Source organism: Rhopalosiphum padi, chromosome 3 (assembly GCF_020882245.1).
Source record: "Rhopalosiphum padi isolate XX-2018 chromosome 3, ASM2088224v1, whole genome shotgun sequence".
In the NCBI taxonomy this organism is placed as follows: domain Eukaryota; kingdom Metazoa; phylum Arthropoda; class Insecta; order Hemiptera; family Aphididae; genus Rhopalosiphum; species Rhopalosiphum padi.
In genome coordinates, this window is record NC_083599.1 from 65,944,770 (window position 1) to 65,995,700 (window position 50,931).

Here is a 50,931-nt window from a genome sequence, read left to right on the forward strand (position 1 = left end):
TTTTGTTTAAGAGCAGAAATAATTGGTCTTAGCTTAAATAATCTGTCACGATTGGGATCATCTCGTGGTAAGTCAAATTCATTATCATTGAAGTGTATATATCTCTTTATATTTTCAAATACATTCACACTCATGCAATTTCTAATAATATGATTATAGGTGTTTCCTGACCAGTAGCTTCTTAAATTTTGCATATGAACTATTGACATCATAATTACTATACCCAAGTACTGTTCAATATCAGTTTTATAAATATTGATTTCTTCCATAGGATTTTTCTGTGCATGAAAAATTCTTGTTTGTTCTAAAATACGTTCTACTAATTTGTCATCAAAAAAATAACGAAAAAAATCAATCGGCGAAGTTAAATTTGAAATTTCTTTTGATAAACAATCAGATCCAATAAATTTTATGTGTTCAGAATTCGTCACAAAATTACCACGTTTCCAAACTATATTCGGTTTTTCTTTTGGTTTAGAAATATTTTTTTTAGAGCGAGAACTACGTGTTTGAAATGTATTATTTCTAGTTTTTTTTTTTAGGCTTTTTTAGCCACAGAAATATTAAAATTATTAGCATCTGATGTTGATGGTAAATAATTATCTACTGTTACCTCAGAATTATTTTCAAAACTGTACTGGCTAAAAAGTTAATTTGTGAAATTGTCAGCTATTTCTAAAGGTGGCGGACTATTCTCGCGGTAATAAGTTGGCAAAGTGAAAACTTCATTTGAATCATCAGGTTGACTGTTTGGAATCAAATTGTCAGTAGGCACCAGTTCATCACCGTACTAAAATACATTATTAGTTAGATACAATATACTTTATACATAAATCAAAAAATGTTCTTACGTGATCAATCAAAGATGTAAACAACTCATCGTCACTCATTACATCGCTAAATTCATCTTCACTTATATCAGGAATGTTATAAATAAGATTTTCAATATCTTGTTCTGTCAATTTGTTCATTTTTTTAAATTAAAAATATTTAAATAATTATAATACAATTGTTTACGTAGAGCCATAAATAATCGCACGTTGGATGGCAACGGTACGGACGGATATGACACGAGTCACGACAAAATACAGTAAGGGATATGCAATACAATACAATATGTATAATCCAAGCAGCATGGAAGGTCATTTATGACCTCTTCAATCTAATCAGTGTAAACAAAAACGTATTAGCTTAAAAATTTAACGAATACTATTTATAGATTAAGAAGTGGTCCCTAAACAGTAAAATTATTTTTATTGAACAATACAATCACACAAATGTTGCCAACATCATTTCAAAGTCACCTAGTCACAGCAACATGTGTTATCATTAAAATTATTTATCAATTTTGATTATTTTTAATTATATAATCTCCTTGACTTTAAAATCTTGTTGAAAAACAAATATTTATATATTTGATAATGCATCACTACCATGATGGAGTACAAATATTAATCGATTGTTGAGATAACGACCGATAAAGTGATCAGGTCACTGGTGACCTTATATGCAGTGAAGGGTTAAATAAAATTCACAAATGTATTACAAATGATTTTGTTCGCAAACCAAGAGGAATTGAGGAATATCCAAGATATAAGGCAACAGAACTTAGACAATTGCTCCTATATACAGGACCAGTAGCTTTAAAAAATATTTTATCTGATGAATGCTATCAACATTTTATGACACTAAATATAGCAATGAGGATTCTTTTGAGTACTGATCATTCTAAATATGTCGATTATGCCGCCAAACTTTTGGATTATTTTGTGAAAACATTTGAACAAATGTATGGTTCCCACTTTGTATCACATAATGTACATAGCTTACTACATGTAGTTGATGATTATGTCAAATATGGACCTCTCGATAACTGTAGCTGTTTTCCTTTCGAGAAATATATGAAAGTTTTAAAACGAATGATTCGAAAACACGGTAAACCATTACAGCAAATAATTAAACGTTATGATGAGATCTTTATTAATGAAAAAATAAAATTTGGAAATCATGATCATAATACATTTACAGTTAAAAAACCAGATTGCTTTGTATTAACAAATAAAGGTGAAATAGTACAAATTATTGAAATTTTATCAAATTCATCAATTATTGTTGGGAAATCATTTAATAGCAAAAATGATATGTTTGAAAAACCAATAAAATCTTCCAAACTAGATATGTTTGTTGTTGATAATTTATCTGAAAGCTCTAAGGAATGGCATGTATCAGATATTAAAAAAAAAATATGATTTTTAATTTGGATGGTAAATTGTTGGCTTTGCCAATATTGAAATAATAAGTATTTTTTTTTTATGCATGTGTGTATATATTATTATATTTATAATTATTTATTTTTTTTAAATTTTAAATATGTCTTGTAAATAACTATTGTTTTTCTTAATTATTTATATAAATGTGTGTTTATAGTGTAGCCTTGAATAAAATTAGTTATCTATATAAAATTATGTATCTCATCTCTTTTTAAATTTTTGATATGTATCTATTATAACAAATCTTATTATTTAAAGTCGTGAATGATACCAGTAGTTTGTTAATAATAAAAAAGCATTATATAAATATTTTTATTATTATATTTTTATATTCATGTAATACTTATATTTAAGTTTGTAAAAAAATTATATTTTACTTTTATGTTAGAAATATGTGGAGTGTTGTATGTTTTATCGGGGACAACACAGTTGCAGCTGTGCCCAAGTTTTGGTACCGCGATGGCTATTGTGCGTGGCCAAATAAGTCCATCCAAAAATGTATTGAGCGTCGTATAAATCCAAATGAGTTGGAGTTTACATATTTTAAATCAAAGGTTCTACACACAGATATAGGTAATGATTTTTATTTTCATTATTTTATTGATTTGTTAAATTAAGTTACTATTATATGTTCTAGGTAGTATATATAACTATAGCTTACTAAATATAACTTCAACTGTATGTATTTTTATAGCTCATCTTTTAGAAGCTCGATCCATAGCCCAAGATAATTCTGGATTATCATCAAATGAAATTGTTGATGTAAACACAAGCTCAAAAAGAAATAAAAAACCTAAATCAATTTATAAAAAAAATGAACCTGTTAATATTTCAAGTCCTCCTGGCCATATTTCTGAAGGTAATAATCTTAGTTAATTTCAAATTGTATTATGTATAATAATCAGCTAATTAATACAATGTACATAATATAGTTAAAAATTAATAATTTTTTTAAAATTTATGAACATATTATAAATAGATAATAATTATTAATTTCGTTCTATTTTGATCATGTCATGAAAGTTAAAAAAAAATGTACTCTACTTAATATTTAGTATATATTCATTACTTTCTCTTAATCTACCTATAACCTATTCTACAGGATCTGAAGACTTAACATTATTTCATGATAATGATGATTCTGATAAAGATAAGTCATATAATATGGTAAGAAATGAATCCAGTCCAAATTCTGATGAAGATAGCTGTTTATTTAAGGATAAAACATTAAAAACAAAATTAAACGTTGAAACAACTCCACAATTCAATCAACCAAAGAAAACATCCATCGAGGAAACTTTTGAAATATCAGGAACTGCCAATAAAAAATTGAAAATATTTCATAATAACATTTCCACTAATTCAATTCACCAATCATCAACACCTTCAGTACCAACAAATAAAGTATCCACATGCATTTCATCAATATTATCTCCTTCTATCGAACTCGAGAGTGATAAAGGTAAAATTAATTTTATCATTATTATATATATATATATATATATATATAAGCATATGATGACTATGTGAGTTACATGTATGTATATTTTATACATTTAAATATATGTTTATTCTACTTTAGCGTTCAAAAAATTTGTAACTAGAAGCCTAACCAATATCAAGTATGAAATTGAGTCTATTCAAAAAAGACAAGATTCTTTTTGTGAACTATTAGAAACCTTTTTTGAAAAATTCTCTAATCCATCTACCCATCACTCATCAATCTGGGATTCAGATATATTTCATGAGATTGTTTGCATTGAAAATGATAATGAACTGGAAATAATGGAAGAAAAGCTGAACACGGATAAATCTTATAAAAATCAAGTTGTATGTATATTTATTTACTTTAATTGAAATATATATTATAATAAAAATAATTATTTTTATTATAATAACTGGCATTGAACCAATATTTCAGATTATATCATTATTTCGACTAGTTGGAGATTCTCTATCAGAAACAATTAGAAAAATCATGCAGAAGTTATTTTCTTTCTAAATATTCGTATATTTCCACTCTGCAATGTTGTAGCTTAATATTTGGTAAGTCATTTTTAAAGTTCGTCTTTTATATTTTATTAATAAACAAATTTTTGGTATCTTGTAATTCAGTTTACAGAGTCCATAAACAAGATGAAAAAATTTCGGGATACTCCATTAAAAGAAATTAAGAAACCTATTGAACTTTGGTTAGCTCAAACTCCATCTCGTATAAAAAAACAAGCTTTTAAAAATATTAGTTCCACTAGTGATTATTTATAAAATTAAATTTAAATAGTTTTGATTAATACCTCATCTCCAAACAAATATAAAAGTATAATTATATAATATATTCATATTCCAATTATTTTATTTTGAAATTGTTCAATTTATATTTATAATTATTAAACAGTTTATTGGAAAAAATGTGTTTATTTATTATTTATTTATTATAATGCAGTATTATTTAGGTATCAAAGAGAAATGGCTTTTTTATAGTAATGTCAAGGTGAATAATTTTATCAAAATGTATATGGACCATATACAAATATTGAAATGATTGTTACAAAGTAAAGGTGAAATATTCTGACATTATTTGTAAAGAGCATATGTACAATATTGTAAAAATAAAAACATTATATATTGTTACAATATTGTTAGGATATTATTGTAGAAATAAAAAAAATATATATTGTTACAACATATTGGTGAAATATTTTGACAACTTTTAAATAGAAAGATAGAACAATATTGCTATGACAATATTGTAGAAATAAAAACTCATTTATATTGTGACAATATATGAGTAAAATATTCAAGCAATGTTTGATCTTCTGCCAAAAAGTGTACTAATAATATTTTGACAATATTTAAAAATTTTCTGACTACCACGTACGAATGTTCTGATAATATTAATATTTGTCTAGAAATATTCATATAATATTTCGTAAATATTATTTTGCCATCTGGGTAGTTATATGATTTATTCACGGCAGAATATTGTTGCATGTCGAGGAAGTCTGCTTGGAATAAATCGTTTTTACCGTAAACAATGACTCGACGCCGCGGATAGCTCCTTCTGGCCGACGCGTGAAGTTCCATCGCAATCGCCCGCTTAGACATTGCGTATTTTTTTTCAATAGTTTAGCCTCGACTAATTCTTCGCAAATCGATATTATCTCGTTACGAACTCCCGTGTTGCCCGTAGCGAGAGACGAATACAATAAACGCAGTCTATCGACCAACTCGTTAGGATCGTTCTAATAAGTGATATTGTGTTTTTGTAATCGTATATTAATACCCGCACCCGTTAAAATATTATTTTTTCTCGAAAACAAATTTGATATTATTCCAGATTTCGGTCCTTTAGATTTACGAATACGTTCGCCGTTCGACGTCCTGTGCGCCGATGTCTGAATTAAGATCAGTTTATACTCATTTAAATCCATCTGTGTATATTTCCCCGACTCGGGGGATTTAAGGAATAATAAATCGATAAGTCCCGCCGTCACCTGGTATGTACGTGCGTCGCCTTCTATGCGTATCACGTTATCGAAAAATTGTATTTCTTTTCCGCCCAATTCGAACGCGTCGTTAGATAATTTTCTCGGACCGTATATTCGGTCCAACACCAGTTTTGTCCAAGGACCGAAACGTGCATTCAAATCCGCATATGTTGTTGGTGAGGTATGTTGAGGTGGTGGTGGGGAACGATTCACAATAGAATCCGCATCTGGCGATGGCGACGCCGCTCTCGACGGTAACGATGCGGTCCGGGAAGGTTTCCTTTTGTTATTCGTTGACGATCGTATCTCGTTCAGAGGTCTGATAATGGAGCCGAATGTGTTATTTTTTGAGGGCTGGTGACTCATTTTGTCATCATGTTTTTAAAGCCTTCACACAACAGTACCGAGGTGTCAAATATGATATTTGATTGTGCCATTCGATAGGGAATGTTATTTTCTTATATTTGTCATACTGTTACGGTTGCCTCGTGATATTTTTTATCAATAATAGTTGTTATTGTTATCATTTTCTATCGATCGATAAAAAATATATTCCTGTTGTAAGGCCAGCAAGCATCAAAGAATATAACAATTTCGTGGGTGCAATAGATTTACATGACATGTTAGTAGAACTCTATACAACAGAAAATAAAGTAAAGCGTTATTATTTGAGAATTGTACATCATCTGTTGGACATGTGTGCAGTGAATGCATGGTTATTGTATAGGCGTCACTGTAAACAATTAAATATTGTTAAATATAAAAGTATGTTGCAATTTAAGTCAGATATTGCTGAAGGGCTCTTGCGGGCAGGTAAAGATAAGTTGATAAAACAAAAAGGACGTCCATCACTAAGAACATCTACACCACCAACTAAAAAAGAAGACTTTTTGCTACCCGCCCAAGTGAAGACGTTCGGTTTGATAATGTTGATCATTGGCCGAATCCCACAGATGAGAGACAAAGATGTAAGAATTGTTCAAATTATTCACGTATGAAATGCATAAAATGTGATATATATTTATGCCTAAATAAAAATAAAAACTGTTTTCGGTTGTTCTACACCAAATTGTGATAAAAAGAAAATATGATCTCATAAGCAATTACCTATGTCATTATAAAAAATAATTTGTTATATACAAGAAGTCTGAAATTTTATTTATGTTTTATTTTGATTTTATTTATGTATAAAGGGTTAAAAAAAGTTATTTTATTATGAGTTTTTTAAAAGTTGTTTTTTATAAATTGTTTTGTTGTAAGTTGTTTTTTTATAAATTGTTTTGATATACAGGAAGTCTGAAATTAAGTTTTATTTATGGTTTATTTTGATTTTATTAACATTAAAAAGTTATTTTATTATGAATAAAGATTTAAATGCTCAATGATCTGTTTTGACATCATGTATTTTTTGGTCCCAATTATCCACTTAACAAAAATTTTTTTCATTTTTATTTATTAAAACACTCTAATATGTAAAATTGTGGAAAAAAAATTTTTGGTTTTGGTTGAATCAACCAAAAACCGGGTTTTAACGCGTCCGTTTCAAACCTACCCGTTTTTAACGCGTTATATTTTTGTTTTATATTCGCCCTCGCTTGAATTATATCCGTCAATATCGTAGGCGATGATACTGTCGAGTTGTTCTCCTTATCCAGGACCCCGAGATAATGTAGCGAATTTGAGCGCACCGCCTTTTTATATAATGACGTACTTGTAAAAGCCGTGTCTATAACGCCCGTTATCGCGCGCGTTTTCACTACTGATAACGACGAATTCAAATCTTCCACCCCGCCAACACGTCATGCAAAAATCTTTAAACTCCGAGTATTTGATATCGCCAGAGCAATGCTCGTCGTAGACTTGTTTTAAATACATTTAGTCTTGTTTAAAAAGCACTATAAAATTAGCGTTGTCGCGGATCAATTGTTTCGGGACGCGCGAATACGATTGTGCCAAATAACACACATCTATAATCTTATGCCTGGATCCAGTGGCGTGCAGATCCCTTTTTTCATGTGGGGCAAAGTTAATTTTTTTACACCCGCCACCCACCCAAAACTAAAAGTTGCAAATAATATATGTTTTATTAAGGGCCCCCATACAATTATATGAAAACACAATTTTTTTAAACAGAATATTTATTAAAAAAAAAAAATTGTAATTCAGATTCTACTATCATTTTTTATAGTTAATAGCTATTCAGTATACAATATACATTACAATAACCAACTGGGATTATTAAAAAAATAAATACAATTGCTTTGTGGTTAATATTTTTAGAATAATAACTACTATTATTAATATATAAATAATAATCTGAAATAATCAAATGTAGTGAATTTTTAATAACTGCAGACAATAAGTTTTTATTTTTATTTTATATTTATTGTATTTATAAATCAAGATCCATTATTTATTTATTATTTTATTATATTTATATTATAAAGAAAATTTGATAATTTTTACCAAATTATTTATTTATTTGTTAAGAACCCTTGAATACTGTTAGTTATATTATTCTATAGTTCTTGCAGTATAAATGTAAATGTATAAATGTATTAATATTGTAAACTAATACGTGTGTGCCCCTCCGCATACGACTGGTCTAAGGAATCTGCTGAATAAACCCTTTTTGAACGGACGACCAGCTCGTATGCGGGGCTCTCACACGTAGCAGTAAGTGTTACAACAGACCATTACAGACCATTTCAGAGTATTTACATATAATTAAACGTTATCACAATTAAATAAAGAATATTATTTTGAGCCAAAGTAATTTAAACTCGTGTTATTTTATTTGTGTGGAATCGCTAAGTGCGTGTCCATAACATTTTTGGTGGCAGCGGTGGGATATGGCTATTAGTCAGTATCCGTTACCACGAGTAAAAGAAATTACGCCATCATTTTATTCTCGTATAATTGTGTGATCGTTTAATCATCAACAACTTCAAAACATTAAAAGGCTAGTCAGAACATTCACAAACTACAGAACATCTACGGAATATTTCAGGTAATATAATTCAATATCATATATAACGTAACGCGTCGTATTAAACGGCCACCGCCCGAATAGCTGTCGGTACGTTATCGCTCGTAGGTGGTGTCACCGCACCGCGCCGTGGACGCGAACAACTGGTTGCGTGTGGAGGTAACGCTCTCTAGTAGTGCAAACGAGAGTTACCGCGATTCAAGAGCCGCACAGTGACTAACGGACATTCGATTGAGCCACCGTGAAGAAAGTAGGCCGTGACCGTGAAATCGCCGCTGCCGCGAAGAAATCAGGTCGTGACCGTGAAATTGCTGCCGTCATAGTGTACGCGCCGCCGTAACAGAGTACGCGCCGCCGCTGACGTAATCAAACAAAACGTAAATACGTGATATTATCGTGTATAGTCATATTTTACTAATAGACATGAATTGCCTATAATGCTAGCATTATGAGAAGCATGGAAACATGTCGCAATGATGTAGCCCGTCTTGACAGCAGGCGTGTATATTTACAATTATTGTACACTGTAATAATATACAATATTATATTATAATATTATGTACTTATATAATATATGTTATAGTTACACTATAATTTTTCTGTGCTATAATATCGATTCCCGAGTGAGTACGGAATAGTTATTAAAATATGTGAACAGTATATTAAAATTTTATTCATATGATCAAAGATTACAATTAAAAAGAATAACAAAATTAATTTTTATCTGTCTAGAATACAATAAAAAGAAAATCTTATAAATAATGTACAATTTTAACACTTATTAATATTATATCATTGCACACAGTATTTAACTATTATATAGGTACCTCCCCATTTACAATTTTATTTTTAATCATTTGTTAATGTTATTAGTTTAGTAAACTTTTTTCTAATGCTAAGTCTTGGTTTTTCAATTTGTTTGGCTATGCTTTTTAATCTTAATGTAATATAGGAATTAATGATTATTGTTACTAATTGGTCCCTATGATTAGTAAATAATGTTTGGCCAAAAATGTGATTGTTCATACTACTAGTTTGAAACACAGTTGTGAAAACTTCTCTTTTTATTTTTATGTACAATTTATTAATAAAACTTTTTTCATACATATCATTTAATTCTGTGCACCTTATCCATTTTTCAGACACGCTACATACATAGAATACATCCTTACTTGGCTTAGTTAATGCATTATTGGCATCTTTTATATTTATTAACAAATTGTTTGTTTGGTTAACAAATAAAAACTCTTTACAAATATTACAATTTATTAGTTTTGACGCTTTCCTCGCTACAAATCCAGATATGTATTCCGTAATATTATCAACAAAAGCTGATACTTTAAAATATGATTCCAAATAATCATGGTCATTTTGAAAATCATAATTTGAATCGGTTTGTATTTCATTATTTAACTCTGAATCTATTATTATTATTGAATCTGGTGTATTAATTAATTTTGTACTTAACATAGACTCAGGAAGACAATTTCCGTATTGGGAACCACTAACATGGTGATGGACAAGTAATTTTTTATAGGAAACCTTGAATTCTTTTGCAGAGGGATTATTATTATAGCCACTCCTTGATCTTATTGAGCTAAAAAAGGTTTCCAGATGGTCTTGTGAAATTTTATAGGATAAAACATACTCAATGTTATAATTTTGGTTAAGAATTCTATAATAGTTAATTAAATTTTTTAGACCCCAGACAAGACCTATAAAACCAGTTTTCCTAAGAGAATCTACAATTTTAGTACCATCTGTAAATTGTAGACCATAAATATAGGTTTCAAATTTACTAATAAAATCTGCATACTTATCTAAAGTATTTGAGCTTAGTGCTAAATTGTATTGTGATTTGGAAAATTTTGAACGGCAATTTAAAATATCAAATGCATTATTTATTAACAAACAAAATTCAGCAGTGGCTAAAGAATGTTCAAAATCCCTATCAAGATTTTGGCAAAAGATAAGTGCCTTACTTACACTATTGCTGAATACTTGGCTTGCAAGCCTGACACACATTTTTTCATTAAAATAGTATACATGTTTTTGAGTTAACTTAGTAGCAACTTTGAGACCTTCCTTTTTTTTTTTTAAGTATAATTTTTTTATGTATTCCCACTCAATCTTTTCACCTTGACTATTTATCAAAATGCGTTTATCACCTAAAGTGTTACGAACAAGTTTCAGCATATGACATGGATCATAAAAGCTGAAGTTGTGTGAGGGAAAGAAAAATTTGGATTATGTTTTAAATTTGCCCCCAATTTTGTACACATACTTAAATTGCATTGAGCCCCATCAAATGTCAACGAATGAATTTTAACACCGGTGTCATAAAGAAGATCTAAAAATTTTTTCATCAAATTTGCTCTTTCAGCAGAATTTAAGCCTTTTATCAAAAAAAAACCTACAGGTAATTTCCAGTGTCCATTTACACCTACTACTAAAAATACAAGTGCATTAGTTGCATGGTCAACAATATCACCATCTATTATCACACCAGAACCCATATCAACTAGTCTATGAAATTGTTTTCCATCAAATTCTACCTTATCTTTAATGGACATTTCGTCTACAACTAAATTACAAATAACAATACTATTTTCTTTGACCTTTTTTTTGAGAGTTTGAAACGATTCTTTAGTAAAACCGGGTTCACCATTTATACCTTGATTCCATTTAGAAATAGTTCTAGGATGGGGCAGCATATCAGAAAATTGTGTTCTCACAAAATTATAAGCCTTTGTAGAGTAATATTGCAATGTAACTGCAAATTTTTTTAACTCTTCAGAATACTCAGTTTTCTTGCCACTTAACTTTCTACTAACAATTTCATTTAAACTTCCAGTACCCATAGACTACAATAAAAGAAAATAAAAAAATAAAAAAAATAAATTATTAATATACACATACATATAATAATAACAATAATATTGTTTACTACAAAATAAATTCCAATTACATTTTAAATATACAAGATAGTAAAACAGTTATACGAAAATTAATAATTTATAAATAAATAAAAATAGGAGTACTACACATATTGCATGTAAAAATAAATAATTAAAAGTAATTATAAAAAAAAAAAAATAAATAATAAAATAAAATATATAATATTTTTTAAATATAAAATTAAAAGTATGTAATATTGTTTAATAATTTGTAGAGAAATTATTTATAATACTATTATCAGAATGAGAAGCTTTATACATTATATACAAATTGAGTAAATTTTGTTCAAAAGGATTCAATGCGCATGTGCTATACAGTGTACGGTACCGTATACAAGTAAACGCGTAAAGAACGAGCGCCCTCTATATTGCCACGCTCTGCCGACACTAATCTCCTGTCTATTAGTATAAGGTCTATGTGTATAGTAATATACAAACAAATCGTATACTACGAATATTACGTGTATTACCATAATCACCGGTATTCGCGTAAAAACATAATAATTTATTGAAACCCAATAATAGTTATTGGTCCCTGCGCCAGCTGTTTCGGGGCGGAGAACTTCGAATCTGAACATTGCAGTCGAAAAGGATAGTTGTCATTTATAGAGGAGTCAACCCCAATTTCCGGAATATTTCAACATCGAACACAATCATCTCCACCATTATGGACGGGATGTTAGTAAATATACATCGATCTTCGTGAGTTAAAATTTATATATATATAGCATAGTACTATGAATTGTTAGACTATAATTATTACAATTACTATTATATTAATTGTGTTGTCTTGCTTTGCCTGTGAGTAGTGATTGCCTATTTGTAACTGCTATCCTATTGCTTGTTAGCCAAAAAAAAAAAAAAGAGGGGGTTAATGAATAATTCTGAAGACAAAAATAATTCATTAGAGGAACATAACGTTTCAACTACTGATAGTCTCCAGCCCCCTATCCCAACTTCACGGACTAGTTTACCTGGGTCTAGGACTTTTCGGCGCTGCCATTTCGGCGCTGCCGTTTCGACGCTGCCGTATCGGCGATAGATATTTTCGGCGCTGCCGTTTCGGCGACGCCGATTCGGCGATAATGACAAAATACATGTTATAATGAAAATAAAGTATAAGAATAAAAAAATAAAAAAAATTACTATAAAATTGCATTTAAATTATATTTATTATAATAACTAAAAAATTGGAAAAAAAATTTTATATTTTATTTTTATAGTATTGTTACTTTTGTATTTATTAGTTGTTTAGTTCTGGACGTACTAATTGGCCACTATTACTACTAGCTATGATAAAATTGTTATCGAAGATGACTTGTACCTATGTATGTATGTATGGTGTAATAATAATATAAATAATAATAAAGGATAGTAAAAAGGTATATAACGGCAATAATTTGAACGGAAAGGCCTAGCTATGATAAAATTGTTATTGACGATAACAGCGTTCATACCGTCTACGTCTCATTCTAAACTATAAGTTTTAACACTGATGTGTGAAGTGTATAACAGTGTGTAGTGTTGTGTCGTGCGACGTGCAGTAAAAATGGCATTGATTGAATCGAAACGTAATCGTGAAATTTTAAGACACGATGGTTATATGTACATTTTCGACAAATTTAGTGCGAATAATCAAGTGAAATTTTGGAGATGTCGAAGAAAAGATATTTGTCCAGCAAGGGTGCATACTTCTTTAAATAATTTAGAGATAATCAAACTTCCTACAAAAGAGCACACCCACGATTCTGAATCCGTAGAAATTGAAGCTAATATTGTAGTCACAAAAATGAAAAGGCGAGCAATTGAAACAATGGAGACAACTTCTACTATAATAAATGAATGTGTTAACGGATTAACACAGTCAGCAAAAGTAAGTATCTAAAAATATATTTATATAAACGTAACAATATATTGTATAAAATACAATGTATATACATATTCAACATAAATAAATATAGGCCCATTCTATACGTAGTTTAGTCTATGTTCGCGTTGAGTGCACATCACGTACAATTTTAGCCTCGTACTAAGAGTTGTATCTTTTTAGGGAATCCTTCAAAATAATGAAGCGTTACGAAAAATGATTAGAAGAAAACGGAATAAAGAAAATTTAGCTCCAGCGGCACCAATAGATTTAAAAACTCTACATTTACCCGAAATATACAAAACTTACTCGCCAAATAATGGACTAAGCGAACAGTTCTTATTAGCAGATAGTGGGCAGGAATCAGATAGAGTTTTAATATTTGGCCGACTTAGTGGGCTAAAAATATTAAAAAATTCCCGAACCTGGTACTGTGACGGCACTTTTAGAATTGCTCCATTATTATTTTCCCAGGTTTATGTTATTTTGGCCGAAGCATTAGGAGGTGTACACCCGATAATTTATGCACTACTTCCAAGCAAAAAGGCTAGTGTTTATGAAAAATTATTAAATATGTTAAAAACGCTTGAACCAGATTTAAATCCAGACTCAATTTCTTGTGATTTCGAACTTGCTGCTTTTACAGCTATAAAAGATGCATTCCCAAATGTACAAATATTTGGATGTTATTTTCACTTATGTCAAAACTTTCGATCCAAATTAGGTGAGCTACATTTAATATCTCGTTATAAAAATGAACCAGAATTTTGCATACACGTAAAAAGTATTATCGCATTAGCTTTCGTTCCTATATCAGATCTTGATGATGCGCTAGATATTTTATCAGAAAGTTTACCCGAGGAACTTATAGATTTATTAAATTGGTTCGAAGACTTTTATATTGGCCGGAAAAATCGTAGTCGTGTAGGTCGACGGCCTGCGCGATTTTCTCCGACAATGTGGAATTTATACGAACGTGTATTGACAAATAAAGACCGTACAAATAACCATGCGGAAGCGGCGAATAGAAGATTAAATCAGTTAATGACAAACAAACCTACAATTTGGGCTTTCTTAAATACATTACGTAAAATACAGGCAGGAACGGATACACAGTATGAACATTTGGTAACAGGTAATAGTCCACGGAAAAAGTTACAAAAATTTAGAGACACAGACAATCGTATTTATAAACTAATTGACAGATACGATAAAAATGACATTCCAACATTTATCAGGGGAATATCAAATAATATAGCGTTGAAATAAAATTTTGACTATAATTGTATAATTAATTAATATTAATTGACTATATTATTATTATTATTATATTATATTTTTTTTTTACAAATGTATATAGTTTTTTAATCTCTTTTATATCTAAATAACTGACTATAATTTATATGTGTATTATTATGTACTAAAATCCCAATTCGAATTATTACTATATACTATTATTATACTATTTTTATAGCCATGAATGTCGTTGAATTTGAATTTTATAAATTTAGTACTTATTAAAATAACTTAATATTTTTTTTTATTACACATAATATTGTACTAAAAGAAATTTTCACTATAACATGTATTTTGTCATTATCGCCGAAACGGCAGCGCCGAAAATATCTATCGCCGATACGGCAGCGTCGAAACGGCAGCGCCGAAATGGCAGCGCCGAAAAGTCCCATTCCCAGTTTACCTGTTAGGTATTCGAATCCCCGGGACTCTACTTCTGAGCGGGAAGTCGCTGATATTACGGTAGATCATTTGCTTGTTAGGGAAACAGATTTATCGATAGCCACAAATAATTTATTAGTTAACGTATCTAATGAACTACAAAAAATATATAAGAGTATAAACAATGTCGTCACAAAGACAACCATTTCGGAAACAGAACATTCCGAACATACAAAAAATCCAGCACAAAAAGAAAATTCAGAACAAACAAAGGATTATGAAGACACGACAAATTCAGAACAACAAGAACTAGAGAAGAGTTACACAATAAATCGAATTGATTGGACAGAAGGTCTAATTAAACTCCATCAATCGAACATGACAAACGAAACGGAAAACCAACAAGAAGAAACCGTACAAAACGCTAATGCGGGAACTCTGACTATCACAGAAGATCAACTGTCACAGATCATTAACCAAAAGGTACAAGAGGCACTCAGGATACAAAATGTCCCTCAGACAGTAAAGGCAATGTCCAGCAACCAGATAGGACTACAAGACGCAATCAGGCTATTGCCAAAATCACCTGATGGTGAGAACACAGAGAAAGTAGAAGTATTCCTGGAGAAATGTGATTTTGCTGTATCTTGTACGGTTCCTACAGCTATTCCACGATTGGTACAAGCAATTCAAACCAGAATTATGGGAAAGGCCAGACAGGTAGTAAAATATCAGAACTTTGAGTCTTGGGAAGAATTAAGGGATCTTCTAAAATCAAATTTAGAACCCCAAAGAACTACTCAACACCTGTATCAGTCTTTATATGCTACAAAACAAAAAACAGGAATGGATATATTAACTTATTCCAAGGAAGTAGAGGCTCTTCAAAATACAATTATTGAACAAGAAACAATGGGATTGGACAAGCCCTACAGGTATTTATTGAAGGTTTAGGAGATTTAAAAATTTATATAAAAGCCAGACATCCAGATTCTCTTTTTAACGCTATTCAAGCGGCTCGGGAAGAAGAGATAGTAAGGATAAGTAAGATAGTAGAGATAGTAAGATAGTAATCATCAGAGGAATCCAAAAAATTATATAAGCCAGCAGCGATCTCAAAAACCCAGCCAGGAGTATGTAATGTTTGCAAAAAAGCTGGGTATTGGGCACGAGATTGCCGATATTCAAAAGCAGACAATAAGAAAACCTAACAGAATACTACTTCAGGACCAGTCGCAACAGTTAGCACGGTGACCTGCCAGTATTGTAAGTAGCCTGGGCATACGAAAGAGGTGTGCCGAAAATTGAAGTACGTACAATCAAAAAGAAATGATACCGACAAAAACAGGCGGATAACTCCCAACAACCGGGCCCTTCCGGCGGACGCCCGGTAGGGAACATCAAAAGCGCCGTGATATCTTTTGCAGAGCATACCCAATAATTTCTAAATTGACAGATTATCACTTAAAATGCAGAACAATTCAGACCATCAATCCGAACGTAAAATTCCTAGTCGATTCCGGGAGTGATTTAAATTTGATCAAAATTAGTACACTCAAAGACGAAGTGATAGTATATGAAGAAATTATCTATCATTTAAAGGGCATTATAAACTTTGACCGAGCTTCTAGCTTTGGTGCTACACATTTGCTCGTCAACAGCTAAATGTTCTTCTAACGGAACACGACTAAAACTGTTTTTTAATGTTTCTATAATTGGTCTTATTTTATGAGTTTTATCACGGTTTGGTCCATGTGTCTCAAGTGTATTATCATTAAAATGTAAATTACTTCTAATTTTTTCAAAAATATTAAGGGTCATTGTGTCTTTAATAACTTGATTGCCTAAGTATGGTGACCAATATTTTCTTACGTTTGAAATATTTACTATACTCATTAGAACAAGTACCCCAATATATTTTTGTAAATCATCTGTAGACAATTTTAATGGATTAGATAAACTGTTTTGTAAACCATATTTATAAGTTTCATCACAAATATGTTGCATCAAGTCTACAGTAAAAAGATATTCAAAAATTTGATAAGGTGTCTCTAATTGCATAAAATCTTCTGCTAAAGTTGAGTTTCCGAGAAAATTAGTGTCTACAGGAGAAAAATTATTTTTTGACCATGTTATATCTTTTATTTCAATCGGAATATGATTTTGAATAATAGGTGGTACAGGATTATTACGTTTGGATCGATGACATTTTTTTATGGAACGTTTTGGTAATGTACATGTTGTTTGTGGAATATCAGATGTTGAGGGCAAAAATAAATCAGTGTTATTAGTTTCAATAGCTGAAGTTTGAGGCTCGAAAATTGGAAGTTCAACTTTATCATCTAAAATTGTCTCAGTATTAAATTGTTCAGTTGAAAGTTTTTCAAATTCCTCAAGATTTGGTTCGTCTAATAAATTTGCATACTCATTCCATAAATCAACCTTATCATTTTCAACGTCACTCTCAATATCTAAACACTCTTCCGACCCGGAAGGTATTTCAAGTAAATGAATAATTTCTTCATCAACTATTTTTTTGTTCATAGTGGATAATAAGGAACTATACTGTCTATACTACTATATAACTTACAAGTTAAGGCATAAAACTTACTACTTAGGTACTATCTTCTCTATTTCACTGTGTTCTAATTTTATTGTTCGTTCAAGACGTTCAAGTAAAAAAAAATGCATGTGAAATAATTTTATTTTTACGCATATATTTATATGTCGATGGCGATTTATAATAAAGAGATAAAGATAACTTTTTTTCTTCACTAGTCCATTGCTTACGTGATTTGTGGTTTATTTGCATTGTCACTAAACTTTTTGAACTTATTGATGGAAATTCTACTAAATGTAAAAATTCTTTTATATTAAGTTTTTGTTTTTTTTTATATGGTTTAAAATTTTGTTTCAAAAAACTTATTGTTGCCCTTTTTTTGTTCAGTAGCTTTTGTAATCGTATGCATCGGTTTTTTAACTGTTCATTTTTTAATTGTAGATTTGGCGTAGAAGTAGTATTTAAAAATTTTACATTATTTTTTTCGGAACTTGATGGTAATTCAGTTAAATCAGAAATATATTTTCGTGTATTTGGTGTAATAGAAAGAGATGGACTAAACATCGACGTTCCTGCATCATTTAAGTTAAAACTATTCGACATTACAGATGGGTACTTAATTTCGGGAGTTTTCACTTTTAACACTTCAGGTGACATTGAAAACAACGATTTAGAATCTATAAAAATATATTATTAAATTATATTTTATAATATGTCAGTTACAAAATTATAATATTAATAAAAATAAATCGTAAATAAAAAATAATTTTATGCTACATAATTTTTTAAGGATTATTTTGAGACATTTTCTAATTTAGAAGAGACAATTAATACTATATTAAAACAAGGTCTCGGAACGGGCGGCTTTCATTTGGGCGACATAACCAAAATAACATACAACAACATTCGTCGTTCGGACGAATTGATACATATCATTTGGGCCGAGATATTTATGAAATTCGTAATATAGACTTTATATACATGTTTTCCTTCCCATTTTTAGAAACTTAGGACTGTCAGTTAACTTTAACTAGTACTTTTACTTAGATTTTTAATATTTAAAATAGTATTTATAATCAATGGTGATACGTATGTTTAATAATAGTGTACCTTCATCGATTCTTTTCTGCCATGCGATAAGATTATCATTTTTTGTCCTTGAATATCGCTCGTTAGATACAGAAAAAATGCCAAAAATATTTTATACAAATAGTGAGTTTTTTATTAATTAATATTTATTTAAAATGTCAAAATTAATTGAATCCACGAAGGAATGAGATGTTTTAGTGAATAATGGTTTTATTTATTTATTTTTAAGTAGTGATGAAAAACGTCGTTTTTGGCGTAGCCGGAATAAAACTGAGTGTAAAGCTCGGGTACACACAACAGTAGATGATATTGAGATAATAAAATCAATAAACGAACATAGTCATGATTCTTAATCATCAAAGATCGAAGGAAATGTAGCAGTTAATCAAATAAAACGACGTCCAAGGGGTCGATTCTTGAATCTCGTTATAGCAATGTCGTACACAAAAAATTGCGTTTGTCACATGAAATATGTTTTTGTCTATTCTCCAATGTGTATACGAAAAAGTTATGTGAAAAAATGTCGTGGGGGTATGTATGCCACTTTTTTTTTATCACTCGACTTTTATTATTATCATCGTTTATTTTCAACAAATTGTTTATTAGTAACTATATATTTTGGGCTAAAAACCACGCCCCTCACGAATTTCGAAATTTTTTTTTTTAAAAGACGTGTTTTTCAACTCTGATTTCGAAACTGTTTAAATTTTTGTGCGGAAACCATTATTTTAGAAGTTATAGCCTTCCAAAGTTTGCGATTTTACGTTTATACGCATGCGCGCAACACTACTTTAATGTAGCGCAGAGGTACTTGATTTTGGCGAACGGAGCCACTATACACTTATTATACTTCAACTGGCCATCAAGCCAGGCGACCGGTGCTCGTTACCCGACTAGTAATTACCCTGAGACCTACTTAAGGTGGTGTTGCATAGCAAGTCGAGGGATATTTTCGATTTGCGGAGCGCAGCGACGAGTGCCGCAAACTGTGTTATCACTGCCCATACTATAATGCCCACACAGGCGAAGGAAGCCACCAAGGCCGTATCTGGGGGAGGGTTTTGGGGGTTCAAACCCCCCAGAAATTTTTTCGTGTTATATTATGTGGTAGTAGGTAAAATAACTATTTCAATCTCTGTTTTAATCAAAACACATTTTTTTTGGCTCCGAGCCACTATACACTTATTATACTTTAACTGGCCATCAAGCCTGGTGCCCTGGTGCGTTGCATTAGCCTATCTACCTGATATAATTATCATTAAGATTTAAGATAATTGAATATAACAATATTAGTAATAATATACAATTTAGTAATAATGAGATAGTTATAAGATAGCAATATTGATATAAATATAGAACGAAGACTAATTAAAATGTGCAATTTTGTTTGTTTTTTAAATATCCTAATTATAATTTATAGCAGTTATATTATATAATATTTAATTTTTTAAATAATTATAAGGTACTTAGTACGATAAATACGATAAAATCAGTTTGCCCGAAAGTGCAATAGCGAGTAGGTCATTTTTAAGCAATTCTTATTTTAATATATTTAAACAGTTTACTGTTATAATGTCAAATTTAAATCTTTTAAAATTTTTTAAAATATTTAATTGCGAAACCTCCGGCAAAATTAATGAGGAAATTATTATTCTACACCAAGAGTGGAATTTAATTTCAAAAAGTGGAGAATACAAATGCCCTCGTGGTCATAATTTAAAAGTAGTGTCACGGAATGATACTATCGATGGCTTTGTTTGGAGGTAAGTACCTCTGGCTATCTAGTAAGTACGTTGTAAATCGATCCTTTTTTAACCCAGGTGCCGTGAGCAATGTTCGGTTAGGAATCAAAAAGTTACTAAGTGTAGCTATCAGGTGTCAATGAGGATAAATACATTTTTCGAAAAGTCACACCTTTCAATATTTAAGATAGTTGAGTTGTCCTATTTGAGCCTCCAACATACCACGTCATTCATTATGAGTGAGTTAGAAATTAGCCGTCATACTATTGTTGATTGGTCAAATTTCTGTCAAGAAGTTATGTATGATGGACTAGTTGCTCATTAAGTTAAAATCGGTGGAGTGGGTGTTGAAGTGGAAATAGACGAAAGTAAACTTGGAAAGCGGAAATACCATAGGGGGCACGCAGTTGAAGGTCAGTGGGTATTTGGAGGTGTCGAGCGAGGGACCAATAAATGTTTTCTTGTCCCAGTGGCCAGTGGAGAAAAGAGACAAAACGACATTACTCAACATTATAAAAGAGTGAATTTTACCAGGGACAACGATCATTTCTGACTGTTGGAAGGTAATTATTTAAAATTTATATTTAAAATTGAATAGATAGGTAATCTATATTTTTGAATACTTAAATATATTAGGCATACGACTGTTTGAATGAAGAGGGATATGTGCATTTTAAGGTTAATCATAGTATTAATTTTAAAGATCCCGAAACTCATCAGCAGAGCGCGGATTTTTATGCACTTAAAAGTATCGAAATATGCCATATTATAATATGCAGTAAAAACTATGAAAATATGTAAAAGATATGCAAAATTTTTTTATTTATTTAAAATTTACAATAAAACTTATAATAATTAATTACTTAAATACTTAAGAAAAAAAAATGTAGGGAATTTTCTAACTTAATTTATTTTTAAAATTGTATTTATTATTAAGATGAATAATCATATGCACTTCAAGTTTTTCTTCTGCGAAGCTGTGTCGTTTATCGATTAACATATTTTTAAAGACTGAGAACGAACGTTCGATGTCAACCGAAGTTATTGTGGCATATTTGAAGTTTAAGTCGTAAACGATTATTTATCTTATAACTATATATATATATATAAATTATTATGAAATTTAGTTTTAATTTTTCTATTTGAAAAAATATTATTTTATACATTTTTTTTAAATTTTCGCTTCAATATGCAATCAATTTTGAATTTTGCCAAAATATGCAATAACCTTTAAATATACAGAAATATGCAAACAAAATTTCACCATTAGCTTCAAATTATGATGATTTGTGGAGATAACTGACAAAAATCCAAAATATTAAAAGGAAAAAAATATGCAATTGCATAGAAATCCACGCTCTACTTATCAGCATACAAATACAATTGAAGGCTTATGGAGACATGCCAAATTTTCACTACCTCAATACCATAGGAAGAAAGATTTTATAGGAGGATATCTCGCCAAACAAATGTTTTTAAAACAAATTAAAAATAAAAATGACGCGTTAATTGAGTTTTTTAAATTGGCTGGACATTTATACAACGCGAATGTCCCAATTAATGTTGAGCAAAACTCAAGTGACGATAACAGCGATACAGATGATAATGAAGAAACTGATGATAATATTGTTTATTACTATATTATATAATATGTTAATTGTAATGATTGTTAGGTTTTTCATAATGTATATAAGTGCAATAAACAATAAAATAAAAAAATTGAATTTGAATTTTAAAATTATTGTCCCCGTAAAAAGAATTTAAATAGGTTATACACGCTCCGTGCCGCAGTAATGTAGTGGTGTTGCGCGCATGCGTATAAACGGAAAATCGCAAACTTTGGAAAGTTATAACTTCCAAAATAATGGTTTCCGCACAAAATTCAAACAGTTTTGAAATCAGCGTTGAAAAACACGTCTTTTAAAAAAAAAAAATTCGAAATTCGTGAGGGGCGTGGTAAAATGCATTTGTTCCATATTTTGTTGAAATTAATTTTAATAATGGATAATTTCAACGATCTTGCAGCTTTATATGTTATGAATATGATTTATGATATACCGGCTTATAACCCAAGGCATGGGATTTCAGTTAAGTATGACCCATTTACACAATGTGATCGTTTATTTAAAAAAAATTATAGATTAACAAAAGATTTAGTTCGGCAGCTAATAACTTTAATTGCACATTTACACCTTACATTGAACCAGAAAGAAGATCTTCATCTATACAACTCTCCGAAAAGGTAATTATTTATTAATAAATGTATTAATTAAATGCAAAAAAACTTACTGTTATAAACCTAACCTAAATTAAAAACGAACCTAATATCTATATTATGAACAATATTTATATTAATGGCCTTCTCAATCAATGTACACAAGAAAAATTAAAATTAAAAATTAAATTCTTATGGTATTTCAATTTGGAATGGTACGTACCAAACCTATTTCTACAACCTTGAAAAACACAAAGTTCACTGCTCAGATTAATTTTTAATATGTATCATATATTGTATCAAATCTCTAAATTATATAAAGAATTAAATAGGTATGAAATATAAATAACTTTGAAAATGTCTTTATTTGTAAAAATTATATTAATAATTTATTTTAATTAATTAAATTAAATAGATCTGTCAAATCAAATTCTAATGTAGTTAAAATTTGTATCTATCTAACCATATTATGACCTTATGGAACTGTCTCCTCTAGTAGAGCCATAGGCTTTTAAGAAGAAGCATCAATTTTTAAATTTTTTTTATTTATACATAATATTTTTACAGGTGTTTTTAGCATTAAACTTTTTTGCAACGGGATGCTATCAAACACCAATTGGTAACAATAGGTTGTAACAAAATTGAAAACGGAGTTGTTTTCTGTATTTATTAACTTTTTTTTTTATTCAAAACAAAATTATTTCAATTGTACAAAATATCACGTACGTGTCTCCAACCCCCCACCAAAGAAATTCGCATAAATTTCTATTTAGATATTTTGTATGTCATTTGTTTGATGGTTTTTAGAATTTGTACATCAGTATTCGAGCAATACCGGAAATACTGAAGGGGGGCTTACGACACATGTCTCCAGCCCCCAATAGTGTAAATAATTAAGTATTCATATATATTATACTGCAATATTAAGTAACTCAATTTGTATGAATTTGTATGACCATTTTTGGAGTTTGTATGCGACCCCCTCCTGAGTTGTAATCGAAAAACCAATTTTCCCGTGTGTCCCCCCCTTGATTCGGAATTTTCTAAGGATATCTATGAATCCATAATTCAAAGGCATTGTAATAAAATTATTGTTTTTTTTTTTTTTTAATAAAAACCTGTATATGAATAGTTAACCAGTATCTTAGTTACTCATAACCTGGTTATTAAACCAAAACTTAAACCTAGACTTATATTAAAACCTGGTTTTTAAAACCAAAATCGAAACCGCAAATTGGGTTTGAGTTTTCGTGTTCTTGTTTATATAATAATAATAATAATTTTTTATACATAAATCTTATATTTATGTATAGAATATATTCACCACGTACATTTAGAAATATAGTAGGTTTTGAGTATAATAATTCTATTATAAATGTTTAACAATACAGTAGTCAGTAAGTATTTACCTTTTCTTTTTACGAACCTATCTTGAAATATTTATAGTGTTCTAAAATGATAGTATGATAAAACCCTACAGATTTTAAATTACATTCATAATAATATACAAACACAAACACTAAATTTTACAGGAGTGCAGTTTTAAGATTTTAAATTATTCTACAACAAATAATTTTTGTTTTTGGTGTTGTGACTTATTTTTTTTGTAAAATATTCTGTAGATTACATAAAGAATTGTTACTTGTAGGTCTTAAATTTTTTTTTAGCGTAATTATCCTGTTCCTTTTAAATTTAAATGGGACTTGTTATAAGTGGCAATTAAAATATATTTTTACCATGAACATACAAGGTTTTGATTTACATATTAAATTGTTTATATTAAATAAACTCTGATTAATTAATGATATAAATAGTTAAAATGTTTTTAACACTAATTTTTTTGATATACCTACAAAATTAAATATGTATATAATTTAATTGTTGTAGAAAGGTTAAAAAAGAAAAAAATGTGGGATTCAATGTGTAATATGAAAAAGTAGTATTTTTCATTAAATTTATAGTCAAATAAAAATCAGTTCTTTAATGTTATTTTATGTTAATTAAAGGTATCACACATTTTTTATATGTATGAAGTACCTATAAATAAGAGCCATATAATGTAATCATAAATAATCATATGTATAATTTGTATTTAATATTTTAATATAATATACTGAAAAATGCTAAAAAGAAAATTATTTTATTTTATTAATTCAGTATAGGTGTTAATAAATAATAATAACAAAAACAAATTAAAAATTAAAGAAAAAGTATAATTTACTCAACAAATATAAAACAAAATTTAAATACTGTTGGTAAATAAAAAGTTTGTTTTACTCTTAATAGTAAGACCTTAGTATTTCTATCATATGAAAATAAGATTTGTCTTTTCCTATATTCAAGATAAATCTGTTATATTTGAATTAATATTTTGGTTTAATTACTTACCTGTGTACCTTAAATAGAGGTTATCCCTCTCGTTTCTGAATCCAAGGGAATACAGTCCAAATAGCAGATGGAGACAAAATAAGGAACTTAGTTTAATAGAGAAATAATTAAAACAATTTTTGAATACTTTTTAATACCAAATATTTTTTTTTACTTTGTCTTATTTAAAACTTTTACTGGAATTTGTAGGAATAATTATTTAAAAATAGTTTTATTACAAATATACTAAGAATGTTGTCTCCGTCTTAGAAGTAAGTGCGTAACATGATATATTTTATGCTCAGCAGATCACGTTTTGCTCCGTTGAATTAAAAATTACAGTGAATTGCCCTCTTATACAATTTAAAGTTAAGTTTATAATCTAGGCAACTTCATAAGTTTTTTATAATTTTTATTTTAAAGTGAATTATAATTATTTTAAAATTATAAATTGATTACCTATGAAGAATAATTGTGATGTTAAATACTTAGTCAACATGGTACCCGCCGTTTTTCCCGAATCGAAATTCCCGAATGGACTTTTTACCGAATGTCGTTTTATCCGAAAATCCGAAAACCCGAAACCTTTTTTCCCGAACGACTTTTTCCCGACGGTTATTGTTCCCGAAATAAAAATTTTTAAAAATTTAAAAATGTTGTTATAACTGTGAGCTGTAATGACTAGGTATGTATTTTCTATACATTATAACTAAAATACAGCTGTTGCTATACATTCTAATCTTTTCTAATCTTTTTTTTCTCCGTGCGATAAACGGGCACATGTAGAATCGCATGTTTGCCATTATTGCACTTTACCGTCGCTGATTTATATTTTACACCGATATTTGTGTTATTATTATTATTATTATTATCGTTTGTATCTTTTATCTATGGTATACAAGTAAAACGTAATCGTTGTAATCGTAAAGCCGCGTTATTCGAGTGCTATCGACCGTCGTTATACTTTCCAGTGCATTTTATTGTAAATAATATAAGATTATATACTTAGCAAAATCATTTTAATTTTATTTTAATCTATCACCATGGCTGAAATTAAAATTTTGAGTGAAACAAAATTAATTTGTGGAGGCTTTATTTATGTGCGTTCTAAATTACCAGTCAACGTTAAAACATACTGGGAATGTCAAAAGTTACGTAAAAAAGAGTGCAAAGCAAGAGTTATTACTGCGTTCAATATTTTTGAAAATAAAAATTATTTTGTACGAGAATCAACGTTGGACGATCACGCCCATGTTCCCAACCAAGAAGAGTGTGAAGCAGAGATCATCAAATATTCTTTGAAGCGGAAAGCTGAGGACCAACCACAACTACCACCTGCTCAAATATTACGTACAGAGATGGCTGGCTTATCTGACGGGGTTCTCAGTCAACTACCTAACCGTGATAATTTAAAAAAATCAATGCGTAAAGTCCGGAGGTATTTATTTTTTTTTCAAATTTCCACGAATCCAATTTAATTTTTATGTATTTTACACATACCTAAGGAAAAATTTGCCGCCCAATCCAAAAACACTTAATGACTTTGGTACTCTTCCCGATCGGTATCAAAAGACGCTTACGGGTGAACATTTTTTAATTTACGATTCACTTGATGATGATTCCGTCAATGAAGGTAGAGTCGTTGTGTTCTCGACTCGGAGAAATTTAGAATTATTGGCCCGGAGTGATTGCTGGTTTTTAGACGGGACTTTTAAGGTTTGATGGATTTTATTATATTTATTAGTCCAGGGCTTGCAAACGTTATAATAACGTTATAATTATAACGTTATACTCGACATAAAACGATTGAAATTTGAAACGTAATTATAACGAAAAACGATAAATACGATAATAACGATAATAATAAATTTTTTTTTCAAATGCAACCCTGTTTATTACCTAGGTATATGTCTATGATGTGTTAATCAGTGGTGTATTGGTACGGGTGCGCCGGTATACGTCGTATACGTCGCGAGCTTCGCGGCGAACAACGGTGTCCGGGTGTCATGACGCGGCGTTTAACAAAAATGTCTCTTAAGATTTTTAATATTTGAAAAATTAAACGTTTTATTGAAATTCTGATACTTGCATCGTCTTTAACACATAAAATAACACATTGCTACGTAAATTAAATTTCAAAAATAAAATTTTTAGGTGGGTAAATCGTTGTGTGAAGCGAGCAACTTTTACACGTATGAGATAGGCAATTCCGACGAGTAAGGCCCAATGACGTCACGCGGCTATTCTTCATTTCTTAATATCTCTTAATTATCTCTTATTAATATCTCTTATTAATCTATTGAAGTAGGCATTGAATGTAATTATATAACAATATGATTTTGTTTCATAATTCTTAGGTGTGTCCCACTATTTTCACACAAGTTTTCACGATTTTGGGAACATGCAAACAACACGATGCTCATGACACAGTTGCTATTCCATTTGTCTATGCACTGTTGTCGTCAAAAGAAACGGTTCAGTATGCCACTGTGCTAAGAGCAGTACAATCTTCATTTAACGAACACAGGATTGTTTGTGAACCGGCTAAGATCATGACTGACTTTGAAAAATCTATAATCAACGCTTGTCAAGAAGTTTATCCAAATTGTCCTCTCAGTTGTTGCTTTTTTCATTTCGGTCAATCAATGTATCGACAAATTCAATCTGTTGGTCTTCAAGCCACATACAATGACCCTGATGATCGTTCATTAAAAATGTACAGTCATATGATGCTAGCGTTGGCATTCGTACCTTTGGCTGAAGTACCTCGCATTTTCTCGCTTTTGAAAAATGACGCGCCTGAAGATTTATTACCAATTTTGGAATATTTTGAAAAAAATTATGTTGTAGGAGTAATAGCTAGAGGGCGAAGACGAGGAATTCTTCCACGTTATCCGCCAGAAATTTGGAATCAGCACCAAGCCGCTCTAACTGGTTCACACAAAACCAACAATGTAAGTGAGGGGTGGCACAATCGCTTCCAGCTTGTTATTGGAAAACATCATCCAGATCTTTACTCCGCTCTCGGTGAGATCCAAAAAGAACAAGCTGATGCTGAGATAATGATCGCGGAGCTGAGTTTAGGACGAAAAGTTAGAGCACTACCAAAAAGAAAATGGCGGGATTTTCAAAAGCGAATAATGTCCATTACTGCTGAATTTAATACATACCAGCCGTTACAATTTCTGAGGGCAATCGTACATAATATTGTTTTGTAATTTTGTTTTTAACGATAACAGCATTTATTATGTTATTATACTTTTTAGTTTTTTTTAAATAATTTTTATTTTTATATGCATATAATTTGTCGATTTTAAAATATTTAACGATAACGCAACAGCATTTATTATGTTATTATACTTTTTTTTAAATTATTTTTATTTTTTATATGCATTATAATTTGTCGATTTTAAAATATTTAACGATAACGCAACAGCATTTATTATGTTATTATACTTTTTAATTTTTTTTAAATAATTTTTATTTTTATATGCATATAATTTGTCGATTTTAAAATATTTAACGATAACGCAACAGCATTTATTATGTTATTATACTTTTTTTAAATTATTTTTATAAAACACCATTCGGGAAAAAGTTCATTCGGGAATTTCGATTCGGGAAAAAGGCGTTCGGGAAAAAAGGTTTCGGGTTTTCGGATTTTCGGATAAAATACCATTCGGGAAAAAGTCCATTCGGGAATTTTGATTCGGGAAAAATACCGGTAACCAGTCAACATACTGTGTAAACATAATTAATTACGAAAAATACTATAGTGGTTACTTATTTGTATTTATTTAAGTATACTTCTATGTCCTGCCAAATAGTTAAACAATTTGTTGACTAAGTTGACCTATTTAACATTACATTTGATCTTATTTGTCATCATAGGTATTTGTAATATTATAAAATGGAATTTTACTTAGTTTTCATATTACATCAAGAAAATCTTTTAAAGATTTAATCATTTCTAAATTTATTATTTTAACTTAGCTTTTTTTTAACCGGAATTTTAACGAAATGTTTTTGGTGTGATATTAAAATACAAATAAAAATATAATGAAAATCCTATGAACCTAGATAATAATATTACCTTTAAATTGTATAATAGGTTACTCCACTCTAATTATTAAAAAAAAAAGGTGGTCAGGTAGGTGTCACTCTGCTTTATTCTGCTATACTCACTATAATGGATGGTGTTAAATTGTGAATTCAATGATATAATATAATATCAATGTATAAGAAAAACGATCCCGAAGGAAGACGGTAAGTCTATTGTATCCCTTTCAGCACTGACTTACATTTTTGTGTAGGTGAATAACTTTGTTACTACATACTGAATATTATTTCAATTTCATAACCATTGTCAACCAATCTACATTTTTGTGTAGGTAAATTATTACCTCTTTAAATCCTGGACTTTTTGTTTTTCTTCAAATATTTTATATGTTTCAGAATGGACTCATTAGGTATCGAAATGCATAGGAAAAATATTAAAAAAAAAAAAAAAAAAACAATCATTTTTGCTAAAAAAACAACTACACATTTGTGTAGGTACGTTCTGTAATATTTTTACTTTACATATTATTATCAACAAATAACAATTTTAATAAAAAAAAAAAAAAAAATTGAACTTTTTAATACACTTTTATAGTTAACTTGAAAAACAACAGAATATAAAAAAAATAATTGCAGTAAATAATACAGTATTTTTTTATAAATGAAAATCTTTAAAACATGTGTTCTTTGCAGTTAAACACAAATAAATATTACACTAACTACATCTTATTCGAGTACGACTTTTACATTTTTTATTTCTACAATTTCTCGCAGTCTTCAAATCATCAACAATTGGCCAGTGTTCATATTTGTCCTTCGTTTTATGCTCAGGTGGAAAACGAGTTCTATAATTTGGAATTTTTTGTTGTGGTTCGGCTGGTTCAAGGTTATCTTCACTAGACGACGAAGAGTCGACCGTAAAGCCCCCCCATACACGGTCAATTTTGAATGACAATCAATGTGATTTACATTCATGACTGACTATGTATGTGTATGACTGATAATGACTGACAGTCAAATTTTATGACTGATGAAATTCAAACATGTTTGAATTTTTATCATCAGTCAAGATGATTGACATTCATGATTGGCCGTGTATGTCTATGAATGTAAAATTTATCAGTCGACCAAGTAGAATTGTGTGAGTCAGTCGTGTGTTCTTATTTGTGTTTCGTAATTTTATATATTCGTCCATAAATGGCGAATAAGGTAAATAATGAAGAATTTTGGCGCGAATTTATACATTTATACCGTAGTTTACCTGCTACGTGGAAAATAAAAAGTGATTTGTACAAAAATAGAATTTTGAAACAAGAATGTTATGTACAGTTAACTAATAAGTTAAAAGAAATCGATCCATTGGCTGATATAAATACTACAAAAAAAAAATCAACACATTAAGATCAAATTATCGTCGCGAGTTGAAAAAAGTTATGGCGAGTCAAAAGTCCGGTGCAGGTACTGACGATATATACTTGCCATCGGTTTGGTATTTTGACGAGTTGGAGTTTTTACGGGATCACGAAATGCAAATATCTGGAACATCGACAATGGATGAAGAAAGTAATGATCCTCAAGACGTAACATTGGAAAATTCGGTATGTAATGGAATATTATTATTATATTATCATAAATAGATATTTATTGTTATAGAATATTTGTTAAATTAAGTTATTTTTAAACACGTTCGTGACTTATTAAAATACACATGCTAATCATATAAATAACAATACAAAAATAAATATTACCCATTCAAGTGTTATCGTAGGCATATAAATAATTGTTACAAATGAAAATATAGTACGTAATAACTAATAATATTATAAGTATTTTATTCTTTATTTATTCCAGACAATATAACATGATATTATAATTTGTATATTACTAATAAACAAAATAAAGAAAAATAATAAAAAAATAATTAAATATTAATATCTATTAAATTGTCTTGCCAATGGACTGCCCCGGCGTTGTTGAAATAATCACAAAATTTATCTCGTATTTTTTTGGCTGTTACTGATGAATTTCTACCTTGATAAGGCTGTAGCTGACCTAATTGCTCATCTTGATTTCTCCAACTTCCTGGTTCCACGTATCCTGTTAAAATATTTTCAAAATCAACACTATCATGTAAAAATGTTTCCATTTTATGTTGACGTAAAAAGTTGTGAAGATGGCAGCAGGCACGAACGATTATTGTGGTTTTTTCCGGACATAAGTTTATTGTTTTTAAAAGTATTCGAAATCGTGATGCTAGAATTCCAAAAGTATTTTCAATAATTCTACGAGCCCTCGACAATCTGTAATTGAAAATACGTTTTTCTTTGCTTAAATTTCTATGTGGATAGGGATTCATCAGATTATTTGAAAGCGGAAATGCATCATCCGCTACAAAAACATATGGAAATTTGTCACTTATTCCTGGTAGGTAATCTGGTTCCGGAATCTTTAATTTATTTTCCTTAAAATTTTTGTAAAACAAAGTATTTGAAAATACACCTGCGTCTGAAACTCGTCCATTGGAACCAATATCCACCATAATGAATTCATAGTTGGCATTTGCAATTGCCATTAAAACAATACTGAACGTTTTTTTGTAATTGAAATAATACGAACCAGATTCTTGAGGTCTTATTATCTCTATGTGTTTGCCATCGATCGCCCCCAAACAATGATTAAAATTCCATTTTGATTCAAAGTTATTAGAAATAATTTTCCATTCTTCTTCTGATGCAGGTATCTGAAATCGATAAAAAGTATCAATTAATTATTTATGTTATTTTATTTATAGGAATATAATATGTTCGAAACAGGCTCCCTTGAAACTCTTCAAACAACTTTACACGAACCACAAAAAAGAAGAAAAAAATGGAAAATTCTGAAGAAAAGAGAATGAATGATTTACTAGAATTAGCATGCAGCCGCCTACAACAATCTACATCCGATAACGACATTGTAGCAAAATCGTGGGCAATTGAACTAGGAAAACTTGAACCAGACCAACAATTGTTTGCTCAAAAAGCAATTAACGATATCCTGTTTGAAGGTCGCTTAAAAACTCTTCATAGAAACTCAGTAAAAATTAACCATTCTTGTGTATGCTCACGCTCTTCAACACCATCTACATTTATTCAACCTGCGCCTGTTTATATATCTTCAAATTCAAATTCATCACTGTCTGGTCATACATGGGAGACCCCACACGTTTCAAACACGACAGCTTACAATAGTTTCAGTGAACTTTTCAACGACACTCAATATACAAATTAAGATGTATTACTTTTATTATTTTTTAACTATTTAAACAAATTGTAAACATTTTTTTAATGAATTAAAAATAAATAAATTTACTTACCTTTATATTATTTTTTAGTACAGTTATTATAGCCTCACATGTTTCTATGATAATTTTTCCAATTGTTTGGGGAGCGATTGCGGTAATGAACTTAAGTTCTTCAAAATTAACGCCGGTAGCCAGGTATCGTAGCGTACATGATAAACGCTGGGCCGGAGAAATTGGTTCTCTCATACAAGTATACTGTTTTTCTATCATTGGTGTAATCATATTTAATAACTCCGAAAATGTCGTGTTGTCCATGCGAAGATAATTTCTATAGTCAGATGGAGAAGATAGTCGAAGTTCGTCTAGAAGATTATGATAGGAAAATGTGTTCCTTTTTTTGGCCATTCTTTCATCCAAAATCTTTTTTTTCTTTTCGTTTTTTTCGTTTTATCACACGCTAGGTAAATAGAAATTCCAATAATACCTTCTTCATTCATTTTTTATTCATGCAAATTTTAATTTTCAATTTAAAATGAATTTTTTTCAAGAAAAACAACTACACGATACACCAGACTTTCAATACTGACAATTGTGTTGACTTATAAAATAAAATAAGCGAATGACTGAAGACTGTCAGTTTTGATTGACCGTATATAGTTGTTATCAATCGTCAGTCAATGATCATACTTGACTGTCAATCACATTGATTGTCATTCAAAACTGACCGTGTATGGGGCGCTTAAGAGGTCGTTTGTTTTTAATAAAAGCTGCTAATCAATCACGTGCTATTTCCATTTTAAATTCCATTAAGTCTTTAATACAATTTTTTTAATTCCCATATTTAAAGCATCTTGTCTATACTCCATGCATGCATTAACAATAGACAGGTCGATAAAGTATAAGGCAACTTTTAGTGTCCATTTTTTTTGTTTTTACTCACACGCGGTAAGCCTCGAGTTGTTGGTCGCACACGTCTACGCCACCCATATTTTGGTTATAAGTCTTGATTACTGATGGACAAGGAACTTCTATATATTTTTTTTCAGACTTACTCCATTGTGTGTGGTTCCACACCTGTGGCTGTTGATAAAACATTGACACACTTACTATCTTTCAACTTTATTGCAACTATTTGGTTATCAGACCGTGTAAATTCTTCCCATTCCCCTTGCTTAAACTTTTTATCTTCACTGAAATGTACATTTTTTAAACGATTATTCATATACCTGTCGCCTTTATTGCATTTAAACGATCTAGTAATGGAACAGTAGTGAAATATCTGTCAAAAAATAATACAGAGTTTTCTGGAATAGTTTTTGCTAATCTTAAGACCACCGCTGGGCCTAATCCAAGTGATCTATCTAATGGTGTATTTTCGCCTTGATAAATTTCAAAATCAAGTACTAAACCCTTTGAAGTTGTGATAACAAAGTTTTTAAGACCAACTGGTCTAGGTTTATTTCTAACGTATTGTCTATAGGGAATACGTCCCAAAAATGGTATCATTTGCTCATCAATAGAAAAACAACTTATATTACGCGGTATACTTAAACAAGCATTACGTACGCTGTAAATAATTGGTTTAATTTTCCAAAAGCGATCTGCCTGTGGTGGACGATTGTTGATATCCACAAAATGTAAACAAGAACAAAGTAAAAAAAAACCTATCTCTCGTTATGGCTTGTGCAATTAAATCAAATTGGATACCTCTTTGCCAGTACATATGAACACGAGGAACTTTATTATACCGATCATTGCATGAGCTTTAAAGAACACATGTTCTGTTTCATGTTTCTTTATTTTCATAAAGAACTTTTATTTCATATTGCCAAACAGATAAAAAAAAATGTATTTTTTTCTGCAACACAAATAGAAAATATGATTAACTAAAGTATAATCCCTAATGAAGAGGATGGTACTAACTATGCTATATCAATTGTAGCTGGACCATTTAGTAAGTATTATTATTAATTATTATGAATAAAATAAGTGAGTGTTCATGATTTTTACTCTTAATTTTTATTTGGAAAAAGCATTGCAATCAAAAGCGGTGTCCAAGGCTTGGTCTGAACAAGATTCGTCAGATGACAATGACAATGTCAAAAATAATTTATCCCCAAAATATCCATCTCCTAAAAAAAGGAGGATGATGCCAAAATGTGCACGTATGATAGAAAAAGAGTTTAGCCCAAATCTCCCAAAACCACCAACTACTTCAATTAATTCAACTAGTAATTTATTATTTATTGATTATTCCTATTTATTTTTATTATAATTATTTTACATGTTGTTATAATGTATGTATACATTGTTTAAATTTAGTAACTAGTACAAACAAAGATGATAAAATAATTTCAAAAGCTGATGAATTATTATGTAAGTTTATAAATTAATTTTAATGAATATTAATTTAAATAGGTTGAAATTATAATATATATATAGATATTTTATAATGTTTATAATGATAAAAATTAGTGCTCTCGATACCCGAGTACCCGAGTACTACCCGGGTACCTGGGTACCCTTGTTTTACGGGTATTACCCGATTTACAATATTTCGGGTATCCGTTATTGATTGGGTACCCGTTACGGATCTGGTACCCGTTATGGTTTGAAAACTCATTACCAGGGTTGGGATTATATAGCACTTAAATTGCATAAATATGCGCTATATTATGACCTTAACTATCGCTAAATATGCGTTAAAAATATGCAATAAAAACAACAAAATATGAAGAAAAAAAGGAAATTTATTAATTAATCACTTAAAAAAAATCCCAGAAAAAATTAGCAGATAACAAAAATATTATACTATAATATTAACATCTTATTAATAACTCAAAATTAGATAATTTATATTTTATAACAATGTAATAATTAACAATAAATTGATGTCGGCCTAGACCCATAAACTAATGAATAAATAAATATAAATATTAATAACAATAAAATAATAAATCAACGATTGAAGGCATTTTGATTCCTTTTTAAGAACGTCAGTAAATTAACGTTTTCTGACAAAAGACAACTTCTTTTAGATGTTACAATGTTTCCTGCTGTGGAAAAACAACGTTCCGATGTAACTGATGTTGCCGGTGCACATAAATATTTTTTAGCTAAAAATGCCAGATTTGGATATTTCAACTCATTATTTTTCCACCATATAAGGGGATTGGATACATTATGGTTTAATTGAGGTTCACGTAAGTACATATCGAATTCACTTTCGTTTTCCCCATATGATTTTGCATCCAATAAAAAATCCATTGCACTAATCTCCTCACTTACGACTTTATTAGATTCAGCTAGTCTCGTTGTCTGTAATAAATTTTGTACACGTTTTCTTACATTTTCTTTTACTTCATCAGTTTCTGTCTCTAAATATTTGTATCTTGGATCTAGAAAACAAGATATTTGATCTATAAATACTTCATCATATTCCTGCCTCTTCATTTTAAATCTCTTTTGTAAATTTTGATTTATATCTTCATTGAAGTTTCTTACATTTTCATTGTCTTCAGATTTTATTAGCATGTGTTTATTGATTAACCCATAAATAATTGGTCGGAGTATAGAAATTGTAACATTTTCCTCGCATAATACCACTGTTGCAACTTGCAAAGGCTTTAAGAGCTTAATCATTGATTCCATTTCTGTCCATTCCCCTTCGTTTATTTCAAGTTTCAAAGCTAACGCAGCAGAAGTTACCTCTCTGTCTGCTAAAACTGCGATGATAGCACCTCGATTTACTAGAAGCCTTTCACACATCAAATAAGACGAATTCCATCTAGTGGCGCAGCTTTGAATTAGTTTGAGTTCTTTCAATTCAAACTGCCGTTGTGTCTTTCGTAAAACAGAAGCTGCAACATTGGAATGATGAAAATGACTAACCATAGTACTAGCTTTCTTCAATATGAGTGAATATAACTTCACCGATTTTAAAGCAGTTTTCACACAAATTTGTATTGTATGTGCAGCACAACAAATACTATTCTCCACGTTTTCAACTAAAAGAACTGAGGATACAACATTCGCAGCATTATCATGCACAACTGCATGAACTTTTCCATCTAATTCCCACTCTGCAATTACCATTTCTAACATAAATGCTAAGTTCTCAGACGAGTGCCTTTCCTCTATATACTCCGCACATAAAGTATAATTTTTCAATTCCCAGTTATCATTAATATAGTGGATTGTTACTGATATAAATGATTCTTGGGCTCTTGACGACTAGCCATCCGTTGTCAAAGCTACAAATGACACTGAGCTCAAAGAATTCATTATTTTTGTACGCAATTCACCGTACAACAATTGCAATCTGGATGATATTGTTGAAGCTATGGGAATTTGATACCCAGGTTCCACAAGTGACATAAAGTGTTTAAATCCATCGCTTTGAACAAATGAAATTGGGAGTCCATTCGCAGAAATCATATATGCAAGTGCTTGGGAGATTTGTTCTTGTCTATCAGCACTATAGTTATCGTTATTTCTTCGTCTTTTCTTCCTAGTAGGTTGTGCACTATCAGAAATTTCTGCGTTTACTGAAGAACTACTTGATAATGAAGCAGTACAAATTGATGTTCTTGAACTAAATAAAAAATTATATTTCATTCAATAAATTTAGCAGTGATTTTAGATTCTAAGTAAAGTCAATAATACACTGATTTAAAATGCTGTTTGGTTTTTATATTCATTATTATTTTTTATTTGTGTATATGTATATTGTATATCACAGTGTTCAAAAAAAACTACTAATATATTTGATAAATAATTAATCACTGGTCATCTCCGTCAAATTTTATTCGAATAAAAAATTATTCGGATAATTTTTAAACATTATTCGAATAATTTTTGTTCATTTTTTTTTTAACCTTGACATATATATAAGATTAATAATTAATAATAATAATTTTGTTTGGGTAACCATAGGGTTGGCAATTAAAAAGAGACAAATAGTTGGCATTGCATTTTAAATTACATGATGATGATTGTAAATGTTATTTTATTCGGAAAAAAGTACAAATATTATACATAAAACAAATATAAATTTATAGAGTAAAGTAAAGAATTTGATAAATTTTTTTGAATAATAATTTAGTAATATTATAATATGAATATTATTTTGTAATAATTACAACAATTATAAATAGTAGTAAATAGTAATAACAAAAATGAAAATAAATAATTATAACAAATTTTAAATTTCAATAAATAAGTCTTATAATAGTAAGTAACTAATTATAATTATAATTCAATTATTAACAAATGATATTATACTTATTAGTAATAAAGTTTTGAAATTATCAAAATAATTTTTATTCGAATAATATTATCACGCATATAAAATATTAATATACTTTATTTCAAGTATCTATAATTGATTTTTTTAAAAAAATGAACATCATACGTTCATAGTATTAGCCTTGAGTAGAAAGTAGAAAATTTTACACTCTCAAAAATAATTGCATTAATTAACTATACATAATTATTGTAAACTAATATCATAGATTAATTCTGTGATAATATTATAAAATAGTTATAATACCTTTCATTCTCATCCATTTCAATAGCTGTAGACCCTGTTACTGTATCATATTTATGAACATACTTTAAATGTTTATTTATTGCCGATGGTGATCCATTATATGATATTATGGCATTACAAATATTGCAAGTAACATCTTTTTCATTATTACATATTTTGCAAAACTGCCAAACCCAACTTTTTCTTTTTCCAGACATCTTTTTATTTTGAAAAATGCAGTACTTTTAAATATCACTCGTATAGTACGAGGTTAGTACTCACGGTTGTCACAGAGGGTATTCGGACAATTGACACCCGACGGTTTTGCCGATATCGGACTTTTTGCACCCGATATTTTTAGAACACGGACAATTGACACTGAGCGATTACGATTACGATTACAATGACGATAATCGTGAGTAGGTAAGTACCTATAGGCATTAGGCAATAGTTATTAGTTACTAGTTAGTGTCTGTTGTAGTGTAGTGTGTACTCAGTTTTCTTAAAAGTAATTATTATCATAATATTCATTCAATATGAACTCAGAATGTTCCGATATAATTGAAATAATTAAAACTAAAGTGATAATTAATGATTATATTTATGTGTTCCAAAAAGAAGTTGGTGATGGGTTCAGATATACTTGTGTTCAACGAAAGAAACATTATTGTAAAGGTAGTGTAACGATAAATTCGTCCAAAAGCAAAATTTTAAAATTTCAAAAATATTCTCATAATCCTGATTCTGCTGAAGCTGAAGTATGTTGTGCCTTAAATGCGACGAAAGAAAATATTATAAACAATTTTGATATTCCTTCTAAAGTGTACGCAAAAGAAGTTACCAAATTAACAGACGTAGCTGCTTGTTTAATGCCAAATGAAAATAATGTAAAAAGAAATTTAAGGAGAATCCGTAACAATTCATATCCTACAATTTCTTCCAAAGAATTCGTATTAGAGGGTAAGTGGACGATGACAGCAGAACCTAATCAGCAAAAGTTTTTATTTTATGATAATCGATCAATTAATAGTCGTATAATTATATTTGCTTCTCAAGACTGCCTAGAAATATTATCACAAAGTGATCACGTGTTCATGGACGGAACATTTTCTTCATGCCCTAAAGGATTTTATCAACTTTATGTACTACACGTAATTTATAAAATGAAACCTTTATCTGTCGTTTATGCGTTATTACCAAAAAAAACACAGACAGTTTATGTAGAACTTTTGATGACTCTCAAAGACACGTGTTCATCAGTGAAGTCATTTTCTATTGATTTTGAACTTGCTATGATAAAAGCGATTGAAGAAGTTTTTGAAGACAGCGTTTCCATACATTTGTGCTATTACCATCTTAGTCAAAGTGTGTGGCGTAAAGTCCAAAATCTTGGTTTGGCATCAAAATATACAAAAGACAAAGAATTCCGTTGTTCAGTACGAATGATCAATGCATTGGCCTTTTAACCACTTAATATTATTAAAAAAGATACCATACTCATACACGTACATAATATATACATATATTTTTTTAAATTTAAATATATTTTTTATAGGTATGAGCTTATTATATGACATTTTTTCATATGATAATGATGTGGATGATATTTTAACATACTTCGATGTAACATATGTTAATGGGCCGTACAAATTAATTAACAATACGCAAGTTATGTGCTTCAAAAGGAGACCATCTATGTTTGCTCCATATATGTGGAATGTCCACAATGCCACAAAATTAGGTTATAGTAGGACTAATAATGTATCAGAAGGTTGGAACAATAAGTTCCAACATTTAATTAGATTTAAACATTCACATATATATATATTTATTGAAGCTTTACAAATGATGAACTCCATTACCTCAATGGAGATTTTAAAACTAAATACAGGTATTCAAATAAATTGTAAAATTAAATCAAATGAAGAACGGCTTAAAAACATATGTAAAACTTCTCAATTCAAAACAAATAGTGAAATTATTATTTTTTTTAAAAATGTATCCTACGTAATTAAACATTAAATTTTTATTAAAATTAATACAAAATCGTTTATCTTTTCATTTTATTAGAATAAACTTTTCAATTATATTATTATATTATACGCTGATTATTCAGTATTTATAAATTTTATATTCGGTGTCAATTGTCCTATCAGCGGGTGTCAATTGTCCTATTATTGGGTGTCAAATGTCCTAGAATCGTCACAGAGGTTGTCACTCACGCTGCAGAACTTCAAAATTCACAGTTCAGATATAGTATTATTAATAATATATTGTCGCACGTGCTGCATTTTATCTATTTAATTGTATGATTGTGATTACTTATTATCTGGGTATAGCTATACATATAAAAGGTAACAAATAAGGCCACTATATCCGTTATCTGCAATATAGGTTTTATAATAGCTTTTAACATAGTATTCAACATTATTCTTGAAAAAAATAATTATTAAAGTATAATATATTAATATCCCTAGGTATGATGACTAGTGAACCGACTATTTGAAACAGCTGAGAGCCGAGAATCACTATAGCGCATAAGTATAATAATATATGCATATAATGAATATTATGTTAACATATAAAAATATCTACATTTTACTTAGAGATGTAATATGTATATCGTGTTTTACGCCATCGTGTGCACAGGTTCTAAAACAGTCCAACTTTAGAAAAGTATACATATAATATTTTTTCAGCATTGCTGATAATTTCAGGACAACATGCAAATAATATGAATTCAACTTACCGGCTACCGCATAAATTATAAATAATAATAATGATATTAATATAATATATCCTAGACTGATAAACCGTCTCCGCTCAGAATCGTTTTTCGTATACAATGATATAATATCATTGAAATCAAATTTAATACAATCAATTACAGTGACCCACTTATAACCTACTTCACAACAGAGCGATACCCACTTGTCAACCTTTTTTAAACCGTAATTTTGTTAATTTAAAAGAGGAAATATTTTTTATTTGAATAATTGTGTAATGTATAATTTAATACTGATTACCTCTTAGCAATTAATAATTAAAACAACCGTTTACGTATAATAGAAACCATTAGGTACCCGAAAATTTTGGGTAATGGGTACCCACTACCCAAAAACGTTGATTACCCACAAAATCGGATATTACCCGAATAAACTGGTACCCGGGTACCCGGGTTTGTTGGTCCCCGGGTATTACCCACATCAAATCAAGAGCACTAATAAAAATACTAACTATTTATCATTTTGGTGTATATTTTTGTTTAAGTACCAAATTCAGATGATGGTTCAACTGATATAAAAACAGGAGTAGTTGAAAATTTTTATAATCATAAAGAGGATAAGTTGAAAAGTATGTTGCAAGTCATTACTATAATATATATATATATATATTTATTTCAACTTGATTTCAAAATAAATTATTGGTATACCTAATTTGTTTGTTCTTAATATAGCAAGTTCTATGGGTAATATTCAATCTATTTCTGAGATAGAAAATGATCATGGCACTGAAAATTATATGCAAGCAACTTCTTTCATAAAGGTTCTCTAAAGGTTTTTTTAAACCTATAGATGAATATCTTAAAATCAAAAGTATATTTAAACCTGATTTTTTATATTTTTACTGATTTTATTTTAAAGTTTATATTTAAAAGCTATTGTTTGTTTATTCAGTTTCTGATTCAAATGTTGATGGTGATCTGTCAGCAACAAAAAATATTGTGGTAGATTCAAGTAAAATACAGCTTGTTATTATCGACTAGCCTCTAATTTTTCTAGTTCCTTGTACTAGTAGAACTATTAAAACACCCAACAGAAATTTACATAGCATCCAAGATATTGAGGAACTGACTAGTTTCATTATGGATGCAAGTAATGAAGATTTTTTGACTGACCATGATTCCATTTTAAATAGTATTAATACCTGTTCTAATACTGATGTTTTGCATAGTTCCAAAATCAATGATTCATCAAATGGTATTTAAAATTATTATTTTATCTTTAATTGGTCAATAATATTAAGTTATTCTATTCTAGAAAGCTGCTGTTGTAAAAGTATCTCAGAATTGAAGTCTTTAATTATTAAAAAAAATAAATCACAGAAGTCTATTCAACAACAAATGATGATTCAACTTACAATGTTGAATAAATCCAATAATAAAATATGCAAGTCAATTGAAAATTTAGACTACAAGATGCAAGTAATAATGAAATCTGACTCTAGAGTTCGAGATTTGGCAATGCCAATCCCAAAATTGCCGTCAGCATTGTTAAATATAGTTCCTGTAAAAACTAATAAAGAGTTAGAAATAGTTGAACGATTTCTATCATCCGAACAGAATGAAGATAACGTAGATTATAAAGAGGAAATTGTAAGATGTTATTTTTTTTTTATATATATAAATATTTTTATTTTATTATGAATGACATTTCAGAAATCTTTTCTTTTTGTGAAAATTGGTTGTAACTCATCATTTAGTGCGGCAATACGAGAAGCTATAAATTCATGTTTCAATTATGAACTTCTCAGTGAATTCAGTTACAAGGGAAAAACTAAAAGGAAGTTCACAGATTTAAAGTTGTTCGATTTAATTTATGGTAAGTTAAAACATTTATATGCTAGATAATATTTTAATATTTTAATACATTTTTATAGAAACATTGTCTGGTTTTCGAAAAACTTCACTTGATGAACAAAAGTTCCACAGTGTAACTGATAATTACTTAAGACATAACCCCAAACGAATTCCAAAGCCAAATCCATAACAATTTACAGATAGTATAATGGTGTATATGTATAATGTATATGTTACCGGCAATGTGTTGAATCCGGTATTATATAGAAATCCTAGGTATTCTTTAGAATGCCAAAAACGAGCAAGAAAAGTATAAAATATAATACAATAACTAGGTATTCTATAGATTACCTAACCTCAAGCAGGAAAAGTATATATAATTAATATTTAATATAAATTTATATTTGTACCTAGTGTACCTCTGTAATCAATGATTAATGTTTATCTTGACAATTATGTTATCGCATACAACACGTGTGTGATGTATTATCGTATTATATAGGTTGACCTCATTGATTTCCAGTCACACCCAGATAGAAAATATAAATTTATATTAGTATATCAAGATCACCTAACTAAATTTATAATTCTTAAGGCACTTGAATATAAACGAGCAGAAGAAGTAGCATTCAACCTCATAGATATTTTTACGCTAATAGGAGCTACGTCGATCTTACAGTCTGATAACGGACGTGAATTCTCAAATAACATAGTTTCTAACTTAAAAGACATGTGGCCAGAACTTAAAATTGTTCATGGTAAGCCCAGGCATAGCCAAAGTCAGGGTAGTGTTGAAAGAGCAAATCAAGACGTCGAGAATATGCTCACAACATGGATGCAAACAGAAAAAACTTCTCATTGGAGTCAAGGATTGAAATTCATCCAATTAATGAAAAATAGAGCCTTACATTCTGGAATTAAGATGTCACCATATGAGGCATTATTTGGCTGTAAAGTAAAGGTTGGACTTAGCACTTCAAATTTACCGAAAGAAGTAATTGATAATTTAGAAAACGAAGAACAATTACTAGGATTATATGGGAAAAAAAAACTTCATTTTGATGATCCAACACTTCGCGATAAAAACAATACAATACAAGATACAATTCAATCAAATAATGCAAATGAAAAAGAACTTCCATATGATGATTCAATACTTTCCGATAAGGACAATTCAATACAAGATACAATTCAATCAAATAATGCAAATGCCATGGATAATCGAAAAAAGGCTAAGCAAAATCTTGAAAATCAAGCAGTTAAAATGAAAGCATGGTCAAATAAAAAACTTAAACCGACAGAAGTTGGTGCTACCGTGACGTACCGATTGGCCGACAAATCAATTCACCGACACACCATTTTGCCGACACCCGATTTGCCGACACACTATATTGTGATGAATTATACTTACTAATTAAACTATATTATTTTTTATTGCTTTAAATTATTTGTATAAATCACGAACATTGTTCAAGTCAACTTTACTATTAATACTATAAATTAACAATTAACATTATAAGCTTCCGTTTTCTAAATGAAAATGAAACATTATTGCATCTAAGTATTCCAAAATACAAATCGTACCATTCAGTAACCTAAAATTATAATTTAAAATGTTAGAAAAAAATGTATTATTATATATCATAAACGCTTTACCTATCTTTTGCAAATGATAACCTTTCTTCTAATTTTCTATATTTAGTTTTCATCTTTTGTGGTCTATTGCAGTTTTTTTGTGCTATGAGGTCAAGCTCGAAGTTTGATTGTTGGTTTTTTAGCTCTTTGATTAAAATAAAAATATTTGGCTTTGGTCTACCAACAGCTTTATTAAGAGCTGCATGCCATCCTTCAAGGTGGTTTATGGTCCTTGCTCCATCTGTATTAAAATGATTCCACATATTTCTATTAAATAGACAAATATCTGGATCCAAGTATGTTTCGGTAAAATAATTTAATAATTTTAGCACACCTAAAATAATGATGGTAAAAAAATTAAGTGTTGCTAAGTTCTAAAAATATTACGTAAAAAGTTATATTTACTTTCTGACTGTGGTGCTTCACTATGAATTTCTGTCCAACAATTATCAATTTGTTCAATCGGAACTAAGGCTAATGAACAAAGACGACGAACAACTTTTTTAATATTATCGTCATGTGTATAATCGTAAGCTAATCCCAGACTTTGAACTTTACGCCAAATAGATTGCCCAAAGTGAAATAAACACCCTTTTATGGGTGTATCAGAACCAAAGCACTGCCGAATGGAGACGATCATTCCAATTTCAAAATCTATTTGAAAACAAGCAGGTTTAAACTCTAATCCATTTCTTAATGCCGCTTCTTTTATTATTTTAAACATTCTCGAATATGTCGATGTACTTTTATTGGGCAACAATGCGTATGCCTAAACAAATATATTTTAACATATAATACTTAGTATTTTACTAAATTATAAAATTATATTATAATTACTAGAGGTATCATCACTCCTATAACAAAGCAGTGTAAGGTATAAATTTGTGTAAATAATTTTGGTGCTGACTTAAATGTGCCATCCATAAAAACTGTATTACCAGAACAAAGACGTCGTAAAAATCCTTCAGTACCAAATATAACGATTTTATTATCCGTACCATCACATCCTGTAGGTAATAATAATATTATTAGTAATAGTATATATAATTAAATCGTTTAAATAATTTAGTATAAATACCTAAAAGAAAATCTTTTCCATCATTCGTTGATCGCCAATCACCTTCAATATCTAATTCAGACAGCTTTTTAGGTAACGTTGGCATTAATTTCATACGTTTCCTGTATGCCGAACTTTTTACACTGGTATAAATTTGTAAAGCATCCTTTACTTCGGCTTCCGTAGAACCCTGTATTCCTGAAGCCATAATTGATCTTCGGATTTCATTAAATGTCTGTGGTATGGTTTTTGTGGGATTTGTTATCACTTCGTCCTTCAAATAAATTATTTTTAAGTTATAAAACACGTATTCAAAACTAATTTTAAAAAATGGTATAAAAATCGTGAATAAAATTGTATAAATTAAAACAAACTCACTTTAAGCTTATTTCGAAAACCACGTTCAGCCAATTGGATTCCATGCGTCGGATGGTTATGCGTTTTTGACATTATAGCAATATTGGAATCTTCTCTGTGTATTGCTCGACCTCCACAATTATCAATACATTTATAATAGTGGTTAGAACCTCTTGTTCTATCAATACGATGTATAAAATTATCCAAAACTAAAAGTTGGCCATCTCGCTCAGAAGTTATTATAAACCACGACATTTTAAATTTAATATTATTATATAACAAACTGACGATGCAATGATTACTAACTGTCAACTGACAAATGACAATAATATCATAGATTAGTTTTATCAACATTTTGATGGTAGATTGTAATATTCTAGATTTCCACATAAAAATTATTTTTGTATTTTATGAAACTACGTTTTGTCGGCGAATTGAAACTTTTTTCATTTTTACCGGAAACCGGTTTTCGCGTCGGCGAAACGAGTAGTCGGCGAATTGGGTGTCGGCGAATCGGGCCTGAATCGGTGCTACAGTTAGGGTTCCAGCAAATACTATAAATGACAATACGGGACAAACAATGATAATTGTAGACGACATAGCCCCCTGAAAATACTCGGACGCGCTCTATGTATCAAATACTGAATTTCATATTATTTTAATAATACGAAGACCGCCCAATTTTAAAAAGCTATATCTCGCTAAAAAATTAACAAAAATGATAATCCGAACGATAAAATTAAAAAAAAATAACCTTATAAATTTAGTACGCTTTAAATATGGGTTTCCATTTGAAAATCAAAAGTCAATAGTGGTTTCACTAATGGGTGAAAAAAATAAATTTGAATCTAATGATAGGTATCATAATTGTACACGAAAAGCGATCCTGAACGGAGGTCGGAGATGATTTGCCAGCCTAGGATATAATTTCAAGTACTTGGTGAAAAAGGTGGTTTATGTTTTAATAGCCTGAAATCAGAATACACCAAAATTTAAGTTCTTTATACCTAATTATTGTAAGCAATGTAAGCCAAACTTATGGAAAATCTTATATTAAATTTTCAACTTTTAGCTACTTAATGTATCTAAATTATATAATATTATGTTCTATCGATATGACTGTGATTGAGAATTTTGATGTTATTAATTATTATATGTCGAATTATTTTTATACATTTTTTTTAAAAATGTTTATTATTATTTATATTATATTAAAAATTGTAATGCTATTTTAATTTTAATTTAGTATACTGATGTGTTTTTTTGTAAATGGAGTTAACTCTGTATGAAATAAATAAATAAATAAATATAATAGTGCTTATACAAATTTTTTTATGAATTAAACCTAAAAAAAAAATTCAAAATATTTTGAAAATTTAACTATACATAGATAACACTACCTAGTATAAATATATAAATATTTGGTGAAAATTTCAAGTGTTTTCAAGTTAGTTTTTGAGTTATATCTATATAAAAAATCGATTTTGTCGAAAACTGGTTTTGCGTAAAAATTTCAGTTTTCCCCATTTTTTTTTGAAAACTACTGGAAAATTTTTACTTTTGACCTCTATAATGCACCGAGGATATTCACTTTGCTACAGGAAACTACCCCTGAAGTTTGAAAATAAAGCATTATTTCGATAAGTTATGCTTTACACGAATACACACAAAAAAAAAAACATCATTGTAAAATCAATACATTCATCACTTCGTTCAGAATAAAAAAAACACCCGCTCTCTGTTTTATTGGAAGGAATCTATAAATATAATATAAATATAAATATCTATAAATAGTATTCGTTAACAAAAATAAACATTTATTTTTACAAGCAAATGTTTGTAATAATTATGTGATACAAAGCATTTATCTCTTTTCTATGTAATGGGCCTTCATAAATTAAATTAATAATTTAAAATAAAAAATAAAATGCCTTCACACAAAAGTTGTTCGTTTTGGAGTTGCACAAATAACAGCCGACGAAATCGAGGTTTAAGTTTTCATAAATTTCCATCAGATGATAATTGGTAAGTGTATAGTTATTCTAATTCTTAGGTACACTATAATAGTCAAATATCTGTAACGAGATTTTTTGACCATTTTAAGGAGGTATCACAGATTGTATACAAATACAATTATATAACCTGTAGTAGTTCATTAAGATTTTAAAAATTTTATACATTTCATACTTTCATAGAAATAATTGATCAAAAATATTATTTATTCTGTAACCAGTAATATGAATAATTAGAATAAATAATTTATTAAAACAATAAATTATGACATTATGAGTGAATCAGATACCTAATTGAATCGTAAAAAAATACATTTTAGTAACACATTGCATTTTTTAAATACTTCTAATGGCTACATGGCATAATTACTTGATTTAGTTAACGGAAAACCAAATTAGGTTAATTAAGTTAAGTTAATTAAAAATTTATTTTGAAATATTATTACTTTAGTTGCATACTATGGCTTGATCAGTGTAAAAACCAAAAAATAATAAATGAATATTATAATTATGGAAAACAAAAAATACAAAATTATACCATTTGTTCAGAACATTTTCAAAAGGAAGATTATTGTAATTATACACGCGGAGTTCGGTAATATTGATTTGATTTGAAAAAAAATTAAAAAATTTCTTACTTATTTGATTACAATTAGGAAAATTCTAAACAAATGGGCAGTGCCTGTGTTAACATCGTGGCAACCGCCAGATATGAATAAATCAACTACTGATACTACTGCAGCATCATCTGAAAAATCATTAGTTGGTAAAGAAATTAAAATGTTTAAAAAATAAATATGCATATGTGATTTATTAATTTTTACTTCATTTAATTTTAAACAATTCGATACAATATTAATTTACATTAGATCATAGTGAAAAACAAACAGACCTTGAAAGTCTCTCAAATGCTAAAATTGACCATACTGAAAATCAATTTGCGAGGAAAGAACCTGGGTGGAGCCCTCGAAACCCAAATCTTAATGATAATGGTAGTAAAATTTATTAATTTAACTTCAATACTAATAATTTTAACTATTATAATAGCTTGTACAATATTTTACTTTACAGGTAGAGAGCTTTTTAAAATTTCAGTAAATAAAAAATGTAATAAAAGAAAATTTATGCCACGCTCTTTAAATTTTGACAAAAATTCTATAAAACCAGAAGATTTACTTGAATGTAAGTTTCCTCTTTTTTTACTTTAGAAATGTACCGTTTGAGAATTTAGTATCAATTCAAAAAATATTTTTAAATAAATTATTTAAATTAATGATTCATTTATATTGAATAACAAAAAAAAAAAAATATCTACAGTGGCCAAATAAATAATCACATAACAATTTTGATTTTATTTAAAAAAATAAACAATGGATCAATATATTTTATAAGATAGTTGAATCAAATAAACTTCAATGTTTGTTTACAGGTAACTTATTATCAGATACTCAAAATAATTCAGAACTTCAAAAAAAAATAACCAAATTAAAAACTAAGATACGAGTTTACCAAAAAATGATTCACACTAAAAATAAACAAATACAAAATTTAAAAACAAAAAATTGTAACAAAACTAAAATTATGGTAGAAAAGACAAATAATAATTTTTTGTTAAAAACACAGATGAGACTAATGAGTTTAAAAAAAAAATCATGGCGATTTAAAGAGGATGAAAAAAAGTTTGCTTTGAGTTTATATTATAACTCTCCTAAAGGCTATACATTCATGAGAAAGTTTTTATGTTTACCTACAGTAAGATCACTTAGGCGATGGCTCCAAAATTTAAATCTAGCTTGTGGCATAAATGAAAACATTTTAGAAGTGCTTAAATTTAAATTATCATCTTCACCACTATCAGATAGAGCTGTGTTTATAATAGTTTTTGATGAAATGTCAATAAAACAATTTATATCCTACAATTCCCAAAACGATATGTTTTCGGGTTATGAAGATTTTGGCAATTTGGCAAATTTTATTGATTCAAAAAGTATTTTACAATGTAATCAAGCCTTAGTTATAATGTTAAAAGGTATAAAACATTCATGGAAACAAGTAATTGGTTACTTTCTTTCAAATGGACCTATATCAGGAGTTAAACTTAAAACTATTATATCAAGTACAATTCACAAAATATATTCAATAAATCTTATTCCAAAAGTCATTATTTGCGACCAAGGTACAAATAATCAACAATTAAGAAAACTACTCGGCGTGACAAAAAATGAACCATGGATAATTTATGAAGATAATAAAATATTCTTTATGTACGATACACCTCACCTTTTAAAATCGGTTAGAAATAATTTTAAAAAGTATGACTTCAAGCATCAAAACGAAATATACTCATGGACAGATATTGTAGCTTTTTATAATCTTGATAAAGATAAAGTGCCAAGACTAGCCCCAAAGCTTAAAGAAATACATATCAAGTTGCCTCCATTTTCTCCAATGCGTGTATGTTTGGCAGCACAGACTTTTAGTCACACTGTAAGCTCTGCAATCTTAACACTTGTATCAAATAATCAACTTTGTTCCAAAGCAGCCTATACTGCAAAATTTATCAAGCTATTAGATAATTTATTTGATGTGTTTAACAGCGTCTCATTTGATGAATGCAAAGTATTTCGCAGACCTCTATCTGAAAATACAATCCATTGGAAAATATTAAATGAAGCACTACAATTTTTTAATGAATTGGAAATAAAAAATGCAATGAATAAACAACCTCCGTGCATCACAGGATGGATTGCAAATATAATATGTTTAAAACATTTATATCAAGATTTACATGAAAATTTTAATTTTGAGTACCTTTTAGTAAGACGCTTAACTCAAGATTGCCTTGAAAGTTTGTTTTCGGTGATTCGTGCAAAAGGAGGTAATAACATCACACCAGACTCCTCCAAGTTTCATTCTGCAATACGAATGTGCATTGCTCAACAACTTCTTATGCCTCCCGTTAATGGAAATTGTGAGGTTGATGCATGTGCATTTTTAATTAGCTGTGCTGATTTACTTAAAAATAAAAAAAAGTTTAAATTTGAATTTCAACAAAAAGAAGTGAATATTTCTTCACCTGATGATATAGATTCCAGGTTTGATGATAATTTAAGTGACATGAACATAAAAGTTATACAGTTGGATATTCATGAAGAAAATGCTATAGCTTACATAGCTGGTTGGGCTTGTTCAAAATTA

At 29.3% G+C, this 50,931-nt stretch overlaps 9 protein-coding genes and 1 pseudogene across 9 annotated transcripts; 6 read left to right on the plus strand and 4 right to left on the minus strand.

Moving 5' to 3' along the window:
• Positions 1–2,662: 2,662 nt before the first annotated feature.
• On the plus strand, positions 2,663–4,535 carry LOC132923955 (uncharacterized). The gene is given in 7 exon segments (XM_060987971.1): positions 2,663–2,843; positions 2,965–3,129; positions 3,373–3,732; positions 3,853–4,100; positions 4,192–4,259; positions 4,261–4,316; positions 4,393–4,535. Coding segments are annotated over 7 exon segments (1,221 nt in total).
• Positions 4,536–13,487: 8,952 nt separating this feature from the next.
• On the plus strand, positions 13,488–15,061 carry LOC132925392 (uncharacterized). The gene is made up of 3 exons (XM_060989792.1): positions 13,488–13,577; positions 13,755–14,830; positions 15,046–15,061. Exons 1-3 carry the CDS (start codon positions 13,494–13,496, stop codon positions 15,059–15,061), a joined length of 1,176 nt encoding a protein of 391 aa, XP_060845775.1. The 5' UTR covers positions 13,488–13,493.
• A 5,813-nt stretch (positions 15,062–20,874) lies between these two features.
• Positions 20,875–23,490, plus strand: LOC132925393 (uncharacterized; annotated as a pseudogene).
• A 4,283-nt stretch (positions 23,491–27,773) lies between these two features.
• Positions 27,774–28,439, plus strand: LOC132928045 (uncharacterized). The gene has a single exon (XM_060992607.1). The coding sequence runs from the start codon at positions 27,774–27,776 to the stop codon at positions 28,437–28,439; it is 666 nt and encodes a 221-aa protein (XP_060848590.1).
• Positions 28,440–31,201: 2,762 nt separating this feature from the next.
• Positions 31,202–32,968, minus strand: LOC132925394 (uncharacterized). The gene is made up of 4 exons (XM_060989793.1): positions 32,636–32,968; positions 31,778–32,020; positions 31,597–31,726; positions 31,202–31,377 (listed from the first exon to the last, which is right to left on the minus strand). The coding sequence occupies exons 1-4, from the start codon at positions 32,966–32,968 to the stop codon at positions 31,202–31,204; spliced, it is 882 nt and encodes a 293-aa protein (XP_060845776.1).
• Positions 32,969–35,521: 2,553 nt separating this feature from the next.
• On the minus strand, positions 35,522–36,658 carry LOC132925395 (E3 SUMO-protein ligase ZBED1-like). Its single transcript, XM_060989794.1, has one exon. It carries the CDS (start codon positions 36,656–36,658, stop codon positions 35,522–35,524), a length of 1,137 nt encoding a protein of 378 aa, XP_060845777.1.
• Positions 36,659–36,796: 138 nt separating this feature from the next.
• Positions 36,797–38,311, minus strand: LOC132925396 (E3 SUMO-protein ligase ZBED1-like). The gene is made up of 2 exons (XM_060989795.1): positions 38,115–38,311; positions 36,797–37,157 (listed from the first exon to the last, which is right to left on the minus strand). The coding sequence occupies exons 1-2, from the start codon at positions 38,309–38,311 to the stop codon at positions 36,797–36,799; spliced, it is 558 nt and encodes a 185-aa protein (XP_060845778.1).
• A 185-nt stretch (positions 38,312–38,496) lies between these two features.
• LOC132925398 (uncharacterized) lies at positions 38,497–39,559 on the plus strand. The gene is made up of 2 exons (XM_060989796.1): positions 38,497–38,512; positions 38,712–39,559. Exons 1-2 carry the CDS (start codon positions 38,497–38,499, stop codon positions 39,557–39,559), a joined length of 864 nt encoding a protein of 287 aa, XP_060845779.1.
• A 3,843-nt stretch (positions 39,560–43,402) lies between these two features.
• Positions 43,403–44,086, plus strand: LOC132925399 (uncharacterized). Its single transcript, XM_060989797.1, has one exon. It carries the CDS (start codon positions 43,403–43,405, stop codon positions 44,084–44,086), a length of 684 nt encoding a protein of 227 aa, XP_060845780.1.
• Positions 44,087–44,185: 99 nt separating this feature from the next.
• LOC132925400 (uncharacterized) lies at positions 44,186–46,019 on the minus strand. The gene is made up of 6 exons (XM_060989798.1): positions 45,743–46,019; positions 45,386–45,638; positions 45,145–45,314; positions 44,695–45,076; positions 44,329–44,641; positions 44,186–44,267 (listed from the first exon to the last, which is right to left on the minus strand). Exons 1-6 carry the CDS (start codon positions 45,974–45,976, stop codon positions 44,186–44,188), a joined length of 1,434 nt encoding a protein of 477 aa, XP_060845781.1. The 5' UTR covers positions 45,977–46,019.
• Positions 46,020–50,931: the final 4,912 nt, after the last annotated feature.

Bases quoted from the DNA above. Each gene is read 5' to 3' on its own strand.
- LOC132925392 (XM_060989792.1), top strand. From the start codon at position 13,494: ATGAAAAGGCGAGCAATTGAAACAATGGAGACAACTTCTACTATAATA. The intron at 13,578-13,754 runs GTAAGTATCTAA...GTATCTTTTTAG, and splicing joins GATTAACACAGTCAGCAAAA to GGAATCCTTCAAAATAATGA.
- LOC132928045 (XM_060992607.1), top strand. From the start codon at position 27,774: ATGACTGACTTTGAAAAATCTATAATCAACGCTTGTCAAGAAGTTTAT.
- LOC132925394 (XM_060989793.1), bottom strand. From the start codon at position 32,968: ATGGCCAAAAAAAGGAACACATTTTCCTATCATAATCTTCTAGACGAA. The intron at 31,727-31,777 runs GTATTTTCAAAT...AATAAATTAAAG, and splicing joins GACGAGTTTCAGACGCAGGT to ATTCCGGAACCAGATTACCT. The intron at 31,378-31,596 runs GTATTTTCAATT...ATATTTTAACAG, and splicing joins AAATTTAAGCAAAGAAAAAC to GATACGTGGAACCAGGAAGT.
- LOC132925395 (XM_060989794.1), bottom strand. From the start codon at position 36,658: ATGGTAATTGCAGAGTGGGAATTAGATGGAAAAGTTCATGCAGTTGTG.
- LOC132925396 (XM_060989795.1), bottom strand. From the start codon at position 38,311: ATGTCTGGAAAAAGAAAAAGTTGGGTTTGGCAGTTTTGCAAAATATGT. The intron at 37,158-38,114 runs GTATTATAACTA...TTTTTTATTTAG, and splicing joins GAAATGGATGAGAATGAAAG to TTCAAGAACATCAATTTGTA.
- LOC132925399 (XM_060989797.1), top strand. From the start codon at position 43,403: ATGTGGCCAGAACTTAAAATTGTTCATGGTAAGCCCAGGCATAGCCAA.
- LOC132925400 (XM_060989798.1), bottom strand. From the start codon at position 45,976: ATGTCGTGGTTTATAATAACTTCTGAGCGAGATGGCCAACTTTTAGTT. The intron at 45,639-45,742 runs GTGAGTTTGTTT...ATTTATTTGAAG, and splicing joins GTTTTCGAAATAAGCTTAAA to GACGAAGTGATAACAAATCC. The intron at 44,268-44,328 runs GTAAAGCGTTTA...TTATAATTTTAG, and splicing joins TTATCATTTGCAAAAGATAG to GTTACTGAATGGTACGATTT.